This window comes from Periplaneta americana, unplaced genomic scaffold, assembly GCF_040183065.1.
Source record: "Periplaneta americana isolate PAMFEO1 unplaced genomic scaffold, P.americana_PAMFEO1_priV1 scaffold_24, whole genome shotgun sequence".
Lineage (NCBI taxonomy): Eukaryota > Metazoa > Arthropoda > Insecta > Blattodea > Blattidae > Periplaneta > Periplaneta americana.
In genome coordinates this window covers 1401627-1473715 of record NW_027185505.1, presented here as the reverse complement: position 1 = coordinate 1473715, position 72089 = coordinate 1401627, and the positions used below count along the sequence as shown (strand labels likewise).

General features: G+C 41.7%; 4 non-coding genes across 4 annotated transcripts; all 4 read left to right on the top strand.

The window, feature by feature from the left end:
- The first annotated feature begins 14867 nt into the window (after positions 1-14867).
- LOC138693888 (5S ribosomal RNA) lies at positions 14868-14986 on the top strand. The gene has a single exon (XR_011330573.1). It is a non-coding gene; the product is annotated as a 5S ribosomal RNA (ribosomal RNA).
- A 13152-nt stretch (positions 14987-28138) lies between these two features.
- LOC138693887 (5S ribosomal RNA) lies at positions 28139-28257 on the top strand. Its single transcript, XR_011330572.1, has one exon. It is a non-coding gene; the product is annotated as a 5S ribosomal RNA (ribosomal RNA).
- A 20830-nt stretch (positions 28258-49087) lies between these two features.
- LOC138693886 (5S ribosomal RNA) lies at positions 49088-49206 on the top strand. Its single transcript, XR_011330571.1, has one exon. It is a non-coding gene; the product is annotated as a 5S ribosomal RNA (ribosomal RNA).
- Positions 49207-68349: 19143 nt separating this feature from the next.
- On the top strand, positions 68350-68468 carry LOC138693885 (5S ribosomal RNA). The gene has a single exon (XR_011330570.1). It is a non-coding gene; the product is annotated as a 5S ribosomal RNA (ribosomal RNA).
- Positions 68469-72089: the final 3621 nt, after the last annotated feature.

Here is a 72089-nt window from a genome sequence, read left to right as displayed (position 1 = left end):
GACAAGAAAACAAAAGTCAACCGCTGCAAGTGTTACGAAGTGGTGTGTGAAACATATAATGAAGAATGTCTGCGGGAAGCGCATCTAGTGAGATAAAGGGTGAAATGGAGGATTCTGCTAAAAATAAAGAAAGGAAGAAAAATGTTTACAGTTAATACAAGTATTGTTTTCTCTTGTGGGTTTATGTTTAGTATAATAGATGTGTGTGTGTGTGTGTGTGTGTGTGTGTGTGTGTGTGTGAAAAAAGTGAAAAAAATAACAGGTCTGTAATAATAATAGTTAATAATTCTGTAGTTCACTGCAAAAACTGTATAGCCATAAAAGGACAGATGATAATAACGTTGTTATCTTATTCTTGCTGCTGTGTAAGCCTAAGTTTCCACGTGAGGGATAGAAGAGACATGACAACATATAGCATTACAATTTGTTTAATGTGTATAAATTTCTTTAATACTGATTTTTCTCAGAACAAGCTGTGTGAGGGTTAAAGAGTTCTTGCACTGAAGCTCAGAATTATTTATTATTATTATTATTATTATTATTATTATTATTATTATTATTATTATTATTATTATTATTATTGTGTGAAGAGTTGTATCGGAAGTGCTTTATAGACTAAATTAATAATTTCTATCTTAACTGAAATATTTACATTATATTTCACACAGTATAGTTACAGGTAGCATAAATTCAGATAATGGTTTTTATATGGGAATCTACTTCTTGTGTTTAGAGGCTACATTTATACAGAGTTAATAATTTCTCCCCTATGTAACATATTTCCATGAAATTTTATACGCATCTATGCAAAAACGAATTATGCTCGTGTAATTAGGGAATTAGGGAAAAATTAGTTTTTCTGATAATTTTTAATGTTTTAATAGAAATTATGCTCCTAAAAGATGACTAGCCTGCCATATTTTTCGCAGTTGGTAACAAAATGCTAGATTCATGGATATACTCCATAATTTAGTTGTTCATTATATGTTCAAGAAGTGTTGAATTTTTCTTGGAGAAATTAAGCTCCTTCATCCAGACTCTGAAAAGTGGCTGCTGTCGAATTCGTAAAGCGCCACCAAGAGATGAATATAACATCTAAGTTTGCAGGATGTAGCAGCTAAATTTTAAGCCGTATAGAGTTTAATATTTGATTAATGTGTGGGTAGAAGAATTGAAAGTTAACTCAGGTTTACTTGTAATGCACAGCCTGTTAAATATGTCGTAAAAAAAAAAAAAAAAAAAAAAAACTAGTTGCACAAATCTCAGTAAACGTGCCAATTAAATGAATGCTAACGTATTATAGATTGCTTTTCGCGTATTAAATGAAAGTACACATCTTGTCCTATGACCTCCATAAGGGAAGGTTTAACAGTATAAAACAGCCACTGACCCCACGAACAAAAATCAACTGAAGAGCGTGACTTTAAAAAAAAAACTCATGTTTTGTCCCACCTCTTACTGATATTGATGTTTTGTATGCTGTTGTGCACAATGCCTAGCTTTTGTTTAAGCCTAGATATTACTTAAACTTCGGTTATGATGAAGTTGATTTTCTTACATAGTTTTGCGTTCTGGACAACTGTGCGCCGGCATCTCTCGGAACATCCGAGATCAGGTCCCTATCCCCTCCACCGCAAAGTCAAATAGCGTCTGTCACTTGATTTTGAATATTAAACAAACATACCATCACGGCATTTCCGTTATGGCATCTGGTGTCATCAATAAGCTACAAATAAAGGAAAGAAAGAAAGAAAGAAAGAAAGAAAGAAAGAAAGAAAGAAAGAAAGTAGCACAGTCACTGTCCTGAACAAGGTACGCAAGTATTATTTTAATTAATGCGTATCGCCTACCAGCCGCCGAAACTATTCGACAGGAGAGTGAATATCCTACACGGTCCTGTAAAAATGTTCTGAATACACTAAATGACGTGTAATTTTTTTTCTATTATTAGGACAATTGAACGTGTCATTGCTCCTGCGGGTTGCTTTGTTTCACACCACAGAGAATTCAGGTTCTCAACCCCCCGGGATTCTAGAGATAAGAGAGCGATGAGGTTAAAGGAGTAGGCGTTTGTTCGTGTTTTTGTTTTTACTTTAGAAAAATTGCGAAACGTGACGCAATAGCGATAAGTTTTATGAACAAGTTTGCTGAATCGACCAATTGAAGGTAATTTATATTTTGCTAAAGAAGAGAGGAGATTAATGAAATCAGTTATTGTAATAATCGTAGTAGATTGAAGGAATTGTTTGTATTCAAACTCCTTTTTGAAATAAGCTGCTCGGATGCTTATCAGGGTGACGGTTATAAATGTTATCGTAATACCCACCCGAGGTCACAAAGGTCACAGTCTTCCGCTTGTCCTTTCCTAAGCAGACCACGTCTGTACTATCGAAAATAATGAGTCACAGTTATAGTTTCGTGAAAGTAAAAAATGTTAGATAGGAGACAAGTAGCTACTCTTATACAATCATAATCACATTTTGTATCCAATATAGTATAAACGAGCTACATGTAAGTACTGTGTAAAGTTTCATTAAAACAATATATTATATATGAGACAAGTCACTAATTTTTGTCAAAACGCATCGTCTATAAAGGGGTAGTTTCTCCTCTTATACAGTAGTGACTATAGTGCGAAGTTTCATGGAAATATGTCACATTTTTAGTCCAGCTAGATTTGCTTTCTGGACCACTTTGAGCCTTGGCGCTTGTGATCGGTCGGACGGAGGATCACTCGTCCCGGCGGCGTTAACCCTTAATTTGGTAAATATATATAATGTGCAATATTATAGAACTGTGAAATTTTTTTTTAATTTTCCTAAGAAACTTTGTTATCCATCGTTCTATTAAAAAATTGTTTATTAACCTATAGGATACATTGCGATATTTGTCAAACAGGCTGTGGGAAAATGCTGATACGGTGAGGAATGGAAAGGGAGAAACCATTTATATTATTGAGGTGACCTTGAACTGAGGGTAGTAGGAACGAGACCTGGAGTACGGTACAACCGGCTCTTCCGAGAAATAACTAGTGGCCCTGAAAAGGGCCTTTTTGCGGGCAGGAGTACCTTTGTTAATTCAAGCCCTCTCGCCGCGGATGCGCCTAGCCAGCTGAATATCCTTGGGCATAATGGTCACGCGCTTGGCGTGGATGGCGCAAAGGTTGGTATCCTCGAAGAGACCGACGAGGTATGCCTCGCTTGCCTCCTGCAAGGCCATTACGGCTGAGCTCTGGAAACGGAGGTCGGTTTTGAAATCCTGAGCGATTTCACGCACCAAGCGCTGGAAAGGCAGCTTGCGGATGAGGAGCTCGGTGCTCTTCTGGTAACGACGGATCTCGCGAAGAGCAACTGTACCAGGGCGGTATCGATGGGGTTTCTTCACGCCTCCAGTAGCCGGTGCGCTCTTCCTAGCGGCCTTCGTTGCCAGCTGCTTTCGTGGAGCCTTGCCTCCCGTGGACTTACGCGCAGTTTGCTTCGTACGTGCCATCGCTTACTCCTTAGTCCTCGCAACCCAAGTTGACGCAATACAGTCGCCCCCGCTGCCCCCAAGAGGGGTATTTATGTCTTCGCCCGTTGAGAAGCCACGCCCCTTCCGTAATGTGATTGGTCCGCGGGTTTTAGTATATAAACCAAAAAATGACCCGCCGTCGAGATCATCGACGATCAGATCATCGATTGATCATCAGTCGGACGATCGAGTTGGAGCAGAGATACGAGTTGGAACAGAGATACCAGCACAGAATTGTCCAGCTTCGACTAGTCGCCCTAGTTGGCTTCGTCCTTGCCCGGGACCTTAAGTTGGCGCGGGCCTCGTTGGTGTGCTGCTAAGAGGGTGCGGACCGCCGCGACAACAAAGAGGCCTTGAGTGCGGCAGTCTAGCTGAGCCAGGAGGCTCGGCGAGAAGAGGAGATCCATACGGTGTGCCTACCCACCGGTGTTCTAGCAAGTCTGACCACCTAGCGGTGTTAACTGGGAGACTTGTTAGAATAGCCGCTGCCACTCACTGCCCTACTGGGCCGATTGAGTGGTAGCAGCTGAGCTGCACCAGGGCGTGCGCCCTATTAATTTCTGATTTTTACTTCACTTGCGTGTTGGACCTAATCTCTATCAACCGCTAAAAGAGCAGCGTCGGCGGCTGGCCCTTCTGAGGGCCAGTTGCAAAAGAGGTCTTGTTGTAGGCGGTCCTTATTAGGGCCACTACTTAAGTCAAAATAACTAGTGGGAGGCATGTGCTCTGCCGGTAGGTAAGCCGCGCATCACTGTTATCCTTCTGAAAAACATTAGAGATGGGTCCTGCGCGTAAGGTGAAGGTACTTGTTACCGACCGTAGGATTGTGACCGACGGACAAACGGTATCACCGGTCGCGACTAGGGCGAAAAAGTCCAAAACTGGAATAGAAAGCAGGACAAAACTGCCAGTGTCAGTCAAGCCTAGGCAGAAATTAAGCTCTCCGATGTCGTCCCCGGCATCGGAGACAACTGCAAAATCTGAAAGTCTGCTCTCACCGGCAACTTCAGACGTGTCAGAAGGGACATCAATCTCGCCCTCGGTTGGCGAAGTGACCCCAAGCACGAGGAGGGCTTCAAGTGAGTCCTCCATGTCTGCAGCCTCCAGTATTGGAGAGCTTTCTGGAAATGAAAGAGATTTACCTGCAGATGACGGGAGACCAGCATCACGGGCTCCCACACCTCCAGTAAATCAGAGGGGTGCAGCTGATAGACGCTCACCCACTCAGCCGCCAACTTTAAATCCCGAAGTCGCACCGGGAGACTACATGACTGCTAGGAGGGAGGACATTCCTCCAGTCATCATAGAAAATGACTACAATGGCGACCCTGTCACTGTACTGACGACGTACCGGGACGAATCCAAACCACTGGAAATCAACTGCAAACGGCTCATGTCAGGCTTTGGCATCAAAACCTACTGTAACAGGGACTACAAAGCTCTGATAAGCCACCTGCAGCAGTACCATGTACCTTTTCATTTGGTGGAGGCACGAAATGAAAAGGTAATAAAGGCAGTAGTGAAGGGGCTTCATCCCAGGACGAACCCCAACACTGTGACCCAGGAGCTCACTCGGCTTGGGTTTCCTGTACGGAATACTGTCGTCATGTACGACAATTACCGTAAAACCCCAAATGGCATGTTTTTAATTCATTTAACTGATAACGAGAAGGCGAGATCAATACTCGACCTCACGAACCTGCTGTTTACGTCCGTGAGGGTAGAAAAGTATTTTCCCAGACCCACCCCTCCTCAGTGTACTTGCTGCTGGAGGTTCGGTCATACAGCAAGGCAATGCAAAGCACCGCCAAGATGCAGAAAATGCGCCGGCCAGCACGTAACATCTGCGTGCCAGATGCCGGAGCACTACACGCGACTGTGCGTGAACTGCCAGGGGCAACACCCCGCAACGTATAGAGGTTGCAGGGAGTATATTGCTTACAAGAACCTCTATCAAAAGAGGCATGGCATAAGTCACACTGCCAGCACTGCTCGTCCCCGTTATTCCCCTCACGCTCCTCCTATAAACCTGGAAAGTTTTCCGCATCTGTGTCCCTCACAGGCCGCAGAACCGGAACCTGAAGCACCTGCTCCCCAGCAGTGCAATGTTGCGCCCTCGGAGGGCCAGTGGCAAGTTGCTGGGCAGAAAGGGAAGAAAGGAAAACGAACTGCAGCAGTTGCTGTAAGTGAGGTTCCTCTTCCCGTTACGAAACCTGCAGTAAATGAGACTGCTACCGACGAGGTGTTCGCACTCACCTCTCAGCCGGGTACGTCTACTGATTATAGACGTCCCAAGGAGAGCAAGCAGACTTTCAGCCAGGTTGCTTCCAACCCTCCACCCCGTCCCAACCTCCCGACGACTAACAGAGAGTGGGCCAATGCCTTCAGACGGCAGGCTTCCACATGGACACCCCAGTTTACGTTGTCACTCATGTTCCAAATATTGGAACAAATGGGTGCATATCTGGGAGACAACCCCTACTTGTACAAAGTAGCCACGACCATCAGGACAGCACTGGACACCCCCGTAACTCCACGAAAGTCTACCGGTGGTAGAAGGAACGCGAGGCCGACTTGGTGAATTTCGCGTCCTAATATGGAACGCTCGAGGACTACGCGCCAATAAAAACGAGCTTAGGCATTATTTAGAAGCAAAAGATATCAAAATTGCGCTCATATCGGAAACACATCTCCGCCCTTCCGATAAGTTTAGAATTACAAATTACAAAGTTTACCGTACGGATCGTTCAATCGATCCGGGACAGGACGCGGCAGTCAGGGGAGGGGGCACTGCCATTCTAATTCAAAGAGGAATCCCTCATCATGAGCAACTGCTCCCTCAACTAGAGAAATTAGAAGCCACTGCTATAACTTTACAAATTTTAAATGAACCTGTAACTTTTATTGCAGTATATAGCCCACCCCAATCACTTCAGGTTAGGGACCTGGATATCCTAATGGATACTAGCCGAAAGATGGTAGTCGGCGGAGACTTAAATTCAAAACATACTGTCTGGGGTTGTCGTGTGGGCAACTCGAACGGCAATAAGCTTTATCGCCACTCCCTTAGGAGTGACTATGTTGTCTCTGCCCCGAGTACACCTACGCATATCCCAGACAATGCTAACCACCAACCAGATATTTTAGACATCTTTTTACTCAAAAACATAAATTTCCATTCCAAAATTTCGGTTCATGATTCGTTAGCAAATTCAGATCATAAACCCGTTATAATTACGTTCCGAGCGCAACTAGAATTATCTCCCCCAAAAACTGTGCTAATGTACCAAGCAGCTGACTGGGACCTCTTTAGAGATAAGTTGGACGCTCTCACAGATGACTTGGTTCCTACGTCATCTGATGAGATCGAAGAAGCTGCTAAAATGCTAACGAACGCTATACAGGAATCTATGTCGGTAATTCCAACAAAAATTATCATTCCGGGAAAATTAGAGCTTCCAAATGACACCTTAATATTAATTAGGGAAAGAAACGACTGCCGGCGCGCCTGGCAAAGAACGCGGGACCCTCGCCTAAGACCACGGATAAATCGTTTGAAAAGGGAAATTTCTCAAAAAATAAACGATCAGATTATCCAAGCCTGGACTCAGAAAGTTAGTAAATTAGATACCGACAATATGAGCGAGGTGTGGAAAATCACAAAATTCTTCACTAAGCCATATAGTAATATCCCTCCCATCCAGCACAATGGGAGAATATATCATAGTCCAGAAGAGAAAGCTACGGTTTTTGCGGAAGTCCTCGAGAACTCCTTCAATCCACATGGTGACTTGTATGACAGACAAATACATGACCAAATAACACAAGACATAACTACGTACTTACTTAACGTGGACCTCAACAATAACGACGCGCCACAGATCCGTCCTGCTAGCGTTCACGAGGTAAAATGGCAAGTTAGACACCTGCCAAATAAAAAAGCTCCTGGCCCCGATGGCATACAGGCTGAAGTACTGAAAGAGCTATCACAAAAATCGTTTAAATTACTGACGAATATCATAAATGCTATCTTTCGGATAGGATATTTTCCTAACATTTGGAAACACTCGAACATTATTCAAATTCCTAAACCAGGAAAGAATAAATCCGATCCACGTAATTATCGACCCATTAGTTTATTAAATGTTTTAGGTAAAATTGCGGAAAAGATCATACAGAAAAGATTGAAATCCGAACTCGGAAACAAAGATCTAATCCGAAACGAACAGTTTGGATTCCGTTCAGGTCACTCGTGCACACAGCAATTGCTGCGCACAACGGAATTCATTACCACCGCATTCAATTTAAATCGAACAGTAGCGGCCATATTCCTAGATTATACACAAGCCTTTGACAGGGTATGGCATGCGGGCTTGATATACAAATTAATTAACAATAATTTAAATTGCCGACTAGTAAAACTGTTAGAAAATTATATTCGGGGCAGAACGTTCCAGGTTAAACTGAACGACGTGCACTCAACGTCGCGAGGTATTAACGCTGGTGTGCCTCAGGGCAGCATTCTGGCACCGACTCTTTTCCAAATCTATATTAATGACCTACCTTTTAATCAAAATTTCAATAATAGTATTTTAGCACTATACGCTGACGACTCGGCATTTCTCACTGCTTCGTGGAAGCCAACTGTCGCCATTACCAGGCTACAAGGTCACCTGCGTGACATTGAACCATGGCTCCTCAGATGGAGAATCAAATTAAATATATCTAAAACACAAGCCATCTTATTTAGCAGAAGAAATAAATTCAATAGACCGGGTATAAATCACACGAAGTTAGCAATAAATGGATCACAAATCGAGTGGAAAACTTCAGTTAAATATCTCGGAGTAACACTAGACAGACGGCTCACATTTTCAGAACATATACTTCAAAAACTCAGACTTGCCAATGCTAGAATGGTGGAGCTTTACCCAATATTAAATAAAAGCAGAAACCTAAATATACACACAGCCCTAACTTTGTATAAAACATTAATTAGGTCAGTAATATTATATGCTTGTCCTGCTTGGGGACATGCACCTATTACAGTCCGTAAAAAATTACAAGTTTTCCAAAACAAAATTTTAAGATTCATCACAGGACTTCCTAGAGTAACTCCTGTTAGATTGATTCATGAAGAACTAGAAATTTCGACAATTCAAGAATATATTTCACATCAAGCCTTCTGCACGTACACAAAGTCGTACAGCAGCACAAACGCACTAATTTCTTCATTAGGAAATTACAACCCTGCGTTAGACAAACATAAAAGACCTAAGAGCGTACTCCACCCTCTAGCTTGGAACGACAACGTACAAGACGAATACCAACTTGAACAATAAATAACCACTTGACTCCACACACAGACAAGGCTATTAATGCATTAATAATGTTATTTCTCTGTTTCAGAGTCATCACGTTATTGGCAGTTTAGATCCATTGCCCAATTTTTAACACTTTTATGGACCTTTAATGTATGTGAATTTTGAATAATGATTAAATTAAAACCTCCCACCCGAACATATTCCGACCAAACTATAGCCAATTGGCTTGTCGTCAGCACGACATCTCATCCTGCTCTAGGTTTTTCCGTGGTTTCCCTTGAGCAATAAGACAAATGTCGGGATGAGCCCTAAAGAAATGGGCCACGGACCACTTCCCTTCCCCCACTCTTTCTCTTCTACTATCACAAAGAACTTGCTAATTTCTTAGATACCAACCCTGAATTATGACAATAGGGGAACATATATATATTGTAAGTTCACAGGGCTAACGGCTTCGAAGCTGGGTACCTGGTTCTAATGAAGTGCACTGGTAGCAATCTAAACATGGGGGCATGAGATAGTTACTCTGCCTGCCATTAAAAATTCACTTCACCAAATCCCCAAGGTAAAAAAAAAAAAAAAAAAAAAAAAAAAAAAAAAAAAAAAAAAAAAAAAAAAAAAAAAAAAAAAAAAGCCGTCGAGATCACTTTTAACCTTCGTCACACGAGCAACATGACTGGACGCGGCAAGGGAGGCAAGGGTCTTGGCAAAGGTGGAGCGAAGCGCCACAGGAAGGTTCTCCGAGATAATATTCAGGGCATCACGAAGCCGGCCATTCGTCGTCTCGCCCGACGTGGAGGCGTAAAGCGTATCTCCGGCCTCATCTACGAGGAGACGAGAGGTGTTCTCAAGGTCTTTCTGGAGAACGTAATCCGTGACGCTGTAACATACACCGAGCACGCGAAGCGGAAGACAGTCACGGCCATGGACGTGGTATACGCCTTGAAGAGGCAGGGGAGGACTCTCTACGGGTTCGGCGGTTAGACTGCCTACACACGTCTGCTGCCGAATCCGTCGGCAAAACGGCCCTTTTCAGGGCCATAAAATCCGTCTAAAAAGGGCAGTAGTTGTCGAGATTAATTTAATTCACCTTTACTGTGTGACCACTAGCTCAACAGGCCAGTGCGGAAAACAGAACTTATTTCGTAGGGGCACTTCAGTATCAGCAAAAGACGTTGTAAGAAATGCCTCTCCGTTTTTCAAATGGGTCTGACCCCAACGCTTGGTATATCAAGTGGAAAGACCGGATTCCTCTGTGAAGCCTTGCTCCTCGGATTATGTTACCTGTTACTGTAAACTTCTGTAAGTCAATAATCACTGTCCGAAGAATTGGTGGGTAATATGACAACGCAGGTAGGCAATGCTCACCAGACCGTAACAAGGAACCGAGGGGATTGACACATACTGAACATCACATCACCACGTTTTTGCAATGCCAACTTTTAGGTCATAGGAATCCAGTGTGGTAAACACTGGGGAGAAGAGGTACACATCGCATGTCAGAACACAGGACTTCGTCCTGTCAGACAACTTCCACGTATAGCTTGCGTCATTTCGGTTCGAACGAAACGACAGAGAGAGGGGAAATTCGAACGCAAATTGTCAAAGCCTTCGATTCCTACGAGAAGGTCATGTCATCATCTCAGTATTGGGGTTCCTGCGCGTGCGGCCAATATGTGCACCAACAAACAAACGCATTAGGAACTCTATTATAACGCCGTAAGTTGTTCACCAGTTATCGATTTCTTATTCAAAATTAGTTTCATTCGTAGTATGTAGTAAAGTAAACTAGTATATTCAAACGTATATGTCTAAAACCACGATGGGCACCAAAGAAGGGGACTTGTGATTATTTTCACGATAATCTCCATTACTCTAATATGATAGAAATATATTACATAAATTTCGAAGCCAACTATGTACTTTGGCATCATCATCTAATTTAATTCGTATTGTGTTAAATTATATAATAATAATGAAACCTTTCTATATGCATCAGTATAATGTGTTATCACACAATAGCCTAGTAAATGTACAACGGTTTCAAGTACTTCAGTGCGAACCTGGGACAACGACATCGTTCAGAGCACAAAATTACAGAATGATGATATTAAATCAGCCCACCGGTATAGAGAGAGAGAGAAAGTTGACACGCGTAATGAAATTACATTACGAAGCCGTGAGAGAGGATTAACAATACTGGCTATTTCTGACTTTTGTGAGGTTAGTGGGGCCCTTAAAAGGGCCGTTTTACGGAGAAGGGGCTTAAGCCTTCTTCTCGGTTTTCTTCGGGAGGAGAACCGCCTGGATGTTGGGCAACACACCACCCTGGGCGATGGTGACGCCGGACAGGAGTTTGTTCAGCTCCTCGTCGTTGCGAATGGCGAGCTGTAAGTGACGAGGAATGATCCTAGTCTTCTTGTTGTCACGAGCTGCGTTGCCAGCCAACTCGAGAACTTCGGCCGCCAGGTACTCCATCACCGCGGCCAGGTAGACTGGCGCACCGGCACCAACTCGCTCTGCGTAATTGCCCTTACGCAAAAGACGGTGGATACGGCCTACCGGGAACTGCAACCCAGCACGGCTGGATCGAGACTTTGACTTTCCCTTCACCTTGCCTCCCTTTCCACGACCCGACATGATGCTACTCCTACTTGCAGCTGTTTAACTACAAGAACGACGCCTCGCCGAAACGAACGAATGAATGGGGACGAAGAAAGAATGAATGATGTTTAAAATGGCAGGCAGGGTAAGCATCCCATGCCTCCATTGGTTCCTCGACAAGCAATTCTCTAACTTTAGATCGAGGTACCCAGCTATAAGCCGTTTGCCCTCTCATCTAACAGTAGTGTATTTCCCCTGTGAATGATTTTATGAACATGTACACGTTATCAGTTGAATTGTGAATGAAATGAATGAAGTGAAGTGAGCACCATGCCTCGCAGATGTTAATGAGAGGTGGAGAGTCCAGTGCTCTGGTCAGTTCTGTCCTAGTCACGTTTTTGTAGTGGCGCTAGGGAAACTCGTAACCTGTTACCAACAAAGTGGTGGGCTACTCGTTTCCGTAGAAGCCGTCTGGCTGCCTGGTTGGCTGTGGCAAGTGTCGTGTGTCGTTTCGTAGGGTTTGTGTCAGTAGTGAGTAAAGAAATAGTGAATGTCACTATTTCGTCCTGTAGTCTGTTTAGTTGCCGGTCAATGTAGGATTCTATTTTCTGCATAGCAGAACGTAGAACCCCCTCGACCAGCTGTTCCGTAGTTGTTTTTTCTGTCTGTGGATCGTCTGTAGTGTTTGTCTTGGTTGTCGTTGTCTTAGCTGCATCCGCATAAGACAATTCGGGTTTGGGAAGTGTTGGGTTGAAAACGGACTGTGATGGTTTGGGTATAGGTTTCGGTATTGGTTTGTGGGTGTCTATGGGGACGTGCGTGGGATCGGTGGAGGTTATGAGATTAGTCCTTGGATATTTTGGACAGCGAGCTTGGCCCGTATAATGGGTGTCGCTGTTGCACGTGGCGCAATACCTAATCTGGGATAGGCGGTTGTGGTTGCACAGGTCGGGATTTTTGCCGCACTTAAAACAAGTCTTGGGCTTGTCGCAGTTTGTCCTTGTATGGCCGTATTGTGCACAGTTAAGGCACGGTCGGTGGAAGATTGTCTCGTGTGATGGCTCTACTCTGTAGTACCGTCCTGCAAGTTTAATTCCTTCTAGTAATTTGTCTGCTGTGGTGATGTCATTTGTGAAAATTCTAACTAAGTTGGTGGGTTTGTCTGTCTGTGCGGAGATAATTCTCTTAATGCGTGTGATGCCTGGATGTGTTACAGCCAGGATCTGCATTAGTTCGTCCTCAGAGATCAGCGTGTCGACATTTTTCATGACGACACTGATCTCTTTATTTCGGGTCTGTTTCTGTCTTGATTCACTAGGCGTAATGTTGATTTCTGCGGACGGACCGAAGTTGTACAGGGGAATTGCCCTAGCGAACTTCTCCGCGTCGTCAATCGTGGCGAATGTGAGTGTAGTTGTCTTGGTAGTGTGTGCCCAGAACTGTCGTGGAGTTTGAATGTCGAGTCGGTACTGTTTCATTAGTCGCTCTATGTGTAGTGGGTTGTTGCCGTTTTTTGTGTGGTTCAGTATTTTCAGTACTGTCCTTGTCTTGGTTCCTTGTGCGGTGTTAGGAGGAGTGGGAGAAGTGGGGCTTGCCGGAGTCGAACCGGATACTTTTGTGGGAATTGGTTTGCGCCTGTTGGACCGCTTCCCTTCTGAGGATTCGTGAGACGACGCCTCAGAGCTGGGAGGTGGTCCGTTGGGAGACTTCTCTGCTGTGGGTTTAGGGACAGGAGACCTCTCTGCTCTAGGTTTTGGAGCCGGCCCTTCTGAGGGCCCCTCTTGTGGAATGGAAGTAACCTCTGCCTCTTCCTCAGAAGAAGAAGAAGAAGAAGATTCACTGTCCAATAGAGAGGGGGGTGGGGTGGAGGAGGGATGGGATGGGTGGCCTGGTAGTTCCCAAGGTCCGAGGAGAGTGGCGGTTGGTGGAGTTTGGTATCGGGCGTGCTTCCCGAATTGTCGTGGATGCATTAAAGTCATCTGCCGTAAGTTTTCTCGGGAGGAAAAAACGTAGGCTCTCCCACGGTAACCTTCACTTTTACGCCAACGTCAATAATCGACAGCGGACCAATCGTAAAGTCACAAACGTTTGCGCTGTTTCTATTGGCTCGCACTGGGAAGGCAGTACGGCATTGTCCCTGCGACTTAAATATTTTTCTCCCTCCGGGCTCATCATCAGACGAGCACCATGCCCCCCAAAGCTTCCGGAAAGGCTGCCAAGAAGGCCGGCAAGGCCCAGAAGAATATTTCGAAGGGCGATAAGAAGAAGAAGCGCAAGAGGAAGGAGAGCTACGCCATTTACATCTACAAGGTTCTGAAACAAGTTCACCCAGACACGGGAATCAGTTCAAAGGCTATGAGCATCATGAACAGCTTCGTTAACGACATCTTCGAGCGCATCGCCGCGGAAGCTTCGCGGCTCGCGCATTACAACAAGCGGTCGACCATCACCAGTCGGGAGATCCAGACAGCCGTCCGTCTCCTGCTACCCGGTGAGCTGGCCAAGCACGCCGTCAGTGAAGGGACCAAGGCCGTCACAAAATACACTAGTTCCAAGTAAGCGGGAGTGCTTGCTAGGGAATCAGCAACCGGCCCTTTTAAGGGCCACAAGTTATTCATAACAGAGTAGATGAATGAAGAACAACAGCGGTTCCCACCGAGTGAAAATTTAAATAATCACCCCGATAACACTTCTAGGATAGATAATACATTATAGGCAGTCCATGGGAGACTTGGATCCACGAGGCAAATTCGTTTCCTTAATAGTTTCGTACGACTTATATGAGAGCGCGGTGTCATTCCTACTCACTTGGCAGCATTAATTGTTGAGGGAAAACAACTTAGAAGGTAACTTGTCGACCGCGGGCATAATCCTTCCGCAGGCCACTACTGAGAATCTGTGGACATACGGGTAATCTATCTTTATTGAAACTCGGGTTCATAACATACGACTGATACTTTATATATCTGTCACGTAATCCATCAAGAGACAAATGTCCCCCCCCCCCTAGTCAGTAGCGAGCTTCAGTCCATTCGTAGTAGCCGCCGGTGCAAGAAGTGAATTGAAGTTTGTGTGAAGTTCCGTAGTATGGCATGAAAATGATGTCGAAAATCCGACTACAGTTCCACAACCATGTGGTTGAAAGGAGGCTCCGCTGTTGAACAACAATCCACCTGTGGCTTAACTTAGAATGCCGACTAGCTGTTTTATTAATCCCGTGTCAATCCAGCAGTGTGTGACGTTGAAACGTAACCAAACTGCCGTTGATAGATAGATTTATCATCTATCCCAATGACATCCAACGAGCTTGGTAATTTAGGTACAGAGTCTAAGCAGGCAGTTTACGTGTGTGTGTGAGCGAGTGCAGGTTTTATCGAGTGCACCCCAATCCCATCGTCCTCAAGTGCCTACAGATTACGCAGTTTCATCGGCAACGGCCATACCATGTTGAAAATACCGGTTCTCGTCCGATCACCGAAGTCAAGCAACATTGGGCGTGGTCAGTACTTGGATGGGTGACCGCTTGGGAACACCACGTGCCGTTGGCGATTTTTTTTTTTACGTCACTATTTCCAGCGTGTTCTAATAAGACTTATGGGATATTATGTTCCCTTCCCTATTCCAGCTATAGCTTGGATGATGACGCCGCTGCATAATTGTAGAGTAATTGATAATTCTTAAGTACTTGCAGCTCCGTATTGAAACTTATGACTGGTAGCATATTCATATGAGACGGTTCACTTCTCTGCGTTTTCTCGAAGAAGGGAATATGTATTCAGGGGATTGTGAACGTACCTCGCGCTCTCCCTAGAAGTTAGAGACATTTTAGGTAAAGAATGTAATATACTGTACATATATGGCTAATTAAAATCCCATTAGTTACTACATTTCAGTGGGTAGTACAAATTCCATAATGAAAATATCTCTGTCCTAGTAGTTGTATCCTTTAAAGAAGCTCGTTGTTTTCCCATGATGAAGGGCAGAACTTGGTCGGTAGAAATTTAAACAGACTGCATTATCAGACCAGGCGTTATTTCAATATCAGCGTTTAGTTTAGGAAATATAGCAATAGCGGAGTTGGGAGAAGTAGTTATAGCATGTACAGTAAGTATAAACAGTTCGCTGTACTGTACAGTGAATATAAATATTTGAATGTACGATGGCAAAACATCAGACATACAGTACGTAGCTCACATATCTTAAAAAATAAATAAATAAAAATAAAGAAGACATTCTGAGGAGTGAGTGGAAAGTGCATATTATAATGAATATTTTTAACTCTCAGTTGACATTGAGAGAGAAAGCCATGCATCGGGGAACCGGTGACTGTTTTTGCGTTACCTTCTGCTATTGGCGTTGTTGGTTAGTAACGAATGAAAGAGGTAGGACGCGGAATCAAATGTCAAAAAACGATAGGGAAATAATAGTAACTGGTTGTATTTCGATCGAGCTCGGCGTGCTGATTCACCAGTGGGGTGTTTCACAAAGTTTACAATCTTTGGAAATTGTGAACTCTGTTTGTAAACTTCTGTTTCACAATCTTTGTTTGTAAAGGTGGACTGTACAAAGGAAATCAAATCTTTACGAATGAAATTTTGCGCTCTTTACAAGTGATATGTTTGTTTCACAACGAAGGAGTAATTTTACAAACGTGTAAACTAAACTTTACTAGTGAAGTTAGCACATTTTCTACAGTAGCCCTGTTGAAATAGCTTCTAATTGTGAATGAAAAAAATAAACACATATGTATAAAATCAATTTTATAGTAACAGGGTACCATTAAGAATTACACTGAAGCAGTTGTGATGTTATTGAGTAGTTCTAGCGACTCAGACGAAGATTTTGCATTTAGGCCTAACGTAGAATTTTCCGGCCACGTTCGTATCATTGTACGAATATTAATGAAAGGTTTCGAATGAATCCCGCGCTATACTTCAGAATACCGCGTTAGTTCTTATATACGAGGAACGTATTTAATAAATACTCGCACTTAAAGAAGAAAAACTTTGCACCGAAAACCAATCACTTAATAATGCAATGTCGGCATTACTTACGCAGTATTCTGAAGTCGTTCCGAATCCCATTTCGCTGTAATCTCTCCTACAAGATATGGGACATCACATGCAACATCTGAAAGGGAAAAGTGGTGCCCTAACCACAAAGCGAGAACTGCATTGGTTGCATAGTAGCTCTCAGTTCCCTGCGTTAGCAGATAAGAACGGAATTTATAAGATTACAGTGTGCAAAAGTTCACACATGGTAGTTGATGTTGTTACAAGATTGAAAAAACTCGAGGCGGGTTATTGATCACCGAATGTGCTTACTCGGGCAAAGGATTTTTATGCTCCTCCTGCTGGGTTCCCTAATGTTGGCGAGGTTATGGATGAAACAATAAAATATACTGATGGACCAGCAGAGAGCGAAGTTGATTTTAATGGATGGACATGTTAGCTGCTCTATCAACTGCATATAACTACGTGGGTCAAATCCATTATTTATCAATTATTTGAATGAATTTCGCGCTAACTTTCGTCAGTTAAGTCGTAGGCTAATTAATGCATTGGTATGCTCGACCAATTGCATGCCGCGAAACTCCGTTGTCGCCGATGTAGCAAAATCTAAATAAAATATATATAAAAAAATATAAACATGTCCATCGATAGTTCTAAAATTACAGCTACTTTACCTCTGATCCTTAGTGATTTTTGTAAACTGTCGTTGGCGATTTTGTTCAACCAATTATGCGTATTTGTAAGTTTGTTTCGCCGATTTTGTAAAGTTCGTTAAAACATACAAGTGAATAAGATTGCATTGTGAAACACAGTTAACAAGCATATGTAATATTTCCGTTGTTAATTGTATATTGTTAATTTGTAATTTGTTAGCGTTGTGAAACATGCCCCCATTTACCTTTAGAGGTAATATCTACATTAATATTTAGTTAAAATTTAAAGAAATTTTAAACGAATGGAAGCTGCATTTTAATTCACCCCAAATTACTATGTTCCCTTTCAGATTATCAGCTGTTGTTGTTGTTGTCGTTGTTGTATTGTAAGTTCTCACTTATTGTTAGCTAGCCGTACCCGTTCGCTCCGCTCCACCTGTTAGAAATAAATATAAAGTAATTACATAATTAAAATAGGACGACTGATCCATGGAACAACTTTTACAACAGCGCAAGATAATCTGCTTCGCATATTACCCAATTTTTTTTTAGCACTGCATTTATTGCATATATATTTTATGTATTTTAACACGATTCAATTGAGCATAGTTAAAATATGAATTATTAAAATAATGGATTGCCAAGCTAAAGTACTATTACTGCATACTAAATCAATACACTCTCGTTGTTCGTTAATTCTCTGAGATTAAAATGCGTGTACATAAATATTATTTTAAGAAATACAGAAAACGAATGTACAAAATAGCCTATCAAATTTTCTGTGCATAAGAAGCTATTTTAATCTTACCTGTCCTCGATTTACTCAGACGTTACTGTAATAACATTATAGCATTATGTCCATCTAGAGAAACTACAGTTTCCAATGGTGAAATAATAACTAATTATACAAATCAGTTAATTTACGAGCTTGTGATATTACTTCATACAAACACAGAAACATTCCCTGTAGGCTATGTTTAATAGCTTTCGATTGTTTGTTGATGTCCAAGGCCCCTGTTTCGATTGTTGTTGTCCAAGGCCCCTTATAGACGAAGTCATTTGTTCTTAATTCATTGCACCGTCTTAGATAGCGTTATTTTAATTTTAAAACTCATTTATCTCATTAAATATCAGTCCTATCAAAATGTTGTAAAAAAATAAAACTTAACGGAAATCATTTTTAAAGGAACATCTGTTATGTAACATTTTTTCTCAAATATCAATAATAAGCGAGATATTTCGATTTATTTAATTAAGGCCCCCTTATAACCCCCCTTTTAAATAAAGTATTTCGAATGCCATATAGCCTAAAATCTAAGTTACAACAAACTTAATTTATATTCCAGTTTTCATATAAATCGGTTCAGCCATTATCGCGTGAAAAGGTAACAAACATACAGACAGACATACAAACAAAATTTTCAAAAATGCGATTTTCGGTTTCAGGGTGGTTAATTATATATGTTAGGACCAATTACTTTTGGAAAATCGAAACTTACCAGAAAAATTTCGGCTACAGATTTATTATTAGTATAGATAGTACGAGATACGACCGCAATTTTGTACGACTAGTGTAATGAAGGAATGCAAAAAATTATTTTGGAACTTTGCAATGTTAGTCTATCATTAAAATAAAATTAAATCTTAATTCGTCCCTTTTGCAGGAGTCTTCTTCATCCAGTATGTTGTTGGCTGATATGGAGGAGGAGGGGGGGGGGGACATGCTCTAAAGGGATAAAATTTGCTTAGCAAATCGATATGGTGACTAACGCTTGCAATGCGTCATAGCTATAATTGTACTGCGCGGTAATTTCAGAGTAATAAGAGTTCAGTTCAGGGATCTGCTAATTTCTTCATATTGTGTTCGGCAATGGAATAGTACCGCAGTAGCATTAAGAGGTTTTTATAATTTGAACTGATATGTGCAGGTATATTGACCCCCCCCCCTCCCACCGCTGGCCGACGCGGACTGCAATGACAACAGTAAGCCACACGTCATACGTAAGCCTTTCTTCTTCTTCTTCTTCTTCTTTGCTCGCCTGGCAAATACAGTCTTGGATTTCACATATTCAATTTTTCACAGTCCCAACTCCCTTGCATGGACGTGTTTTCACGTACCTTTAAAGTTTCTCCTCTCATTCATTCAGTCTATTCGCAAGCCTGAGGGTTTTCCGTGGTTTTCCCTAAGGAGCTAAGACAAATGTAGGGATGAGCCCAGAAAGAAAAGGGCATTCACTTCCTTAGACCCTGGTAACTGCTCTTTCTAGAGGAAGGAGGAGGAGAAAGAAACCCCCCCACCCCCACCGACGTGGACTGCAATGACAACAGTAAGCAACACGTTATATGTAAAGCCTTTATTATTATTATTATTATTATTATTATTATTATTATTATTATTATTATTATTATTATTATTATTATTTACAATGGGACTAAAGGTGGTGTAGATACACTATGTCAAATGTGCCACAATCTTTCCTGCAATAGAAAGACGAGGCGCTGGCCACTAGCAATATTTTACAACATGCTAAATATTGCAAGTATAAATTCATGGATAATTTATAGTTAGAAGAACTCAGAAAACAATATCAAGAAAACAATTCATTTTCCAATTGTGTGAAGAGCTGACAAAACCGTGGATGCAGCACCGCTTTGCACGTCCTACTTTACACCGATCTCTGCGGGCAACAATTGAAGAACATCTGAACATTGCTGTGCAACAACAATGCCAGGTAATGCAGCCAGATGGTGAACGTACTGTTTGCTATAAATGTCCTGCAAAGAAGAGGAGAATGATGACAACATTTTGTGGACTTTGCAAAAAGGGGTTCTGCAGAGAACATCGCGCTGTTGTTTGCACTAATTGTAAATAGGACAATAACATGAACGTAAAGACTTTATGACAAACTTAAAATTAAATGAACACTAATGGCTACGAAATGTGTAAAAGTTGTTAAATGTGTGATATTGAGTTGATTTCAGTTAATTAAAATGTGAGTAGTAAAAATTACGAATGCTTACCTTTAACATGAGTACAGTGATGATTACCTGTCTAGGGTTAAGTAGTCGCGTGGTGAGTTTAGGAATTCCCAGACCACCTCTAAGATTGTTTAAAATAAAGGTATTGTAATCGTACGTTTCTGTCTTTTGTCAATAGTAACGTTGACCTTTCTTTTTCGAGAAAACAAAATCTGTTGTACAGTTAAAGGTACTGAAATAGTAAGAAATTTTCTGAAATCCCCACGCGTTTGCAAGTGTAAGTCTCTGTTGTAACCTGTTGATTTACGAGAGACTGTGTGTGCTTTCGTACAGTGTTTCTAAAATGTGCAGTAACGAGTCAGAAATCATTGGAATGTAGTGTAGGTGTGTTTGTTATAACCGGGAATCAATCCGCAGTACTTGACCAATCAACTACGGGAAATATCAGAAAAATTGGCAGGAGTTAGCAAGAAAAACAAAGGTAAAATATCACGTGAACGAGCACCGATACCGAGCACTATGTACAATATACCCTAGAGAAAAAGACAAGAAAACAAAAGTCAACCGCTGCAAGTGTTACGAAGTGGTGTGTGAAACATATAATGAAGAATGTCTGCGGGAAGCGCATCTAGTGAGATAAAGGGTGAAATGGAGGATTCTGCTAAAAATAAAGAAAGGAAGAAAAATGTTTACAGTTAATACAAGTATTGTTTTCTCTTGTGGGTTTATGTTTAGTATAATAGATGTGTGTGTGTGTGTGTGTGTGTGTGTGTGTGTGTGTGTGTGTGTGTGTGAAAAAAGTGAAAAAAATAACAGGTCTGTAATAATAATAGTTAATAATTCTGTAGTTCACTGCAAAAACTGTATAGCCATAAAAGGACAGATGATAATAACGTTGTTATCTTATTCTTGCTGCTGTGTAAGCCTAAGTTTCCACGTGAGGGATAGAAGAGACATGACAACATATAGCATTACAATTTGTTTAATGTGTATAAATTTCTTTAATACTGATTTTTCTCAGAACAAGCTGTGTGAGGGTTAAAGAGTTCTTGCACTGAAGCTCAGAATTATTTATTATTATTATTATTATTATTATTATTATTATTATTATTATTATTATTATTGTGTGAAGAGTTGTATCGGAAGTGCTTTATAGACTAAATTAATAATTTCTATCTTAACTGAAATATTTACATTATATTTCACACAGTATAGTTACAGGTAGCATAAATTCAGATAATGGTTTTTATATGGGAATCTACTTCTTGTGTTTAGAGGCTACATTTATACAGAGTTAATAATTTCTCCCCTATGTAACATATTTCCATGAAATTTTATACGCATCTATGCAAAAACGAATTATGCTCGTGTAATTAGGGAATTAGGGAAAAATTAGTTTTTCTGATAATTTTTAATGTTTTAATAGAAATTATGCTCCTAAAAGATGACTAGCCTGCCATATTTTTCGCAGTTGGTAACAAAATGCTAGATTCATGGATATACTCCATAATTTAGTTGTTCATTATATGTTCAAGAAGTGTTGAATTTTTCTTGGAGAAATTAAGCTCCTTCATCCAGACTCTGAAAAGTGGCTGCTGTCGAATTCGTAAAGCGCCACCAAGAGATGAATATAACATCTAAGTTTGCAGGATGTAGCAGCTAAATTTTAAGCCGTATAGAGTTTAATATTTGATTAATGTGTGGGTAGAAGAATTGAAAGTTAACTCAGGTTTACTTGTAATGCACAGCCTGTTAAATATGTCGTAAAAAAAAAAAAAAAAAAAAAAAAACTAGTTGCACAAATCTCAGTAAACGTGCCAATTAAATGAATGCTAACGTATTATAGATTGCTTTTCGCGTATTAAATGAAAGTACACATCTTGTCCTATGACCTCCATAAGGGAAGGTTTAACAGTATAAAACAGCCACTGACCCCACGAACAAAAATCAACTGAAGAGCGTGACTTTAAAAAAAAAACTCATGTTTTGTCCCACCTCTTACTGATATTGATGTTTTGTATGCTGTTGTGCACAATGCCTAGCTTTTGTTTAAGCCTAGATATTACTTAAACTTCGGTTATGATGAAGTTGATTTTCTTACATAGTTTTGCGTTCTGGACAACTGTGCGCCGGCATCTCTCGGAACATCCGAGATCAGGTCCCTATCCCCTCCACCGCAAAGTCAAATAGCGTCTGTCACTTGATTTTGAATATTAAACAAACATACCATCACGGCATTTCCGTTATGGCATCTGGTGTCATCAATAAGCTACAAATAAAGGAAAGAAAGAAAGAAAGAAAGAAAGAAAGAAAGAAAGAAAGAAAGAAAGAAAGTAGCACAGTCACTGTCCTGAACAAGGTACGCAAGTATTATTTTAATTAATGCGTATCGCCTACCAGCCGCCGAAACTATTCGACAGGAGAGTGAATATCCTACACGGTCCTGTAAAAATGTTCTGAATACACTAAATGACGTGTAATTTTTTTTCTATTATTAGGACAATTGAACGTGTCATTGCTCCTGCGGGTTGCTTTGTTTCACACCACAGAGAATTCAGATTCTCAACCCCCCGGGATTCTAGAGATAAGAGAGCGATGAGGTTAAAGGAGTAGGCGTTTGTTCGTGTTTTTGTTTTTACTTTAGAAAAATTGCGAAACGTGACGCAATAGCGATAAGTTTTATGAACAAGTTTGCTGAATCGACCAATTGAAGGTAATTTATATTTTGCTAAAGAAGAGAGGAGATTAATGAAATCAGTTATTGTAATAATCGTAGTAGATTGAAGGAATTGTTTGTATTCAAACTCCTTTTTGAAATAAGCTGCTCGGATGCTTATCAGGGTGACGGTTATAAATGTTATCGTAATACCCACCCGAGGTCACAAAGGTCACAGTCTTCCGCTTGTCCTTTCCTAAGCAGACCACGTCTGTACTATCGAAAATAATGAGTCACAGTTATAGTTTCGTGAAAGTAAAAAATGTTAGATAGGAGACAAGTAGCTACTCTTATACAATCATAATCACATTTTGTATCCAATATAGTATAAACGAGCTACATGTAAGTACTGTGTAAAGTTTCATTAAAACAATATATTATATATGAGACAAGTCACTAATTTTTGTCAAAACGCATCGTCTATAAAGGGGTAGTTTCTCCTCTTATACAGTAGTGACTATAGTGCGAAGTTTCATGGAAATATGTCACATTTTTAGTCCAGCTAGATTTGCTTTCTGGACCACTTTGAGCCTTGGCGCTTGTGATCGGTCGGACGGAGGATCACTCGTCCCGGCGGCGTTAACCCTTAATTTGGTAAATATATATAATGTGCAATATTATAGAACTGTGAAATTTTTTTTTAATTTTCCTAAGAAACTTTGTTATCCATCGTTCTATTAAAAAATTGTTTATTAACCTATAGGATACATTGCGATATTTGTCAAACAGGCTGTGGGAAAATGCTGATACGGTGAGGAATGGAAAGGGAGAAACCATTTATATTATTGAGGTGACCTTGAACTGAGGGTAGTAGGAACGAGACCTGGAGTACGGTACAACCGGCTCTTCCGAGAAATAACTAGTGGCCCTGAAAAGGGCCTTTTTGCGGGCAGGAGTACCTTTGTTAATTCAAGCCCTCTCGCCGCGGATGCGCCTAGCCAGCTGAATATCCTTGGGCATAATGGTCACGCGCTTGGCGTGGATGGCGCAAAGGTTGGTATCCTCGAAGAGACCGACGAGGTATGCCTCGCTTGCCTCCTGCAAGGCCATTACGGCTGAGCTCTGGAAACGGAGGTCGGTTTTGAAATCCTGAGCGATTTCACGCACCAAGCGCTGGAAAGGCAGCTTGCGGATGAGGAGCTCGGTGCTCTTCTGGTAACGACGGATCTCGCGAAGAGCAACTGTACCAGGGCGGTATCGATGGGGTTTCTTCACGCCTCCAGTAGCCGGTGCGCTCTTCCTAGCGGCCTTCGTTGCCAGCTGCTTTCGTGGAGCCTTGCCTCCCGTGGACTTACGCGCAGTTTGCTTCGTACGTGCCATCGCTTACTCCTTAGTCCTCGCAACCCAAGTTGACGCAATACAGTCGCCCCCGCTGCCCCCAAGAGGGGTATTTATGTCTTCGCCCGTTGAGAAGCCACGCCCCTTCCGTAATGTGATTGGTCCGCGGGTTTTAGTATATAAACCAAAAAATGACCCGCCGTCGAGATCACTTTTAACCTTCGTCACACGAGCAACATGACTGGACGCGGCAAGGGAGGCAAGGGTCTTGGCAAAGGTGGAGCGAAGCGCCACAGGAAGGTTCTCCGAGATAATATTCAGGGCATCACGAAGCCGGCCATTCGTCGTCTCGCCCGACGTGGAGGCGTAAAGCGTATCTCCGGCCTCATCTACGAGGAGACGAGAGGTGTTCTCAAGGTCTTTCTGGAGAACGTAATCCGTGACGCTGTAACATACACCGAGCACGCGAAGCGGAAGACAGTCACGGCCATGGACGTGGTATACGCCTTGAAGAGGCAGGGGAGGACTCTCTACGGGTTCGGCGGTTAGACTGCCTACACACGTCTGCTGCCGAATCCGTCGGCAAAACGGCCCTTTTCAGGGCCATAAAATCCGTCTAAAAAGGGCAGTAGTTGTCGAGATTAATTTAATTCACCTTTACTGTGTGACCACTAGCTCAACAGGCCAGTGCGGAAAACAGAACTTATTTCGTAGGGGCACTTCAGTATCAGCAAAAGACGTTGTAAGAAATGCCTCTCCGTTTTTCAAATGGGTCTGACCCCAACGCTTGGTATATCAAGTGGAAAGACCGGATTCCTCTGTGAAGCCTTGCTCCTCGGATTATGTTACCTGTTACTGTAAACTTCTGTAAGTCAATAATCACTGTCCGAAGAATTGGTGGGTAATATGACAACGCAGGTAGGCAATGCTCACCAGACCGTAACAAGGAACCGAGGGGATTGACACATACTGAACATCACATCACCACGTTTTTGCAATGCCAACTTTTAGGTCATAGGAATCCAGTGTGGTAAACACTGGGGAGAAGAGGTACACATCGCATGTCAGAACACAGGACTTCGTCCTGTCAGACAACTTCCACGTATAGCTTGCGTCATTTCGGTTCGAACGAAACGACAGAGAGAGGGGAAATTCGAACGCAAATTGTCAAAGCCTTCGATTCCTACGAGAAGGTCATGTCATCATCTCAGTATTGGGGTTCCTGCGCGTGCGGCCAATATGTGCACCAACAAACAAACGCATTAGGAACTCTATTATAACGCCGTAAGTTGTTCACCAGTTATCGATTTCTTATTCAAAATTAGTTTCATTCGTAGTATGTAGTAAAGTAAACTAGTATATTCAAACGTATATGTCTAAAACCACGATGGGCACCAAAGAAGGGGACTTGTGATTATTTTCACGATAATCTCCATTACTCTAATATGATAGAAATATATTACATAAATTTCGAAGCCAACTATGTACTTTGGCATCATCATCTAATTTAATTCGTATTGTGTTAAATTATATAATAATAATGAAACCTTTCTATATGCATCAGTATAATGTGTTATCACACAATAGCCTAGTAAATGTACAACGGTTTCAAGTACTTCAGTGCGAACCTGGGACAACGACATCGTTCAGAGCACAAAATTACAGAATGATGATATTAAATCAGCCCACCGGTATAGAGAGAGAGAGAAAGTTGACACGCGTAATGAAATTACATTACGAAGCCGTGAGAGAGGATTAACAATACTGGCTATTTCTGACTTTTGTGAGGTTAGTGGGGCCCTTAAAAGGGCCGTTTTACGGAGAAGGGGCTTAAGCCTTCTTCTCGGTTTTCTTCGGGAGGAGAACCGCCTGGATGTTGGGCAACACACCACCCTGGGCGATGGTGACGCCGGACAGGAGTTTGTTCAGCTCCTCGTCGTTGCGAATGGCGAGCTGTAAGTGACGAGGAATGATCCTAGTCTTCTTGTTGTCACGAGCTGCGTTGCCAGCCAACTCGAGAACTTCGGCCGCCAGGTACTCCATCACCGCGGCCAGGTAGACTGGCGCACCGGCACCAACTCGCTCTGCGTAATTGCCCTTACGCAAAAGACGGTGGATACGGCCTACCGGGAACTGCAACCCAGCACGGCTGGATCGAGACTTTGACTTTCCCTTCACCTTGCCTCCCTTTCCACGACCCGACATGATGCTACTCCTACTTGCAGCTGTTTAACTACAAGAACGACGCCTCGCCCACGGTAACCTTCACTTTTACGCCAACGTCAATAATCGACAGCGGACCAATCGTAAAGTCACAAACGTTTGCGCTGTTTCACTATTTCTTTACTCACTACTGACACAAACCCTACGAAACGACACACGACACTTGCCACAGCCAACCAGGCAGCCAGACGGCTTCTACGGAAACGAGTAGCCCACCACTTTGTTGGTAACAGGTTACGAGTTTCCCTAGCGCCACTACAAAAACATGACTAGGACAGAACTGACCAGAGCACTGGACTCTCCACCTCTCATTAACATCTGCGAGGCATGGTGCTCACTTCACTTCATTCATTTCATTCACAACTCAACTGATAACGTGTACATGTTCATAAAATCATTCACAGGGGAAATACACTACTGTTAGATGAGAGGGCAAACGGCTTATAGCTGGGTACCTCGATCTAAAGTTAGCGAATTGCTTGTCGAGGAACCAATGGAGGCATGGGATGCTTACCCTGCCTGCCATTTTAAACATCATTCATTCTTTCTTCGTCCCCATTCATTCGTTCGTTCGCGGCTCATCATCAGACGAGCACCATGCCCCCCAAAGCTTCCGGAAAGGCTGCCAAGAAGGCCGGCAAGGCCCAGAAGAATATTTCGAAGGGCGATAAGAAGAAGAAGCGCAAGAGGAAGGAGAGCTACGCCATTTACATCTACAAGGTTCTGAAACAAGTTCACCCAGACACGGGAATCAGTTCAAAGGCTATGAGCATCATGAACAGCTTCGTTAACGACATCTTCGAGCGCATCGCCGCGGAAGCTTCGCGGCTCGCGCATTACAACAAGCGGTCGACCATCACCAGTCGGGAGATCCAGACAGCCGTCCGTCTCCTGCTACCCGGTGAGCTGGCCAAGCACGCCGTCAGTGAAGGGACCAAGGCCGTCACAAAATACACTAGTTCCAAGTAAGCGGGAGTGCTTGCTAGGGAATCAGCAACCGGCCCTTTTAAGGGCCACAAGTTATTCATAACAGAGTAGATGAATGAAGAACAACAGCGGTTCCCACCGAGTGAAAATTTAAATAATCACCCCGATAACACTTCTAGGATAGATAATACATTATAGGCAGTCCATGGGAGACTTGGATCCACGAGGCAAATTCGTTTCCTTAATAGTTTCGTACGACTTATATGAGAGCGCGGTGTCATTCCTACTCACTTGGCAGCATTAATTGTTGAGGGAAAACAACTTAGAAGGTAACTTGTCGACCGCGGGCATAATCCTTCCGCAGGCCACTACTGAGAATCTGTGGACATACGGGTAATCTATCTTTATTGAAACTCGGGTTCATAACATACGACTGATACTTTATATATCTGTCACGTAATCCATCAAGAGACAAATGTCCCCCCCCCCCTAGTCAGTAGCGAGCTTCAGTCCATTCGTAGTAGCCGCCGGTGCAAGAAGTGAATTGAAGTTTGTGTGAAGTTCCGTAGTATGGCATGAAAATGATGTCGAAAATCCGACTACAGTTCCACAACCATGTGGTTGAAAGGAGGCTCCGCTGTTGAACAACAATCCACCTGTGGCTTAACTTAGAATGCCGACTAGCTGTTTTATTAATCCCGTGTCAATCCAGCAGTGTGTGACGTTGAAACGTAACCAAACTGCCGTTGATAGATAGATTTATCATCTATCCCAATGACATCCAACGAGCTTGGTAATTTAGGTACAGAGTCTAAGCAGGCAGTTTACGTGTGTGTGTGAGCGAGTGCAGGTTTTATCGAGTGCACCCCAATCCCATCGTCCTCAAGTGCCTACAGATTACGCAGTTTCATCGGCAACGGCCATACCATGTTGAAAATACCGGTTCTCGTCCGATCACCGAAGTCAAGCAACATTGGGCGTGGTCAGTACTTGGATGGGTGACCGCTTGGGAACACCACGTGCCGTTGGCGATTTTTTTTTTTACGTCACTATTTCCAGCGTGTTCTAATAAGACTTATGGGATATTATGTTCCCTTCCCTATTCCAGCTATAGCTTGGATGATGACGCCGCTGCATAATTGTAGAGTAATTGATAATTCTTAAGTACTTGCAGCTCCGTATTGAAACTTATGACTGGTAGCATATTCATATGAGACGGTTCACTTCTCTGCGTTTTCTCGAAGAAGGGAATATGTATTCAGGGGATTGTGAACGTACCTCGCGCTCTCCCTAGAAGTTAGAGACATTTTAGGTAAAGAATGTAATATACTGTACATATATGGCTAATTAAAATCCCATTAGTTACTACATTTCAGTGGGTAGTACAAATTCCATAATGAAAATATCTCTGTCCTAGTAGTTGTATCCTTTAAAGAAGCTCGTTGTTTTCCCATGATGAAGGGCAGAACTTGGTCGGTAGAAATTTAAACAGACTGCATTATCAGACCAGGCGTTATTTCAATATCAGCGTTTAGTTTAGGAAATATAGCAATAGCGGAGTTGGGAGAAGTAGTTATAGCATGTACAGTAAGTATAAACAGTTCGCTGTACTGTACAGTGAATATAAATATTTGAATGTACGATGGCAAAACATCAGACATACAGTACGTAGCTCACATATCTTAAAAAATAAATAAATAAAAATAAAGAAGACATTCTGAGGAGTGAGTGGAAAGTGCATATTATAATGAATATTTTTAACTCTCAGTTGACATTGAGAGAGAAAGCCATGCATCGGGGAACCGGTGACTGTTTTTGCGTTACCTTCTGCTATTGGCGTTGTTGGTTAGTAACGAATGAAAGAGGTAGGACGCGGAATCAAATGTCAAAAAACGATAGGGAAATAATAGTAACTGGTTGTATTTCGATCGAGCTCGGCGTGCTGATTCACCAGTGGGGTGTTTCACAAAGTTTACAATCTTTGGAAATTGTGAACTCTGTTTGTAAACTTCTGTTTCACAATCTTTGTTTGTAAAGGTGGACTGTACAAAGGAAATCAAATCTTTACGAATGAAATTTTGCGCTCTTTACAAGTGATATGTTTGTTTCACAACGAAGGAGTAATTTTACAAACGTGTAAACTAAACTTTACTAGTGAAGTTAGCACATTTTCTACAGTAGCCCTGTTGAAATAGCTTCTAATTGTGAATGAAAAAAATAAACACATATGTATAAAATCAATTTTATAGTAACAGGGTACCATTAAGAATTACACTGAAGCAGTTGTGATGTTATTGAGTAGTTCTAGCGACTCAGACGAAGATTTTGCATTTAGGCCTAACGTAGAATTTTCCGGCCACGTTCGTATCATTGTACGAATATTAATGAAAGGTTTCGAATGAATCCCGCGCTATACTTCAGAATACCGCGTTAGTTCTTATATACGAGGAACGTATTTAATAAATACTCGCACTTAAAGAAGAAAAACTTTGCACCGAAAACCAATCACTTAATAATGCAATGTCGGCATTACTTACGCAGTATTCTGAAGTCGTTCCGAATCCCATTTCGCTGTAATCTCTCCTACAAGATATGGGACATCACATGCAACATCTGAAAGGGAAAAGTGGTGCCCTAACCACAAAGCGAGAACTGCATTGGTTGCATAGTAGCTCTCAGTTCCCTGCGTTAGCAGATAAGAACGGAATTTATAAGATTACAGTGTGCAAAAGTTCACACATGGTAGTTGATGTTGTTACAAGATTGAAAAAACTCGAGGCGGGTTATTGATCACCGAATGTGCTTACTCGGGCAAAGGATTTTTATGCTCCTCCTGCTGGGTTCCCTAATGTTGGCGAGGTTATGGATGAAACAATAAAATATACTGATGGACCAGCAGAGAGCGAAGTTGATTTTAATGGATGGACATGTTAGCTGCTCTATCAACTGCATATAACTACGTGGGTCAAATCCATTATTTATCAATTATTTGAATGAATTTCGCGCTAACTTTCGTCAGTTAAGTCGTAGGCTAATTAATGCATTGGTATGCTCGACCAATTGCATGCCGCGAAACTCCGTTGTCGCCGATGTAGCAAAATCTAAATAAAATATATATAAAAAAATATAAACATGTCCATCGATAGTTCTAAAATTACAGCTACTTTACCTCTGATCCTTAGTGATTTTTGTAAACTGTCGTTGGCGATTTTGTTCAACCAATTATGCGTATTTGTAAGTTTGTTTCGCCGATTTTGTAAAGTTCGTTAAAACATACAAGTGAATAAGATTGCATTGTGAAACACAGTTAACAAGCATATGTAATATTTCCGTTGTTAATTGTATATTGTTAATTTGTAATTTGTTAGCGTTGTGAAACATGCCCCCATTTACCTTTAGAGGTAATATCTACATTAATATTTAGTTAAAATTTAAAGAAATTTTAAACGAATGGAAGCTGCATTTTAATTCACCCCAAATTACTATGTTCCCTTTCAGATTATCAGCTGTTGTTGTTGTTGTCGTTGTTGTATTGTAAGTTCTCACTTATTGTTAGCTAGCCGTACCCGTTCGCTCCGCTCCACCTGTTAGAAATAAATATAAAGTAATTACATAATTAAAATAGGACGACTGATCCATGGAACAACTTTTACAACAGCGCAAGATAATCTGCTTCGCATATTACCCAATTTTTTTTTAGCACTGCATTTATTGCATATATATTTTATGTATTTTAACACGATTCAATTGAGCATAGTTAAAATATGAATTATTAAAATAATGGATTGCCAAGCTAAAGTACTATTACTGCATACTAAATCAATACACTCTCGTTGTTCGTTAATTCTCTGAGATTAAAATGCGTGTACATAAATATTATTTTAAGAAATACAGAAAACGAATGTACAAAATAGCCTATCAAATTTTCTGTGCATAAGAAGCTATTTTAATCTTACCTGTCCTCGATTTACTCAGACGTTACTGTAATAACATTATAGCATTATGTCCATCTAGAGAAACTACAGTTTCCAATGGTGAAATAATAACTAATTATACAAATCAGTTAATTTACGAGCTTGTGATATTACTTCATACAAACACAGAAACATTCCCTGTAGGCTATGTTTAATAGCTTTCGATTGTTTGTTGATGTCCAAGGCCCCTGTTTCGATTGTTGTTGTCCAAGGCCCCTTATAGACGAAGTCATTTGTTCTTAATTCATTGCACCGTCTTAGATAGCGTTATTTTAATTTTAAAACTCATTTATCTCATTAAATATCAGTCCTATCAAAATGTTGTAAAAAAATAAAACTTAACGGAAATCATTTTTAAAGGAACATCTGTTATGTAACATTTTTTCTCAAATATCAATAATAAGCGAGATATTTCGATTTATTTAATTAAGGCCCCCTTATAACCCCCCTTTTAAATAAAGTATTTCGAATGCCATATAGCCTAAAATCTAAGTTACAACAAACTTAATTTATATTCCAGTTTTCATATAAATCGGTTCAGCCATTATCGCGTGAAAAGGTAACAAACATACAGACAGACATACAAACAAAATTTTCAAAAATGCGATTTTCGGTTTCAGGGTGGTTAATTATATATGTTAGGACCAATTACTTTTGGAAAATCGAAACTTACCAGAAAAATTTCGGCTACAGATTTATTATTAGTATAGATAGTACGAGATACGACCGCAATTTTGTACGACTAGTGTAATGAAGGAATGCAAAAAATTATTTTGGAACTTTGCAATGTTAGTCTATCATTAAAATAAAATTAAATCTTAATTCGTCCCTTTTGCAGGAGTCTTCTTCATCCAGTATGTTGTTGGCTGATATGGAGGAGGAGGGGGGGGGGGACATGCTCTAAAGGGATAAAATTTGCTTAGCAAATCGATATGGTGACTAACGCTTGCAATGCGTCATAGCTATAATTGTACTGCGCGGTAATTTCAGAGTAATAAGAGTTCAGTTCAGGGATCTGCTAATTTCTTCATATTGTGTTCGGCAATGGAATAGTACCGCAGTAGCATTAAGAGGTTTTTATAATTTGAACTGATATGTGCAGGTATATTGACCCCCCCCCTCCCACCGCTGGCCGACGCGGACTGCAATGACAACAGTAAGCCACACGTCATACGTAAGCCTTTCTTCTTCTTCTTCTTCTTTGCTCGCCTGGCAAATACAGTCTTGGATTTCACATATTCAATTTTTCACAGTCCCAACTCCCTTGCATGGACGTGTTTTCACGTACCTTTAAAGTTTCTCCTCTCATTCATTCAGTCTATTCGCAAGCCTGAGGGTTTTCCGTGGTTTTCCCTAAGGAGCTAAGACAAATGTAGGGATGAGCCCAGAAAGAAAAGGGCATTCACTTCCTTAGACCCTGGTAACTGCTCTTTCTAGAGGAAGGAGGAGGAGAAAGAAACCCCCCCACCCCCACCGACGTGGACTGCAATGACAACAGTAAGCAACACGTTATATGTAAAGCCTTTATTATTATTATTATTATTATTATTATTATTATTATTATTATTATTATTATTATTATTATTATTATTATTATTTACAATGGGACTAAAGGTGGTGTAGATACACTATGTCAAATGTGCCACAATCTTTCCTGCAATAGAAAGACGAGGCGCTGGCCACTAGCAATATTTTACAACATGCTAAATATTGCAAGTATAAATTCATGGATAATTTATAGTTAGAAGAACTCAGAAAACAATATCAAGAAAACAATTCATTTTCCAATTGTGTGAAGAGCTGACAAAACCGTGGATGCAGCACCGCTTTGCACGTCCTACTTTACACCGATCTCTGCGGGCAACAATTGAAGAACATCTGAACATTGCTGTGCAACAACAATGCCAGGTAATGCAGCCAGATGGTGAACGTACTGTTTGCTATAAATGTCCTGCAAAGAAGAGGAGAATGATGACAACATTTTGTGGACTTTGCAAAAAGGGGTTCTGCAGAGAACATCGCGCTGTTGTTTGCACTAATTGTAAATAGGACAATAACATGAACGTAAAGACTTTATGACAAACTTAAAATTAAATGAACACTAATGGCTACGAAATGTGTAAAAGTTGTTAAATGTGTGATATTGAGTTGATTTCAGTTAATTAAAATGTGAGTAGTAAAAATTACGAATGCTTACCTTTAACATGAGTACAGTGATGATTACCTGTCTAGGGTTAAGTAGTCGCGTGGTGAGTTTAGGAATTCCCAGACCACCTCTAAGATTGTTTAAAATAAAGGTATTGTAATCGTACGTTTCTGTCTTTTGTCAATAGTAACGTTGACCTTTCTTTTTCGAGAAAACAAAATCTGTTGTACAGTTAAAGGTACTGAAATAGTAAGAAATTTTCTGAAATCCCCACGCGTTTGCAAGTGTAAGTCTCTGTTGTAACCTGTTGATTTACGAGAGACTGTGTGTGCTTTCGTACAGTGTTTCTAAAATGTGCAGTAACGAGTCAGAAATCATTGGAATGTAGTGTAGGTGTGTTTGTTATAACCGGGAATCAATCCGCAGTACTTGACCAATCAACTACGGGAAATATCAGAAAAATTGGCAGGAGTTAGCAAGAAAAACAAAGGTAAAATATCACGTGAACGAGCACCGATACCGAGCACTATGTACAATATACCCTAGAGAAAAAGACAAGAAAACAAAAGTCAACCGCTGCAAGTGTTACGAAGTGGTGTGTGAAACATATAATGAAGAATGTCTGCGGGAAGCGCATCTAGTGAGATAAAGGGTGAAATGGAGGATTCTGCTAAAAATAAAGAAAGGAAGAAAAATGTTTACAGTTAATACAAGTATTGTTTTCTCTTGTGGGTTTATGTTTAGTATAATAGATGTGTGTGTGTGTGTGTGTGTGTGTGTGTGTGTGTGTGAAAAAAGTGAAAAAAATAACAGGTCTGTAATAATAATAGTTAATAATTCTGTAGTTCACTGCAAAAACTGTATAGCCATAAAAGGACAGATGATAATAACGTTGTTATCTTATTCTTGCTGCTGTGTAAGCCTAAGTTTCCACGTGAGGGATAGAAGAGACATGACAACATATAGCATTACAATTTGTTTAATGTGTATAAATTTCTTTAATACTGATTTTTCTCAGAACAAGCTGTGTGAGGGTTAAAGAGTTCTTGCACTGAAGCTCAGAATTATTTATTATTATTATTATTATTATTATTATTATTATTATTATTATTATTATTATTATTATTGTGTGAAGAGTTGTATCGGAAGTGCTTTATAGACTAAATTAATAATTTCTATCTTAACTGAAATATTTACATTATATTTCACACAGTATAGTTACAGGTAGCATAAATTCAGATAATGGTTTTTATATGGGAATCTACTTCTTGTGTTTAGAGGCTACATTTATACAGAGTTAATAATTTCTCCCCTATGTAACATATTTCCATGAAATTTTATACGCATCTATGCAAAAACGAATTATGCTCGTGTAATTAGGGAATTAGGGAAAAATTAGTTTTTCTGATAATTTTTAATGTTTTAATAGAAATTATGCTCCTAAAAGATGACTAGCCTGCCATATTTTTCGCAGTTGGTAACAAAATGCTAGATTCATGGATATACTCCATAATTTAGTTGTTCATTATATGTTCAAGAAGTGTTGAATTTTTCTTGGAGAAATTAAGCTCCTTCATCCAGACTCTGAAAAGTGGCTGCTGTCGAATTCGTAAAGCGCCACCAAGAGATGAATATAACATCTAAGTTTGCAGGATGTAGCAGCTAAATTTTAAGCCGTATAGAGTTTAATATTTGATTAATGTGTGGGTAGAAGAATTGAAAGTTAACTCAGGTTTACTTGTAATGCACAGCCTGTTAAATATGTCGTAAAAAAAAAAAAAAAAAAAAAAAACTAGTTGCACAAATCTCAGTAAACGTGCCAATTAAATGAATGCTAACGTATTATAGATTGCTTTTCGCGTATTAAATGAAAGTACACATCTTGTCCTATGACCTCCATAAGGGAAGGTTTAACAGTATAAAACAGCCACTGACCCCACGAACAAAAATCAACTGAAGAGCGTGACTTTAAAAAAAAAACTCATGTTTTGTCCCACCTCTTACTGATATTGATGTTTTGTATGCTGTTGTGCACAATGCCTAGCTTTTGTTTAAGCCTAGATATTACTTAAACTTCGGTTATGATGAAGTTGATTTTCTTACATAGTTTTGCGTTCTGGACAACTGTGCGCCGGCATCTCTCGGAACATCCGAGATCAGGTCCCTATCCCCTCCACCGCAAAGTCAAATAGCGTCTGTCACTTGATTTTGAATATTAAACAAACATACCATCACGGCATTTCCGTTATGGCATCTGGTGTCATCAATAAGCTACAAATAAAGGAAAGAAAGAAAGAAAGAAAGAAAGAAAGAAAGAAAGAAAGAAAGAAAGTAGCACAGTCACTGTCCTGAACAAGGTACGCAAGTATTATTTTAATTAATGCGTATCGCCTACCAGCCGCCGAAACTATTCGACAGGAGAGTGAATATCCTACACGGTCCTGTAAAAATGTTCTGAATACACTAAATGACGTGTAATTTTTTTTCTATTATTAGGACAATTGAACGTGTCATTGCTCCTGCGGGTTGCTTTGTTTCACACCACAGAGAATTCAGGTTCTCAACCCCCCGGGATTCTAGAGATAAGAGAGCGATGAGGTTAAAGGAGTAGGCGTTTGTTCGTGTTTTTGTTTTTACTTTAGAAAAATTGCGAAACGTGACGCAATAGCGATAAGTTTTATGAACAAGTTTGCTGAATCGACCAATTGAAGGTAATTTATATTTTGCTAAAGAAGAGAGGAGATTAATGAAATCAGTTATTGTAATAATCGTAGTAGATTGAAGGAATTGTTTGTATTCAAACTCCTTTTTGAAATAAGCTGCTCGGATGCTTATCAGGGTGACGGTTATAAATGTTATCGTAATACCCACCCGAGGTCACAAAGGTCACAGTCTTCCGCTTGTCCTTTCCTAAGCAGACCACGTCTGTACTATCGAAAATAATGAGTCACAGTTATAGTTTCGTGAAAGTAAAAAATGTTAGATAGGAGACAAGTAGCTACTCTTATACAATCATAATCACATTTTGTATCCAATATAGTATAAACGAGCTACATGTAAGTACTGTGTAAAGTTTCATTAAAACAATATATTATATATGAGACAAGTCACTAATTTTTGTCAAAACGCATCGTCTATAAAGGGGTAGTTTCTCCTCTTATACAGTAGTGACTATAGTGCGAAGTTTCATGGAAATATGTCACATTTTTAGTCCAGCTAGATTTGCTTTCTGGACCACTTTGAGCCTTGGCGCTTGTGATCGGTCGGACGGAGGATCACTCGTCCCGGCGGCGTTAACCCTTAATTTGGTAAATATATATAATGTGCAATATTATAGAACTGTGAAATTTTTTTTTAATTTTCCTAAGAAACTTTGTTATCCATCGTTCTATTAAAAAATTGTTTATTAACCTATAGGATACATTGCGATATTTGTCAAACAGGCTGTGGGAAAATGCTGATACGGTGAGGAATGGAAAGGGAGAAACCATTTATATTATTGAGGTGACCTTGAACTGAGGGTAGTAGGAACGAGACCTGGAGTACGGTACAACCGGCTCTTCCGAGAAATAACTAGTGGCCCTGAAAAGGGCCTTTTTGCGGGCAGGAGTACCTTTGTTAATTCAAGCCCTCTCGCCGCGGATGCGCCTAGCCAGCTGAATATCCTTGGGCATAATGGTCACGCGCTTGGCGTGGATGGCGCAAAGGTTGGTATCCTCGAAGAGACCGACGAGGTATGCCTCGCTTGCCTCCTGCAAGGCCATTACGGCTGAGCTCTGGAAACGGAGGTCGGTTTTGAAATCCTGAGCGATTTCACGCACCAAGCGCTGGAAAGGCAGCTTGCGGATGAGGAGCTCGGTGCTCTTCTGGTAACGACGGATCTCGCGAAGAGCAACTGTACCAGGGCGGTATCGATGGGGTTTCTTCACGCCTCCAGTAGCCGGTGCGCTCTTCCTAGCGGCCTTCGTTGCCAGCTGCTTTCGTGGAGCCTTGCCTCCCGTGGACTTACGCGCAGTTTGCTTCGTACGTGCCATCGCTTACTCCTTAGTCCTCGCAACCCAAGTTGACGCAATACAGTCGCCCCCGCTGCCCCCAAGAGGGGTATTTATGTCTTCGCCCGTTGAGAAGCCACGCCCCTTCCGTAATGTGATTGGTCCGCGGGGTTTTAGTATATAAACCAAAAAATGACCCGCCGTCGAGATCATCGCAGCATATCATTCATTTCTGCCGACGGACGAGGTACAGAGACGTACAACAGAGGCTCCACTGCATCTCCGAGAACTTCGCGTCACAGCATCGCAGTTTGGCCTTGAGATGAGCACCAGCAGCGGCGGGCGCGGACCGCCGCGACAACCACCTGACGCAGCAGTCGTCACGGACGATCACGGCGGGCAACTTTTCATCGTTCCGACAACTACGAAGAAGGGAAAGAAGAAAAAGAAGACTCACACTACCACGACTGGGACTACACTCGACCAACCTACAACTGACTCCCATGAGACCACTACGCTACAGACTAAATTGACAACACTAGACCCGTGGACCGAACTAAAAAACTGGCCGTCTGAAAGAGCGAACCGATCAGTAATGGTCGAAGACGCTGACCCAGACTTACTAGCGACGCTCCAACCTCCTCATCGAGCCGACACATTGACACTTGGACCAAGAACGAGAGTGTTCACATTCTCGACACGACTCAAACTACAGAAAGCTACGAGACCCGACCCAAAGCAATTCGGGAAGAAAGCCCGCTACATTGCGCCACCGACCGCAACTCTACAAGGACCTTGGACGCTACCGACTGATCCTCCTGCACCATCCCGATCCGTGAAACCCGACCGGCCCTCAGAAGGTCCTTCCTCTGAACCCACCAGACCCGAAACCCCTCCACTGCAACACATTCAGGACTCGTACTTTTACACCACGAGTGAATCTGCCTCTTCTGAAGGTTCAAATGAATCCGAAGGAGAGGTAGACCAAGACTGGCAGAACGCCAAGTCACGGCGCAAGAAGAAGACTCGACCAACCGCGAGCGCCGTTTCGACCACGGCAGCCGAGAAGGTCACGCCCAGTCCACAACCTGCTCCCCAGAATTCTCTTGCACCCACACCACCACCAGACCGAGACACCACAGCCGCAAGTGAACGACTCAAGAGCAGAACGACTGTGAAAATCACTAGACACACGACTGACAACAATAACCCACTGTTCATCCAGAAGCTTATAAGACAGAACAACTTAAACATGGAAACTCCGAGACAATACTGGGCCTACTCTACAGGAACGACGACACTTACCTTCCCGACGATTGACGAGGCGGAACGATTTGTTAAAGCCATACCGGCCAGAACTTTTGGACCGTCCGCACAACTTTTCATCGTCCATACACCATCTCACCAAGGACAAAGACTTCCACGAAACCGAGAGATCAGTGTCGTCATGAAGAATGTCGGCACCCAGATCCCGGAGGACGAATTGTTGCAGATTCTACGGGAAAAGTTCCCTGGAATCAAGCGCATCTCTAGAATAACCTCCGCCCAGACTAACCAGCCGACGCAGATGGTTCGACTTATAGTACAAGACGTGACCACAGCCGACCAACTTCTATGTGGAATCAACATAGCCGGACGTAATTACAAAGTCGAGCCAGCCCACGAGACAGTATTCCACAGACCGTGTCAGAACTGCGCCCAGTATGGACATGACAAAACCGACTGCCGAAACGACAAGACGTGTTTCACTTGCGGAAAAAATCCCGTCCACTGCAAACACCCACCAGACAACCAAGTCAAGTTCTGCGCCAGCTGCAAGAGCGATACCCACTATACGGGCCAAGCACGCTGTCCAAACTACCCCCGACATAACCCAACCCAACAAACTCCAACCCACATCCCGGTTCAAACACCCCAACAGATCCCTCCACCAATTCCTAAACCCTCACAATCCAGTCCAATCCAACTTCCCGAACCAAGACCTGGAATATCGTACGCCAGTGCGGTAAACCCGACAACGACCGACACGACAGAACCAACAACGGAACCGACACAGACTAACACCGAACAAATCGTAGCAGCAGCTCTAAATTCTGCAATGCAGAAAATAGAAAGCTACATCGACCAACAGATCAACAGACTGCGAGATGAAATTGTGATGTTCACAATTTCACTCCTCACGACAGACGCCCAACCCAAGACAAGACGAACGACTTTAGCAACAGCTAACCAGACAGCAAGACGGCTCTTACGCAGACAAGTTGCTCACCACTTTGTGGGTAACAAACTACAACTATCACTAGCACCACTGAAACGTGACACGACCAACCACAGACAAGCAACCAACAGCGGCCCTTCATAGGGCCGCGCGACAAAAGTAAACCACAACCAACACAGACAACAGCTTCATCCAGCCACATAAATCTGCAAGATAACAGCATCCAAGGCCTACGCAGCAGCCTGGTGTGAGCGGAGAAGACGCTGACCCGTAGAGAGTCCAACGAGCGAAGCCTAGCCGGGACCACGCCTCAACTGTCGCTACAGACAAAACATCGTAACCTGAAGAGGGCATATGTAAGACCCTAAAACAGGTTGCCCTTTGGGCAAACAACTTTGAGCTTTGAGCCGTCGAGATCACTTTTAACCTTCGTCACACGAGCAACATGACTGGACGCGGCAAGGGAGGCAAGGGTCTTGGCAAAGGTGGAGCGAAGCGCCACAGGAAGGTTCTCCGAGATAATATTCAGGGCATCACGAAGCCGGCCATTCGTCGTCTCGCCCGACGTGGAGGCGTAAAGCGTATCTCCGGCCTCATCTACGAGGAGACGAGAGGTGTTCTCAAGGTCTTTCTGGAGAACGTAATCCGTGACGCTGTAACATACACCGAGCACGCGAAGCGGAAGACAGTCACGGCCATGGACGTGGTATACGCCTTGAAGAGGCAGGGGAGGACTCTCTACGGGTTCGGCGGTTAGACTGCCTACACACGTCTGCTGCCGAATCCGTCGGCAAAACGGCCCTTTTCAGGGCCATAAAATCCGTCTAAAAAGGGCAGTAGTTGTCGAGATTAATTTAATTCACCTTTACTGTGTGACCACTAGCTCAACAGGCCAGTGCGGAAAACAGAACTTATTTCGTAGGGGCACTTCAGTATCAGCAAAAGACGTTGTAAGAAATGCCTCTCCGTTTTTCAAATGGGTCTGACCCCAACGCTTGGTATATCAAGTGGAAAGACCGGATTCCTCTGTGAAGCCTTGCTCCTCGGATTATGTTACCTGTTACTGTAAACTTCTGTAAGTCAATAATCACTGTCCGAAGAATTGGTGGGTAATATGACAACGCAGGTAGGCAATGCTCACCAGACCGTAACAAGGAACCGAGGGGATTGACACATACTGAACATCACATCACCACGTTTTTGCAATGCCAACTTTTAGGTCATAGGAATCCAGTGTGGTAAACACTGGGGAGAAGAGGTACACATCGCATGTCAGAACACAGGACTTCGTCCTGTCAGACAACTTCCACGTATAGCTTGCGTCATTTCGGTTCGAACGAAACGACAGAGAGAGGGGAAATTCGAACGCAAATTGTCAAAGCCTTCGATTCCTACGAGAAGGTCATGTCATCATCTCAGTATTGGGGTTCCTGCGCGTGCGGCCAATATGTGCACCAACAAACAAACGCATTAGGAACTCTATTATAACGCCGTAAGTTGTTCACCAGTTATCGATTTCTTATTCAAAATTAGTTTCATTCGTAGTATGTAGTAAAGTAAACTAGTATATTCAAACGTATATGTCTAAAACCACGATGGGCACCAAAGAAGGGGACTTGTGATTATTTTCACGATAATCTCCATTACTCTAATATGATAGAAATATATTACATAAATTTCGAAGCCAACTATGTACTTTGGCATCATCATCTAATTTAATTCGTATTGTGTTAAATTATATAATAATAATGAAACCTTTCTATATGCATCAGTATAATGTGTTATCACACAATAGCCTAGTAAATGTACAACGGTTTCAAGTACTTCAGTGCGAACCTGGGACAACGACATCGTTCAGAGCACAAAATTACAGAATGATGATATTAAATCAGCCCACCGGTATAGAGAGAGAGAGAAAGTTGACACGCGTAATGAAATTACATTACGAAGCCGTGAGAGAGGATTAACAATACTGGCTATTTCTGACTTTTGTGAGGTTAGTGGGGCCCTTAAAAGGGCCGTTTTACGGAGAAGGGGCTTAAGCCTTCTTCTCGGTTTTCTTCGGGAGGAGAACCGCCTGGATGTTGGGCAACACACCACCCTGGGCGATGGTGACGCCGGACAGGAGTTTGTTCAGCTCCTCGTCGTTGCGAATGGCGAGCTGTAAGTGACGAGGAATGATCCTAGTCTTCTTGTTGTCACGAGCTGCGTTGCCAGCCAACTCGAGAACTTCGGCCGCCAGGTACTCCATCACCGCGGCCAGGTAGACTGGCGCACCGGCACCAACTCGCTCTGCGTAATTGCCCTTACGCAAAAGACGGTGGATACGGCCTACCGGGAACTGCAACCCAGCACGGCTGGATCGAGACTTTGACTTTCCCTTCACCTTGCCTCCCTTTCCACGACCCGACATGATGCTACTCCTACTTGCAGCTGTTTAACTACAAGAACGACGCCTCGCCTGATGATGATGATTTGTGATGTCGACGGCTTGCCGTCGACGCCTGTATTAGGGACTTAACTGCCCTCTTCAGGCCGTGTGTTTGTGCTTTGGTGGTGGGTTCGGCGATCGTCGAATGGTGGGTGCTAGGAGTGCTCATGATATAGTTTGTGTTTTACGTGCGAAAAGAGGGGGGGCTGAGTTGGGAAGGATGGGTGTGCCTAATGTTTGTGGTGGAAATTCTTCTTGTTTTCTTCTAGGTTTTTTTTTTTTTTTTTTTTTTTTTTTTTCCTAGCCAGCGCTGCGACGGTGGGGTTTAGAGGTGTTGTTGTTGTAGGAAATTATTGAATGTTTCGAGGAGATGGTTGACGGTAAGGCTTGGATAAGGTGGGGGATTTTGGAAAAGTTCCTGGATGAATGGTCTGTCTATTGCGAGTGCTACATATTTAATGTTTTTTTGCCTAATATATTCTACTATTGGTTTGATTTTGGACAGAGCATAGACCGTGCGGCTGTTTGTGTTTCTGGGCAGGTGTAGTGCCCAGCGTATTAGTCTACGTTCTGTTGCTGCGAGGCCTTTCAGCTGTGTATCCGCTACCAACGAGAACAGTTGCGATGCATACAGAATAGCTGGTCTGATAATAGATGTATAAATGATTAAATTGGTCCGCGGGTTGGGGCTTGGTCTTTCTGGGGGATGGCCGGAAATGTTATACAGTAATTTGATTGCCAATGCTATTCTGTTTCGGACGTGGTAAATGTGGTGAGTTAATTTCATTCTATTGGTAATTTTGACGCCCAGGTATGTTAGATGCCGTTGGTAGGGGATGGGTGTATGATTAATGCGGATGGGATAGGTGTCTCTGATGATGGGGGAGGGGAAACGCTGTTTTTTAATTAGAATAACCTGTGTTTTATTCACATTAATTTGTAGACGCCATTTCTGCAGCCACTGGGTGAAAAGTTTTAGGTCTTTATTAATTCTGGTTGCTGCAAGCCGCAGGTTCTGTGCTGCTACTGTGTAAACAGTGTCGTCGGCAAACTGTCCTAGTCGAACGTTAGTCTGTCGTGGTGTCGGAATGTCAGCTACAAATAAATTGTATAAAAGGGGCGATAGCACAGTTCCCTGTGGAACACCTCTGTTGATGGTGAGGTGTTCCGATAGTTCATGGTTAATTTTTACTTGTGCTGTGCGGTTGGTTAGGAAGTCAGAAATCCATCGAATTATTTGTGGTGGTAGTCTCATGTCGGTCAGTTTGTAACGTAGTCCGTCATGCCAGACTGTGTCAAATGCTCGTTGTAGGTCTAAGGCCACTATGGCTGCTGTTTGTCCTTGTTCCCTAGCTAGTTCTATGGGGGTCAGTATTTTGAGTAGTTGGTCGACAATGTTAATGTGGGGTCTGAAACCTGCTTGTGTGTTGGGTATCAGTTCTGCGTCGTCTATGTGGAGTTGTAGTCGTCTGTTTAGTATTCGTTCGAGTAGTTTGCATATTGTGAGTGTGAGACTGATTGGTCTATAGTTGTTTACATTTGTAAGGTCTTTCCCTGGTTTAGGGAAAAGTAGTATGTGTGCGTGCTTCCATCTCGGGGGAAGAGCGCCCAGGCGGAAGCTGGCGGTGTAAAGTGTTGCAAGAAACTCCACGGCTTTGTTAGGGTAGTGTTTAAATAGTATATTTGGGATGTTGTCCGGGCCCGCTGCAGTGTTTCGTGTTCTGTAAATGGCAGCGGATACTTCATTTGTAGTGATGTCCGAGTTGAGTGGTGTGGGTGGATTATTGGTTATGTGGGGTTCTATTCTTGCCAGTGGTGTGTATAGTTGGGGGTTAGTTTGAATGTGGTTTGTGATTCGGGTATAGTTGTTTGCGTCGAAACTGGGTTCGTGTTGCGGTGTATGTATAGATTGCAGATGATTTTTGAAAATGTGTAGTTTGCTTGTAGTGTGTAAAATGTAATTGTTGTCTTGTTTAAGTGGATATGTGGGTGTTGTGTTGCCGCGTAGTTTCTTAACAAGTTGCCAAAATTTCCCGGGATTGTCTTTTTTATTTTGGTCCAGGTTCGACGCTAGTCTTTGTCGCTGTCTCGTTTCGAATCTGTTAATTGCGTCCCGTACTTCTTGTTGCAGTTGTCGGTAGAGGCGTCTGTTGTCTTCTGTCCGTATTCTCATATAGAGTCTATGAGCACGTCGCTTGGTTTTAATCAGTTTGACAATGTCTGTCGGTAGTTCACGTCTATGTCTGTTGGTTTTTGTTTTGTGTGGAATCGTTTTTAGTCGCGCTTCATTCGTTACATGCAGCAGCAGATTGTCGGCTTCGATGAGTGATTTTAGGTCGGTGATAGTTGGGGGAACGTCCGGTAATAGGTCTGTTAAAAGGGTTCTAAATTGTTCCCAGTCTGCTTTGTGGTACTTGAAGGTCGTTTTGGGAATGTTGGCCCGGGTAGGTATCCAATTGGGGGTGGCGATTTGGAGTCTTAGGCAGCAGTGGTCTGAGTTTAGTGGTTCAAGTACGTCCGTGTATATAACTTTGTTGCGTAGCGTGTGGGTTACTAGGATTTTGTCCGGTGAAGTGAGGTTCCGATGGTTAGGGTTATCCGGGAGTCGTGTGGGTCCGGTTGGTATTATACGGTAGGGTGAGTTTTGTAGAAATTGGTTTAACAGTATTCCGGTACGGTTGTTAATGTTGTCTCCAAAATTTGTGTGGTATGTATTTAGGTCACCGAGTATTAATGCTTTGTGGTAGGAGTTAAGGTAGGTGAAGAGGTCCAGTGGAAAATCGTGAGAGGGTGGGAGGTATATTGCAGTGATGAAAATAGGGAAGTTCCGGATATGTATTTTTATGGTAAGATGTTCAGAGTTGTTAAACTGGGGGGGATTTTTATGGAGGGAACAGGGGAGATCGTCTTTACACAGTATAGCGACACCACCGCCGCGTCGGTTTCTGTCCTTCCTGTATATTGTGTAACCGGGCATGGTGAACCTGTCTGATTTGTTGAGGTGAGTCTCGTTAAGGGTGAGTATGTCCGGGTTTATGTCATTACACAGTTGTGTAAGTTCAGCTCTGCTGCTGTAGAGGTGACGAATGTTACTATGTACTATGGTCAGGTCACGTCTGATGTCCAGTACTGTCATTCTGTTAACAGTCAATGTTAGTGATGGAGTTTGCCAGCGATGTCAGTTGTTCCTGCAGCGGCTGCAGCGAGATTTTAATTTGGTTATTGACAAAATGGTGGATCATACGTTTGTGGAAGACTCTACGGGCTGATTGGTTGGCAGTTTTGAGAGTTGTTTTTCTGAGAGTGGGTTTTGAGTTTGTGGTTAACATGGATACGGTGAATATTGCTAATTGCTCCTGGATTTCATTAAGCCGCTTCTCTATATAGTTTTCTGCGATCACAAGGGCTTCCGTGATATATTTTGCAATCTCAGATTTAGGAACGGTCTGGGTGCTAGAGGTTGTGTTATTATCTAGGTTGTCGTTTTGTGGTACTTCAGTCGTAGTGGTGCCTGCTTGGGAAATACCATTAGTTGCGGCTTTTGCGTAATTCATTGTAGTTGGGAGCGCAGGAAAAATTTCGGAAGGTTTCTTGATACTGGCTGGAGTCGGGAGAGGTTGTATTGGTATGTGTGTGGTGGGTTCGTTGGCAGCGTCAGATTTAGGGAACTGGGGACATCTAGCTTGGCCTGTATAGTGCGTGTTAGACATACAGGTGGCACAGAATTTAAGATTGTCTGTAGATTTATGAAGGCACAGTTGTGGGTTTTTACCACAGCTGAAGCACACTTTGTTTGCCGTGCAGTTCGTTGCGGTGTGGCCAAACTTGGCGCAATTTAGGCAGGGGCGGTGGAACGTGGTTTCCCGCGAGGGTTCCACCTGGTAGTTTCTCCCCATAATGTGTATTCCAGCTAGCAGTTGTTCTGCCGTTGCAGAGTCTTCCACAAAGATACGAATTAAGGGGGTTTCCTTATTGGTGGCTGCAGAAATAATGCGGTGCAGCCTCGTGACCTTGAGTTTCTGATGGTTAAATTCCTCAGCGAGGTCACTAATAGGTATTTCCAAGGCTACACCTTTCATCACCACACTTATTTCCTTGTTTCTCTGAGGTCGTGGTTTCGGGGTGTCTGGGGAAAAGATGGAGAGTTCTGCGTTGGGTCCGAATGCTGTGGTTGGTATTTTTTGTATGAATGACTCGGCTTCAAGTAGGCTTTGGAAATTAAGTGTGGTGGTGAGTGTGGTGGGTGCCCAGAAAATGCGAGGTACTTGTGTTGTGACTCCATATTGTCGCATTAATCTGTTAATGTAGAAAGGATTATTCCCATTTACACTGTGGTTTTTAATTTTGACAGCAATTTTGGTGACAGTGGCGTTTTGGGTTTCAGGGTGGTTAGGTTGTAGATTTGTGGTATCGGCTATTAATTTAGATCTCTTGGGTTTTGAGGGTACAGTTTGCCACTCTCCCTCTGATGTGCTATTGCGGATATTTTCGGTGGTTTGTGCAATGGTATGGGAAGTAGTATTTCTTTCGGGGAGGATGTTAGTGGTTGTAGGATGTTCCAATAGGTTCACTGAAGTTGTGGGATTGGTTACGGCAACCGACGTACCTGGGGTAGGGAGCCATGGTGGGTTTTTCGTTGCCTTTGGAAAGGGGCAGAATTTTGCTTTAGGGCCAAAATTGGTGGGAGTGTATTTGTCACAAAATTTTCGCAACTGTTCTCTCGATACGAAGGTAAATGCTCTGTCTGTGGGACCGAATCTAAGAATGGTGAAAGACAGATCTTCATCCAGGGAGAAGGCTGTCAATGATTTTGGGAGTGCGTTTCGTATTAGAACAGATCGGTTGGATTCTTGTACGGACCAGGAGTTTAGAATTTCAAGGGGAAGGTTGTCTGTGGAGTAGGTTTGCAGCGCTGGCTTACCATCATGTTGTGGATCCTTGCTGTTATCCTTGGAACTGTTCTCTGGGATGCTGTTGTTGTCGGTTGTTTTCTTGGACGAGTTTCTTGATGATCTGGCTGGTTTCCTTTTAAAGGGGAAATCGTTGAGGGTGATATGCTTGGGATGGAGGAAGATTGTTGATTGGTTATCTGGTATGGCCGGTTGGGTTGATGTACTTGGTTTTACTGTGTTGGTGGTGGGTTTGCTAAGAATAGAGGTCTTCATGATGGGGGAATTGGATGGATCTTCGGGATATGGTGTTTCGCACTTAGCACATTCTTCCATGATTATTCATCGGTAGGATGAGCACAGTACACTAGCACCACACTAGAGATGTTAACACTTGAGGAGTTCACTCACGGCAATAGCACAAAACACACAGCCTAGCAGGTTAAGTCACTTGAGTACGGCTTCTCTCGCACAATTAATCACTGATCAGTGACCACACTGTAGAGGTTTCTCCGTAACTACATCATACAGAAAAGTACACACACACGAACACTGAATAGAATTACCCACTGTTACGGTTTCTCACTCGAGACAAAACACGCAACTACAAGGTTTCTCTCTAGAGTATACAAATACGCCTCAGGCGTGTTCTCGTACGGTCCGCACCCCGGTATTATAAGCAAAATGGTGGCCTTCACTTTTCGCCTTAGGGGTGTTCCCGTACGGTCCGCACCCGATGCACAGTACGATGCGGAGCGCGACCACTTGCGATGCAACTCTGACGAACGCTGGACGCCTCGCCCACGGTAACCTTCACTTTTACGCCAACGTCAATAATCGACAGCGGACCAATCGTAAAGTCACAAACGTTTGCGCTGTTTCTATTGGCTCGCACTGGGAAGGCAGTACGGCATTGTCCCTGCGACTTAAATATTTTTCTCCCTCCGGGCTCATCATCAGACGAGCACCATGCCCCCCAAAGCTTCCGGAAAGGCTGCCAAGAAGGCCGGCAAGGCCCAGAAGAATATTTCGAAGGGCGATAAGAAGAAGAAGCGCAAGAGGAAGGAGAGCTACGCCATTTACATCTACAAGGTTCTGAAACAAGTTCACCCAGACACGGGAATCAGTTCAAAGGCTATGAGCATCATGAACAGCTTCGTTAACGACATCTTCGAGCGCATCGCCGCGGAAGCTTCGCGGCTCGCGCATTACAACAAGCGGTCGACCATCACCAGTCGGGAGATCCAGACAGCCGTCCGTCTCCTGCTACCCGGTGAGCTGGCCAAGCACGCCGTCAGTGAAGGGACCAAGGCCGTCACAAAATACACTAGTTCCAAGTAAGCGGGAGTGCTTGCTAGGGAATCAGCAACCGGCCCTTTTAAGGGCCACAAGTTATTCATAACAGAGTAGATGAATGAAGAACAACAGCGGTTCCCACCGAGTGAAAATTTAAATAATCACCCCGATAACACTTCTAGGATAGATAATACATTATAGGCAGTCCATGGGAGACTTGGATCCACGAGGCAAATTCGTTTCCTTAATAGTTTCGTACGACTTATATGAGAGCGCGGTGTCATTCCTACTCACTTGGCAGCATTAATTGTTGAGGGAAAACAACTTAGAAGGTAACTTGTCGACCGCGGGCATAATCCTTCCGCAGGCCACTACTGAGAATCTGTGGACATACGGGTAATCTATCTTTATTGAAACTCGGGTTCATAACATACGACTGATACTTTATATATCTGTCACGTAATCCATCAAGAGACAAATGTCCCCCCCCCCCTAGTCAGTAGCGAGCTTCAGTCCATTCGTAGTAGCCGCCGGTGCAAGAAGTGAATTGAAGTTTGTGTGAAGTTCCGTAGTATGGCATGAAAATGATGTCGAAAATCCGACTACAGTTCCACAACCATGTGGTTGAAAGGAGGCTCCGCTGTTGAACAACAATCCACCTGTGGCTTAACTTAGAATGCCGACTAGCTGTTTTATTAATCCCGTGTCAATCCAGCAGTGTGTGACGTTGAAACGTAACCAAACTGCCGTTGATAGATAGATTTATCATCTATCCCAATGACATCCAACGAGCTTGGTAATTTAGGTACAGAGTCTAAGCAGGCAGTTTACGTGTGTGTGTGAGCGAGTGCAGGTTTTATCGAGTGCACCCCAATCCCATCGTCCTCAAGTGCCTACAGATTACGCAGTTTCATCGGCAACGGCCATACCATGTTGAAAATACCGGTTCTCGTCCGATCACCGAAGTCAAGCAACATTGGGCGTGGTCAGTACTTGGATGGGTGACCGCTTGGGAACACCACGTGCCGTTGGCGATTTTTTTTTTTACGTCACTATTTCCAGCGTGTTCTAATAAGACTTATGGGATATTATGTTCCCTTCCCTATTCCAGCTATAGCTTGGATGATGACGCCGCTGCATAATTGTAGAGTAATTGATAATTCTTAAGTACTTGCAGCTCCGTATTGAAACTTATGACTGGTAGCATATTCATATGAGACGGTTCACTTCTCTGCGTTTTCTCGAAGAAGGGAATATGTATTCAGGGGATTGTGAACGTACCTCGCGCTCTCCCTAGAAGTTAGAGACATTTTAGGTAAAGAATGTAATATACTGTACATATATGGCTAATTAAAATCCCATTAGTTACTACATTTCAGTGGGTAGTACAAATTCCATAATGAAAATATCTCTGTCCTAGTAGTTGTATCCTTTAAAGAAGCTCGTTGTTTTCCCATGATGAAGGGCAGAACTTGGTCGGTAGAAATTTAAACAGACTGCATTATCAGACCAGGCGTTATTTCAATATCAGCGTTTAGTTTAGGAAATATAGCAATAGCGGAGTTGGGAGAAGTAGTTATAGCATGTACAGTAAGTATAAACAGTTCGCTGTACTGTACAGTGAATATAAATATTTGAATGTACGATGGCAAAACATCAGACATACAGTACGTAGCTCACATATCTTAAAAAATAAATAAATAAAAATAAAGAAGACATTCTGAGGAGTGAGTGGAAAGTGCATATTATAATGAATATTTTTAACTCTCAGTTGACATTGAGAGAGAAAGCCATGCATCGGGGAACCGGTGACTGTTTTTGCGTTACCTTCTGCTATTGGCGTTGTTGGTTAGTAACGAATGAAAGAGGTAGGACGCGGAATCAAATGTCAAAAAACGATAGGGAAATAATAGTAACTGGTTGTATTTCGATCGAGCTCGGCGTGCTGATTCACCAGTGGGGTGTTTCACAAAGTTTACAATCTTTGGAAATTGTGAACTCTGTTTGTAAACTTCTGTTTCACAATCTTTGTTTGTAAAGGTGGACTGTACAAAGGAAATCAAATCTTTACGAATGAAATTTTGCGCTCTTTACAAGTGATATGTTTGTTTCACAACGAAGGAGTAATTTTACAAACGTGTAAACTAAACTTTACTAGTGAAGTTAGCACATTTTCTACAGTAGCCCTGTTGAAATAGCTTCTAATTGTGAATGAAAAAAATAAACACATATGTATAAAATCAATTTTATAGTAACAGGGTACCATTAAGAATTACACTGAAGCAGTTGTGATGTTATTGAGTAGTTCTAGCGACTCAGACGAAGATTTTGCATTTAGGCCTAACGTAGAATTTTCCGGCCACGTTCGTATCATTGTACGAATATTAATGAAAGGTTTCGAATGAATCCCGCGCTATACTTCAGAATACCGCGTTAGTTCTTATATACGAGGAACGTATTTAATAAATACTCGCACTTAAAGAAGAAAAACTTTGCACCGAAAACCAATCACTTAATAATGCAATGTCGGCATTACTTACGCAGTATTCTGAAGTCGTTCCGAATCCCATTTCGCTGTAATCTCTCCTACAAGATATGGGACATCACATGCAACATCTGAAAGGGAAAAGTGGTGCCCTAACCACAAAGCGAGAACTGCATTGGTTGCATAGTAGCTCTCAGTTCCCTGCGTTAGCAGATAAGAACGGAATTTATAAGATTACAGTGTGCAAAAGTTCACACATGGTAGTTGATGTTGTTACAAGATTGAAAAAACTCGAGGCGGGTTATTGATCACCGAATGTGCTTACTCGGGCAAAGGATTTTTATGCTCCTCCTGCTGGGTTCCCTAATGTTGGCGAGGTTATGGATGAAACAATAAAATATACTGATGGACCAGCAGAGAGCGAAGTTGATTTTAATGGATGGACATGTTAGCTGCTCTATCAACTGCATATAACTACGTGGGTCAAATCCATTATTTATCAATTATTTGAATGAATTTCGCGCTAACTTTCGTCAGTTAAGTCGTAGGCTAATTAATGCATTGGTATGCTCGACCAATTGCATGCCGCGAAACTCCGTTGTCGCCGATGTAGCAAAATCTAAATAAAATATATATAAAAAAATATAAACATGTCCATCGATAGTTCTAAAATTACAGCTACTTTACCTCTGATCCTTAGTGATTTTTGTAAACTGTCGTTGGCGATTTTGTTCAACCAATTATGCGTATTTGTAAGTTTGTTTCGCCGATTTTGTAAAGTTCGTTAAAACATACAAGTGAATAAGATTGCATTGTGAAACACAGTTAACAAGCATATGTAATATTTCCGTTGTTAATTGTATATTGTTAATTTGTAATTTGTTAGCGTTGTGAAACATGCCCCCATTTACCTTTAGAGGTAATATCTACATTAATATTTAGTTAAAATTTAAAGAAATTTTAAACGAATGGAAGCTGCATTTTAATTCACCCCAAATTACTATGTTCCCTTTCAGATTATCAGCTGTTGTTGTTGTTGTCGTTGTTGTATTGTAAGTTCTCACTTATTGTTAGCTAGCCGTACCCGTTCGCTCCGCTCCACCTGTTAGAAATAAATATAAAGTAATTACATAATTAAAATAGGACGACTGATCCATGGAACAACTTTTACAACAGCGCAAGATAATCTGCTTCGCATATTACCCAATTTTTTTTTAGCACTGCATTTATTGCATATATATTTTATGTATTTTAACACGATTCAATTGAGCATAGTTAAAATATGAATTATTAAAATAATGGATTGCCAAGCTAAAGTACTATTACTGCATACTAAATCAATACACTCTCGTTGTTCGTTAATTCTCTGAGATTAAAATGCGTGTACATAAATATTATTTTAAGAAATACAGAAAACGAATGTACAAAATAGCCTATCAAATTTTCTGTGCATAAGAAGCTATTTTAATCTTACCTGTCCTCGATTTACTCAGACGTTACTGTAATAACATTATAGCATTATGTCCATCTAGAGAAACTACAGTTTCCAATGGTGAAATAATAACTAATTATACAAATCAGTTAATTTACGAGCTTGTGATATTACTTCATACAAACACAGAAACATTCCCTGTAGGCTATGTTTAATAGCTTTCGATTGTTTGTTGATGTCCAAGGCCCCTGTTTCGATTGTTGTTGTCCAAGGCCCCTTATAGACGAAGTCATTTGTTCTTAATTCATTGCACCGTCTTAGATAGCGTTATTTTAATTTTAAAACTCATTTATCTCATTAAATATCAGTCCTATCAAAATGTTGTAAAAAAATAAAACTTAACGGAAATCATTTTTAAAGGAACATCTGTTATGTAACATTTTTTCTCAAATATCAATAATAAGCGAGATATTTCGATTTATTTAATTAAGGCCCCCTTATAACCCCCCTTTTAAATAAAGTATTTCGAATGCCATATAGCCTAAAATCTAAGTTACAACAAACTTAATTTATATTCCAGTTTTCATATAAATCGGTTCAGCCATTATCGCGTGAAAAGGTAACAAACATACAGACAGACATACAAACAAAATTTTCAAAAATGCGATTTTCGGTTTCAGGGTGGTTAATTATATATGTTAGGACCAATTACTTTTGGAAAATCGAAACTTACCAGAAAAATTTCGGCTACAGATTTATTATTAGTATAGATAGTACGAGATACGACCGCAATTTTGTACGACTAGTGTAATGAAGGAATGCAAAAAATTATTTTGGAACTTTGCAATGTTAGTCTATCATTAAAATAAAATTAAATCTTAATTCGTCCCTTTTGCAGGAGTCTTCTTCATCCAGTATGTTGTTGGCTGATATGGAGGAGGAGGGGGGGGGGGACATGCTCTAAAGGGATAAAATTTGCTTAGCAAATCGATATGGTGACTAACGCTTGCAATGCGTCATAGCTATAATTGTACTGCGCGGTAATTTCAGAGTAATAAGAGTTCAGTTCAGGGATCTGCTAATTTCTTCATATTGTGTTCGGCAATGGAATAGTACCGCAGTAGCATTAAGAGGTTTTTATAATTTGAACTGATATGTGCAGGTATATTGACCCCCCCCCTCCCACCGCTGGCCGACGCGGACTGCAATGACAACAGTAAGCCACACGTCATACGTAAGCCTTTCTTCTTCTTCTTCTTCTTTGCTCGCCTGGCAAATACAGTCTTGGATTTCACATATTCAATTTTTCACAGTCCCAACTCCCTTGCATGGACGTGTTTTCACGTACCTTTAAAGTTTCTCCTCTCATTCATTCAGTCTATTCGCAAGCCTGAGGGTTTTCCGTGGTTTTCCCTAAGGAGCTAAGACAAATGTAGGGATGAGCCCAGAAAGAAAAGGGCATTCACTTCCTTAGACCCTGGTAACTGCTCTTTCTAGAGGAAGGAGGAGGAGAAAGAAACCCCCCCACCCCCACCGACGTGGACTGCAATGACAACAGTAAGCAACACGTTATATGTAAAGCCTTTATTATTATTATTATTATTATTATTATTATTATTATTATTATTATTATTATTATTATTATTATTATTATTATTTACAATGGGACTAAAGGTGGTGTAGATACACTATGTCAAATGTGCCACAATCTTTCCTGCAATAGAAAGACGAGGCGCTGGCCACTAGCAATATTTTACAACATGCTAAATATTGCAAGTATAAATTCATGGATAATTTATAGTTAGAAGAACTCAGAAAACAATATCAAGAAAACAATTCATTTTCCAATTGTGTGAAGAGCTGACAAAACCGTGGATGCAGCACCGCTTTGCACGTCCTACTTTACACCGATCTCTGCGGGCAACAATTGAAGAACATCTGAACATTGCTGTGCAACAACAATGCCAGGTAATGCAGCCAGATGGTGAACGTACTGTTTGCTATAAATGTCCTGCAAAGAAGAGGAGAATGATGACAACATTTTGTGGACTTTGCAAAAAGGGGTTCTGCAGAGAACATCGCGCTGTTGTTTGCACTAATTGTAAATAGGACAATAACATGAACGTAAAGACTTTATGACAAACTTAAAATTAAATGAACACTAATGGCTACGAAATGTGTAAAAGTTGTTAAATGTGTGATATTGAGTTGATTTCAGTTAATTAAAATGTGAGTAGTAAAAATTACGAATGCTTACCTTTAACATGAGTACAGTGATGATTACCTGTCTAGGGTTAAGTAGTCGCGTGGTGAGTTTAGGAATTCCCAGACCACCTCTAAGATTGTTTAAAATAAAGGTATTGTAATCGTACGTTTCTGTCTTTTGTCAATAGTAACGTTGACCTTTCTTTTTCGAGAAAACAAAATCTGTTGTACAGTTAAAGGTACTGAAATAGTAAGAAATTTTCTGAAATCCCCACGCGTTTGCAAGTGTAAGTCTCTGTTGTAACCTGTTGATTTACGAGAGACTGTGTGTGCTTTCGTACAGTGTTTCTAAAATGTGCAGTAACGAGTCAGAAATCATTGGAATGTAGTGTAGGTGTGTTTGTTATAACCGGGAATCAATCCGCAGTACTTGACCAATCAACTACGGGAAATATCAGAAAAATTGGCAGGAGTTAGCAAGAAAAACAAAGGTAAAATATCACGTGAACGAGCACCGATACCGAGCACTATGTACAATATACCCTAGAGAAAAAGACAAGAAAACAAAAGTCAACCGCTGCAAGTGTTACGAAGTGGTGTGTGAAACATATAATGAAGAATGTCTGCGGGAAGCGCATCTAGTGAGATAAAGGGTGAAATGGAGGATTCTGCTAAAAATAAAGAAAGGAAGAAAAATGTTTACAGTTAATACAAGTATTGTTTTCTCTTGTGGGTTTATGTTTAGTATAATAGATGTGTGTGTGTGTGTGTGTGTGTGTGTGTGAAAAAAGTGAAAAAAATAACAGGTCTGTAATAATAATAGTTAATAATTCTGTAGTTCACTGCAAAAACTGTATAGCCATAAAAGGACAGATGATAATAACGTTGTTATCTTATTCTTGCTGCTGTGTAAGCCTAAGTTTCCACGTGAGGGATAGAAGAGACATGACAACATATAGCATTACAATTTGTTTAATGTGTATAAATTTCTTTAATACTGATTTTTCTCAGAACAAGCTGTGTGAGGGTTAAAGAGTTCTTGCACTGAAGCTCAGAATTATTTATTATTATTATTATTATTATTATTATTATTATTATTATTATTATTATTATTATTATTATTATTATTATTGTGTGAAGAGTTGTATCGGAAGTGCTTTATAGACTAAATTAATAATTTCTATCTTAACTGAAATATTTACATTATATTTCACACAGTATAGTTACAGGTAGCATAAATTCAGATAATGGTTTTTATATGGGAATCTACTTCTTGTGTTTAGAGGCTACATTTATACAGAGTTAATAATTTCTCCCCTATGTAACATATTTCCATGAAATTTTATACGCATCTATGCAAAAACGAATTATGCTCGTGTAATTAGGGAATTAGGGAAAAATTAGTTTTTCTGATAATTTTTAATGTTTTAATAGAAATTATGCTCCTAAAAGATGACTAGCCTGCCATATTTTTCGCAGTTGGTAACAAAATGCTAGATTCATGGATATACTCCATAATTTAGTTGTTCATTATATGTTCAAGAAGTGTTGAATTTTTCTTGGAGAAATTAAGCTCCTTCATCCAGACTCTGAAAAGTGGCTGCTGTCGAATTCGTAAAGCGCCACCAAGAGATGAATATAACATCTAAGTTTGCAGGATGTAGCAGCTAAATTTTAAGCCGTATAGAGTTTAATATTTGATTAATGTGTGGGTAGAAGAATTGAAAGTTAACTCAGGTTTACTTGTAATGCACAGCCTGTTAAATATGTCGTAAAAAAAAAAAAAAAAAAAAAAACTAGTTGCACAAATCTCAGTAAACGTGCCAATTAAATGAATGCTAACGTATTATAGATTGCTTTTCGCGTATTAAATGAAAGTACACATCTTGTCCTATGACCTCCATAAGGGAAGGTTTAACAGTATAAAACAGCCACTGACCCCACGAACAAAAATCAACTGAAGAGCGTGACTTTAAAAAAAAAACTCATGTTTTGTCCCACCTCTTACTGATATTGATGTTTTGTATGCTGTTGTGCACAATGCCTAGCTTTTGTTTAAGCCTAGATATTACTTAAACTTCGGTTATGATGAAGTTGATTTTCTTACATAGTTTTGCGTTCTGGACAACTGTGCGCCGGCATCTCTCGGAACATCCGAGATCAGGTCCCTATCCCCTCCACCGCAAAGTCAAATAGCGTCTGTCACTTGATTTTGAATATTAAACAAACATACCATCACGGCATTTCCGTTATGGCATCTGGTGTCATCAATAAGCTACAAATAAAGGAAAGAAAGAAAGAAAGAAAGAAAGAAAGAAAGAAAGAAAGAAAGAAAGTAGCACAGTCACTGTCCTGAACAAGGTACGCAAGTATTATTTTAATTAATGCGTATCGCCTACCAGCCGCCGAAACTATTCGACAGGAGAGTGAATATCCTACACGGTCCTGTAAAAATGTTCTGAATACACTAAATGACGTGTAATTTTTTTTCTATTATTAGGACAATTGAACGTGTCATTGCTCCTGCGGGTTGCTTTGTTTCACACCACAGAGAATTCAGGTTCTCAACCCCCCGGGATTCTAGAGATAAGAGAGCGATGAGGTTAAAGGAGTAGGCGTTTGTTCGTGTTTTTGTTTTTACTTTAGAAAAATTGCGAAACGTGACGCAATAGCGATAAGTTTTATGAACAAGTTTGCTGAATCGACCAATTGAAGGTAATTTATATTTTGCTAAAGAAGAGAGGAGATTAATGAAATCAGTTATTGTAATAATCGTAGTAGATTGAAGGAATTGTTTGTATTCAAACTCCTTTTTGAAATAAGCTGCTCGGATGCTTATCAGGGTGACGGTTATAAATGTTATCGTAATACCCACCCGAGGTCACAAAGGTCACAGTCTTCCGCTTGTCCTTTCCTAAGCAGACCACGTCTGTACTATCGAAAATAATGAGTCACAGTTATAGTTTCGTGAAAGTAAAAAATGTTAGATAGGAGACAAGTAGCTACTCTTATACAATCATAATCACATTTTGTATCCAATATAGTATAAACGAGCTACATGTAAGTACTGTGTAAAGTTTCATTAAAACAATATATTATATATGAGACAAGTCACTAATTTTTGTCAAAACGCATCGTCTATAAAGGGGTAGTTTCTCCTCTTATACAGTAGTGACTATAGTGCGAAGTTTCATGGAAATATGTCACATTTTTAGTCCAGCTAGATTTGCTTTCTGGACCACTTTGAGCCTTGGCGCTTGTGATCGGTCGGACGGAGGATCACTCGTCCCGGCGGCGTTAACCCTTAATTTGGTAAATATATATAATGTGCAATATTATAGAACTGTGAAATTTTTTTTTAATTTTCCTAAGAAACTTTGTTATCCATCGTTCTATTAAAAAATTGTTTATTAACCTATAGGATACATTGCGATATTTGTCAAACAGGCTGTGGGAAAATGCTGATACGGTGAGGAATGGAAAGGGAGAAACCATTTATATTATTGAGGTGACCTTGAACTGAGGGTAGTAGGAACGAGACCTGGAGTACGGTACAACCGGCTCTTCCGAGAAATAACTAGTGGCCCTGAAAAGGGCCTTTTTGCGGGCAGGAGTACCTTTGTTAATTCAAGCCCTCTCGCCGCGGATGCGCCTAGCCAGCTGAATATCCTTGGGCATAATGGTCACGCGCTTGGCGTGGATGGCGCAAAGGTTGGTATCCTCGAAGAGACCGACGAGGTATGCCTCGCTTGCCTCCTGCAAGGCCATTACGGCTGAGCTCTGGAAACGGAGGTCGGTTTTGAAATCCTGAGCGATTTCACGCACCAAGCGCTGGAAAGGCAGCTTGCGGATGAGGAGCTCGGTGCTCTTCTGGTAACGACGGATCTCGCGAAGAGCAACTGTACCAGGGCGGTATCGATGGGGTTTCTTCACGCCTCCAGTAGCCGGTGCGCTCTTCCTAGCGGCCTTCGTTGCCAGCTGCTTTCGTGGAGCCTTGCCTCCCGTGGACTTACGCGCAGTTTGCTTCGTACGTGCCATCGCTTACTCCTTAGTCCTCGCAACCCAAGTTGACGCAATACAGTCGCCCCCGCTGCCCCCAAGAGGGGTATTTATGTCTTCGCCCGTTGAGAAGCCACGCCCCTTCCGTAATGTGATTGGTCCGCGGGTTTTAGTATATAAACCAAAAAATGACCCGCCGTCGAGATCACTTTTAACCTTCGTCACACGAGCAACATGACTGGACGCGGCAAGGGAGGCAAGGGTCTTGGCAAAGGTGGAGCGAAGCGCCACAGGAAGGTTCTCCGAGATAATATTCAGGGCATCACGAAGCCGGCCATTCGTCGTCTCGCCCGACGTGGAGGCGTAAAGCGTATCTCCGGCCTCATCTACGAGGAGACGAGAGGTGTTCTCAAGGTCTTTCTGGAGAACGTAATCCGTGACGCTGTAACATACACCGAGCACGCGAAGCGGAAGACAGTCACGGCCATGGACGTGGTATACGCCTTGAAGAGGCAGGGGAGGACTCTCTACGGGTTCGGCGGTTAGACTGCCTACACACGTCTGCTGCCGAATCCGTCGGCAAAACGGCCCTTTTCAGGGCCATAAAATCCGTCTAAAAAGGGCAGTAGTTGTCGAGATTAATTTAATTCACCTTTACTGTGTGACCACTAGCTCAACAGGCCAGTGCGGAAAACAGAACTTATTTCGTAGGGGCACTTCAGTATCAGCAAAAGACGTTGTAAGAAATGCCTCTCCGTTTTTCAAATGGGTCTGACCCCAACGCTTGGTATATCAAGTGGAAAGACCGGATTCCTCTGTGAAGCCTTGCTCCTCGGATTATGTTACCTGTTACTGTAAACTTCTGTAAGTCAATAATCACTGTCCGAAGAATTGGTGGGTAATATGACAACGCAGGTAGGCAATGCTCACCAGACCGTAACAAGGAACCGAGGGGATTGACACATACTGAACATCACATCACCACGTTTTTGCAATGCCAACTTTTAGGTCATAGGAATCCAGTGTGGTAAACACTGGGGAGAAGAGGTACACATCGCATGTCAGAACACAGGACTTCGTCCTGTCAGACAACTTCCACGTATAGCTTGCGTCATTTCGGTTCGAACGAAACGACAGAGAGAGGGGAAATTCGAACGCAAATTGTCAAAGCCTTCGATTCCTACGAGAAGGTCATGTCATCATCTCAGTATTGGGGTTCCTGCGCGTGCGGCCAATATGTGCACCAACAAACAAACGCATTAGGAACTCTATTATAACGCCGTAAGTTGTTCACCAGTTATCGATTTCTTATTCAAAATTAGTTTCATTCGTAGTATGTAGTAAAGTAAACTAGTATATTCAAACGTATATGTCTAAAACCACGATGGGCACCAAAGAAGGGGACTTGTGATTATTTTCACGATAATCTCCATTACTCTAATATGATAGAAATATATTACATAAATTTCGAAGCCAACTATGTACTTTGGCATCATCATCTAATTTAATTCGTATTGTGTTAAATTATATAATAATAATGAAACCTTTCTATATGCATCAGTATAATGTGTTATCACACAATAGCCTAGTAAATGTACAACGGTTTCAAGTACTTCAGTGCGAACCTGGGACAACGACATCGTTCAGAGCACAAAATTACAGAATGATGATATTAAATCAGCCCACCGGTATAGAGAGAGAGAGAAAGTTGACACGCGTAATGAAATTACATTACGAAGCCGTGAGAGAGGATTAACAATACTGGCTATTTCTGACTTTTGTGAGGTTAGTGGGGCCCTTAAAAGGGCCGTTTTACGGAGAAGGGGCTTAAGCCTTCTTCTCGGTTTTCTTCGGGAGGAGAACCGCCTGGATGTTGGGCAACACACCACCCTGGGCGATGGTGACGCCGGACAGGAGTTTGTTCAGCTCCTCGTCGTTGCGAATGGCGAGCTGTAAGTGACGAGGAATGATCCTAGTCTTCTTGTTGTCACGAGCTGCGTTGCCAGCCAACTCGAGAACTTCGGCCGCCAGGTACTCCATCACCGCGGCCAGGTAGACTGGCGCACCGGCACCAACTCGCTCTGCGTAATTGCCCTTACGCAAAAGACGGTGGATACGGCCTACCGGGAACTGCAACCCAGCACGGCTGGATCGAGACTTTGACTTTCCCTTCACCTTGCCTCCCTTTCCACGACCCGACATGATGCTACTCCTACTTGCAGCTGTTTAACTACAAGAACGACGCCTCGCCGATGTCAGAGTTGATTGCTGGCAGAGCCAGCGGTCGTTTTAGGGTCTTACATTACAATGCCCTCTTCGACCGTGAGTGCTTGTGAGTGCAGTGTTATTAGAATGTTGGATATTTAGGGCTTTTATGAGATTGAGATTGAGACGTGGAAAGAAGACAGGTGGGTAGAAAGTAAGAAAGAAGATTTAAGAAGCAGATTTTAAGTTTTGATTTGTTGTTATTTGAGGAGTGACCATGAACTGTTTGTGATGTAAATTATTTACTGGGCTTGCGTGAATTTTGAATGTATTTATTTATTGTTTAGTTATTCAACGATAGCTATCATGCATCACTAAGCAGTGGTGAGGGCAGTCACAATTTGTTTATATTGTTGTTATCCTTGTGTTTGTGCGTTGGCATTTTGACTTCAGCTATCCAGCAGTCGGAGAGATGTTCGCTGGTACGTTATGTTGTGGGTGGGGTATTTGATTTCGATTTCCTCTCGTTGTAGATGAAAGTGGATTATTAATTGTATGTGTCGGGTTCTGGTCTATGACATGTATGTGCATTCCTCAACGATGGCATTCTTTTGGGGTATTTATGGGAGACAGAGCGCGAATGAGCCGACTCCGGGAGACGAGGGGTGTTGTAGAGAGGGAGAGAGAGGGGGAGAGTTTAATGGTTATTTTGTGGATTGAAGTGATCTTGATAGGCTTGTAGGAGTTTTTCAATGGTTGTGTTCTTGTTGGTGTGTGGAGGATTGTTAAACATATGTTGTGTGTATGAGCGACGTAGTGCGAAGTGTGTGTATTTAGTGACTGTTCGGATTAGGTGTGTGGAGAGTGGTTTCGTTTTGGTGTGGATGTATACTGTGTCGTTTCTGGTATGTTTGGGTAGTCGAAATATCTGGCGCAATAATTTCCTTTCACGGGACTCAAATTTCTTTTGTGTTGAGGGTGAAGATTGCAATAGAAAGTAGGAGGAGTAGGTGCACTGGGATCGAACCAGTGCTTTATATAGGTGTAGTAATGTGTTGGCGTGGCAGCCTTGTCGTCTAATGCCGCTTAGGTAGCTTACTGCTTTAGTAGCTTTGTTGTATTTGTCCCATATTGTTTGCGCTATTGTAGTCCAAGAGAGTTTTGATGTGAGTGGAATGCCTAGATATGTTACTTTGTGTTGGAGTGGTATTAATGCTTGTCCGATTGTAATGTGTTGTCTGTTTGTGATTCGTGATTTTAAAGAGGGGCGGAAGACACAGGTTTGGGTTTTTTCGGTGTTGATGGTAATTCTCCAGGTGTTGGCCCACTCAGTGTACTGTCTCAGGGCGTTGTCTATTAGTACCCTGGCGGATCGTAAGCGGGGATGGGTGGCCCAGAAAGCAACATCGTCAGCAAACTGTGCCAGGCCCACTTGATTGTTGTTGGGTTGAGGGATGTCAGATACATATATGTTATAGAGCAGGGGGGAAATCACGCTGCCCTGGGGAACTCCTGCTTCGATTTGGAAGGTGCGGGACAGATCTTGTCTGCCAAGACGGACCTGGCCAGATCGGTTATTCAGGAAGCTGGAGATCCAGCGTGTTATTTCGTGCGGAAATTGCATGTTTGTTAATTTATATCGCAAGGCGTCCAGCCATACTGTGTCAAAGGCTCGTCTGGCGTCGAGCGCTACCATGATTGAGTAATGTCGTTTAGAGTAGGCCTCCTCAATGGGGGTAAGTACCCGTATCAGCTGATCCGTCGGCTGGACTCCCGGTCTGAAGCCCGCCTGAGAATCGGGAATCATATTTCGGTCGCGCAGGTAAACCTGCAAGCGTGAAACGAGTACTTTCTCCATTAACTTGGCAATAGTCGGGGTGAGGCTTATGGGTCGGTAGTTGGCGGGGTCTGAGGCGTCTTTACCAGGTTTTGGAAATAGAAGTATGTGTGAATGTCTCCAGCGTGTCGGAGCGTGTCCAAGTTTCAAAGAGAGGGTGAAAAGACCAGCAAGAAAATTAAGGGCTGTCGGCGGGAGTTGTTTAAGTGTTTGGTATGTGATACCATCAGGTCCTGGTGCTGAGTTCTTGCATGTTTGGAGGGCAAGTGAGATGTCTAGTATGGTGATGTCATCAATGATGGGGTCGTCGGTTGATCGTGGTGCTGGTGCTGGGAGTGGATTATAGAGGATATGATGGTTATTGATATGATCTGTGATGAAATGGTAATGATCTTGGTCGAAATCTGGATGTATAGGTGTAGTGTGCGTGTTGGATAGAAACTGTCGGAAGACTTCCAGTTTGCCTGGTGTGTCAATAATCGTTTGTTGTCTGTTGCGTAATGGGTGGGAAGTATATTGGTACTTGCCCCTAATACGCTTTATGGTTTCCCAGAATCGCTTGGGAGCGTTTAGTCTGTCTTTGTCGACTTTCTGAATGAATTTGTCCCATCGTCGCGTCTCGTATCTCTGTATAGCGTCTTTGACATCTTCTTGTAGTGAGCGGTAGAGGCGTCTGTCTTCATCTTCATGGGTGCGCATGTAGAGTCTGTGTGCTGCTCTTTTTGTCTTTATGATTTTTAAGATGTCTGGAGGTAGTGCACGGCGACGGTCAGTGGTATATCGTTTTTGTGGTATTGAGTCTTGAATAGCTTCATTAAGCACCTGTACAAACAAAGTCTCTGCGGTGTCTAAGTCTTCGTGTTTCGTGATTGGAAAATGAGGGAGTGATTTAGATATGTAATCTTTGAATTTCTGCCAATCAGCGTTACGATAATCTCGCATGTATATAGCTTCGTTTACGGGTTGAGAGCGGTAAAAGGGGCAGGCAAGTTTAATTTGTATGGGTGCGTGATCTGAATTTAGAGGGGGAAGGACTAGAGTATTGATGAGTCGGTTGTGTAATCTGGGAGAGATGAATATTTTATCAGGAGTTGTAAATTGTTGAGTAGGAGTTGGTAGGCGTGTGGGGGCAGGGAGTGGAACTTGTACTAGGTTGAGACTGGGTAAGAGCGTCACTAGGTGGTTGCCTTTGGTGTTCCGATTGTTATCATGGAGGAAGGGGTGGTGGGCGTTGATATCTGTGGTGATTATGACATTTGGAAGGGTGTGAAGGTAACGCAGGAGTGTGGATGGGAGTGGATTGGCTGGCGGAGAGTAGAAAGAAGCCACATGCATGCGAGAATTTCCTATGTGGATTTGAATTATTACACATTCTTGGTCGTCGAGGTGAAGGGGTAGGGGAATTTGAGTTGTTGTCAAGTTTTTGTTAGTCATAATCATAACTCCTCCTCCTATCGTAGGTCTGTCGCGTCGATATATAGTGAAGTCTCTCATAGTAAAGCGGTCTTTGTCTCGAAGGTGGGTTTCATTTAAACATATGATTTCGGGTTTTTGCTCTTGGATGAGGTGAGTGAGTTCCGTTCTGTTGTTATACAGGTGTCTAATATTGCAATGAATTATCGTGATGTCATGTCGAAGTAGGATGGACGCCATTATAGTGGTATTAGGTTGTTGGTGAGAGGCTGTTTGTGGTGTCAAGGTGCCGTGAATTTCCTGAGGGGCAGGGTAGGGATTGGTAATCCGCCAGGGCTCGTTCTATTGCGCCACCTATCATAGTTTGGACTTTCTGGACTATGGGCGTGATTATTACATCTATATTGTTTCCATAAGGTGCAACGCTAACTTTTCTATTTATGGTCTTTTTGGCTGTGGCATTTATAGTGGCTGTGGTATTTTCGAGTCGTGAGGGTGGGGTCGTGTTTATTGTTGTGGCTGTGATAAATTGTGTTAAATTGTTAATGGCTTGATTGATTTTTTCGTCAATGTATTTTTCAATGCGGGTTATGTGGATGGCGATACGTTCATCTATAAAGTTGGCGATTTGTTGGGGGGTGGGTAGATCATTTCTGTCGGTTTTTTGTGGTGTTGCCAAGATCTGAGCAAATGTGTGGGGTTTGGGACTGTTGGTGGTTTCGTTTGGTATGTTGGATATGTCGCTGTCGACGGAGTTGAGGGTTGGGAAATTGATTGTGTTAAGAGACGGGGGCTGGTTTGGGGGTGTCATTTGGCTGGGTTTAAGTGGCGAATCAATATTTTGTTTCCTAATGAATGGTCTGTAGGTGGGTTCATCGGGGAGTTGGATTTCGCGTGGATATAGTGGACAGTGCATCTGTCCTGTATAATGTCCGTCTCTATTACAGGTGGCGCAATGATGTGGTCGATCTTTATGTGCACAGGAAGTGCCAATGTTCCCACAGTGAAAACAAACTGCGGGGTTTGTGCAGTTTTTCTTCTCATGCAGATACTGATGACAGTTCCTGCATGGAATATGGCGTTTTCCTAGTTTGGGCGGTTCACAATGATATGTTCTGCCCCACAGTCGGAGGCCATCGCTGAGAAGTGTCGATATGGTGTTCGGGTTTTTTGTGAAAATGCGAACAAGGGGCGTTGGTCCGTAGCTATTTCTTATTCTTGTGATCCTAGTGTGTTCTAAGTTGATGTTTGTCATAGCAGCTGATACTGTTTCTATGTCTATTTCCGGGGAGATTCCAGTAGCAACTAGATTGGTTTCTTTGGCGTAAGATTGAGCACTCTCCGTATTTCTGTTCTGTCTGTTAATTTTAATTGCATATTCTGCGTTGGGTCCGAAAGTGTTGGGTGGGTAGGAGGAGATGAATTTATCTAAGTGCTCTTGGTTTTCGAAAATAAGAGTTGTTGAACTGAATTTTTGCGACCAGGTTTGTCGAGGTGGTGTGATTTGAATTTTTAGGCAATTTTGATATATGATGGTGGGGTTGTTTTTGTGTAGATCTTGGTTATTGATACGCATAGCTACGCGTGAGTCAATTTGAGTTGCAGCAGGCGGTGGATGCGTTTGTGATATTGGAATGTCTTTGCTAGGAGTGGTTTTATTATTTGCATTTGATGTGGAAGGTTGTGGCGTGATTTGATTGGGGGCAAAATTAGGATTCGTTTGGATTGGTGATACGGGGGATTGTAGGTCTTGGTGTACTGTGGTGCTTTGAGAGGGAAGTGGCAGAGACGATATCAGATTTTCTAGTCTGTATCGTAGTTCTCTGTTATTTGTTTTGAGTGGAGTTTTTGCGGTAGGGGCAGATATTTCTTTGGTAGCTGCATTTGGTTTGTATTGTCTTTGAGCGGGTTGTGAGAGCCAAGGGGCTTGCAATTTGGCTTGGTCCGGAATCATGTACTGCGTTTCTTCACGAGGGCCAAGAATTGAGGGTGGAATGTACTGTGTAAATTTTGAGAGGTGAGCTCGGGTATGGAAATTTATAATAAGTAAGTGTTCATGGTGTTTGTACCAGCGAACATGTACACGAATTTGGTTTAGAACTTTTTTGAGCTCTGAGGCACTATAATTATATATTATGAGAGTTGTGTTTGCCTCTGATTCTGTGAAAGCGTCAGGAGGTGACTGCTGGTGTATTAGACCTGGGAAAGGATTGTCAGTGGATGAAGTGTTTACTGACAAATCCTCAGCGGAGTGAGAGCGGTTTTTTGAGGTTTTGTAACTGCCCTTACCTCTGTCTGCTGGTTGTGTTGCTCTGCTTTCAGGGTTGTTGTTATTCATGGTGGCTCCTCCTTTTGATTTGTGTTGGAGTTATGATGCACTATTTGGTTGAAGATGTAATACGTAGCACTAAACACTGTAATTGACACTGCGGCATTTGAGGTATATATTGGAGAAAGAGATAAGAAAGGTTAAACTAAGTCCAGAAATGAAAAGACAAAGGAGAATATTTGGAGTGTAAAGTTTCGTTGACACTATTTAGTTGGTTCACTCACTGCACGTTAGATTGTTTTGTACTATGAGCACACAGAGCACTGTTTAGTTTTCACTAGCAGAGAGAGTGAAACATGTCTGCACGCATAGTAAATGTCTTGCACTCGAATACACTTGACGTGATATAAGATTTAATACACGCCCAAAGTGTCAGTCACTCGGAATGCTACACTGTGTTGGCTTCTCTCTAACTGGAACAATATTTGTAGTAAAGGTGCGCTACAACTAGATGGAAATTTCCGCAGTAACGTCCTATCGTTAAGCGGAGAGAACTGTATATCTGGATCGGTTAACTAGTGGTCCGTACACTAGCACCACACTAGAGATGTTAACAATTGAAGAGTTCACTCGAGGCAATGGCACAAAAACACACAGTCTTGAGGGTTTAGTCACTTGCGTACGGTTTCTCTAGCACTATTGATCACTACTCAGTGGCCACACTGTAGAGGTTCCTTCGTAGCTACATCTTTACGGAAGAGTACACACACACGAACACTGAATAGACCTACCCACTGTTTCGGTTCTCACTGGAAAGAAAACACGCAACTAAAGGGTTTCTCTCTGAAGTATACAAATACGCCTCAGGCGTGTTCTCGTACGGTCCGCGCCCGGTATTATAAGCAAAACGGTGACGCCTCGCCCACGGTAACCTTCACTTTTACGCCAACGTCAATAATCGACAGCGGACCAATCGTAAAGTCACAAACGTTTGCGCTGTTTCTATTGGCTCGCACTGGGAAGGCAGTACGGCATTGTCCCTGCGACTTAAATATTTTTCTCCCTCCGGGCTCATCATCAGACGAGCACCATGCCCCCCAAAGCTTCCGGAAAGGCTGCCAAGAAGGCCGGCAAGGCCCAGAAGAATATTTCGAAGGGCGATAAGAAGAAGAAGCGCAAGAGGAAGGAGAGCTACGCCATTTACATCTACAAGGTTCTGAAACAAGTTCACCCAGACACGGGAATCAGTTCAAAGGCTATGAGCATCATGAACAGCTTCGTTAACGACATCTTCGAGCGCATCGCCGCGGAAGCTTCGCGGCTCGCGCATTACAACAAGCGGTCGACCATCACCAGTCGGGAGATCCAGACAGCCGTCCGTCTCCTGCTACCCGGTGAGCTGGCCAAGCACGCCGTCAGTGAAGGGACCAAGGCCGTCACAAAATACACTAGTTCCAAGTAAGCGGGAGTGCTTGCTAGGGAATCAGCAACCGGCCCTTTTAAGGGCCACAAGTTATTCATAACAGAGTAGATGAATGAAGAACAACAGCGGTTCCCACCGAGTGAAAATTTAAATAATCACCCCGATAACACTTCTAGGATAGATAATACATTATAGGCAGTCCATGGGAGACTTGGATCCACGAGGCAAATTCGTTTCCTTAATAGTTTCGTACGACTTATATGAGAGCGCGGTGTCATTCCTACTCACTTGGCAGCATTAATTGTTGAGGGAAAACAACTTAGAAGGTAACTTGTCGACCGCGGGCATAATCCTTCCGCAGGCCACTACTGAGAATCTGTGGACATACGGGTAATCTATCTTTATTGAAACTCGGGTTCATAACATACGACTGATACTTTATATATCTGTCACGTAATCCATCAAGAGACAAATGTCCCCCCCCCCCTAGTCAGTAGCGAGCTTCAGTCCATTCGTAGTAGCCGCCGGTGCAAGAAGTGAATTGAAGTTTGTGTGAAGTTCCGTAGTATGGCATGAAAATGATGTCGAAAATCCGACTACAGTTCCACAACCATGTGGTTGAAAGGAGGCTCCGCTGTTGAACAACAATCCACCTGTGGCTTAACTTAGAATGCCGACTAGCTGTTTTATTAATCCCGTGTCAATCCAGCAGTGTGTGACGTTGAAACGTAACCAAACTGCCGTTGATAGATAGATTTATCATCTATCCCAATGACATCCAACGAGCTTGGTAATTTAGGTACAGAGTCTAAGCAGGCAGTTTACGTGTGTGTGTGAGCGAGTGCAGGTTTTATCGAGTGCACCCCAATCCCATCGTCCTCAAGTGCCTACAGATTACGCAGTTTCATCGGCAACGGCCATACCATGTTGAAAATACCGGTTCTCGTCCGATCACCGAAGTCAAGCAACATTGGGCGTGGTCAGTACTTGGATGGGTGACCGCTTGGGAACACCACGTGCCGTTGGCGATTTTTTTTTTTACGTCACTATTTCCAGCGTGTTCTAATAAGACTTATGGGATATTATGTTCCCTTCCCTATTCCAGCTATAGCTTGGATGATGACGCCGCTGCATAATTGTAGAGTAATTGATAATTCTTAAGTACTTGCAGCTCCGTATTGAAACTTATGACTGGTAGCATATTCATATGAGACGGTTCACTTCTCTGCGTTTTCTCGAAGAAGGGAATATGTATTCAGGGGATTGTGAACGTACCTCGCGCTCTCCCTAGAAGTTAGAGACATTTTAGGTAAAGAATGTAATATACTGTACATATATGGCTAATTAAAATCCCATTAGTTACTACATTTCAGTGGGTAGTACAAATTCCATAATGAAAATATCTCTGTCCTAGTAGTTGTATCCTTTAAAGAAGCTCGTTGTTTTCCCATGATGAAGGGCAGAACTTGGTCGGTAGAAATTTAAACAGACTGCATTATCAGACCAGGCGTTATTTCAATATCAGCGTTTAGTTTAGGAAATATAGCAATAGCGGAGTTGGGAGAAGTAGTTATAGCATGTACAGTAAGTATAAACAGTTCGCTGTACTGTACAGTGAATATAAATATTTGAATGTACGATGGCAAAACATCAGACATACAGTACGTAGCTCACATATCTTAAAAAATAAATAAATAAAAATAAAGAAGACATTCTGAGGAGTGAGTGGAAAGTGCATATTATAATGAATATTTTTAACTCTCAGTTGACATTGAGAGAGAAAGCCATGCATCGGGGAACCGGTGACTGTTTTTGCGTTACCTTCTGCTATTGGCGTTGTTGGTTAGTAACGAATGAAAGAGGTAGGACGCGGAATCAAATGTCAAAAAACGATAGGGAAATAATAGTAACTGGTTGTATTTCGATCGAGCTCGGCGTGCTGATTCACCAGTGGGGTGTTTCACAAAGTTTACAATCTTTGGAAATTGTGAACTCTGTTTGTAAACTTCTGTTTCACAATCTTTGTTTGTAAAGGTGGACTGTACAAAGGAAATCAAATCTTTACGAATGAAATTTTGCGCTCTTTACAAGTGATATGTTTGTTTCACAACGAAGGAGTAATTTTACAAACGTGTAAACTAAACTTTACTAGTGAAGTTAGCACATTTTCTACAGTAGCCCTGTTGAAATAGCTTCTAATTGTGAATGAAAAAAATAAACACATATGTATAAAATCAATTTTATAGTAACAGGGTACCATTAAGAATTACACTGAAGCAGTTGTGATGTTATTGAGTAGTTCTAGCGACTCAGACGAAGATTTTGCATTTAGGCCTAACGTAGAATTTTCCGGCCACGTTCGTATCATTGTACGAATATTAATGAAAGGTTTCGAATGAATCCCGCGCTATACTTCAGAATACCGCGTTAGTTCTTATATACGAGGAACGTATTTAATAAATACTCGCACTTAAAGAAGAAAAACTTTGCACCGAAAACCAATCACTTAATAATGCAATGTCGGCATTACTTACGCAGTATTCTGAAGTCGTTCCGAATCCCATTTCGCTGTAATCTCTCCTACAAGATATGGGACATCACATGCAACATCTGAAAGGGAAAAGTGGTGCCCTAACCACAAAGCGAGAACTGCATTGGTTGCATAGTAGCTCTCAGTTCCCTGCGTTAGCAGATAAGAACGGAATTTATAAGATTACAGTGTGCAAAAGTTCACACATGGTAGTTGATGTTGTTACAAGATTGAAAAAACTCGAGGCGGGTTATTGATCACCGAATGTGCTTACTCGGGCAAAGGATTTTTATGCTCCTCCTGCTGGGTTCCCTAATGTTGGCGAGGTTATGGATGAAACAATAAAATATACTGATGGACCAGCAGAGAGCGAAGTTGATTTTAATGGATGGACATGTTAGCTGCTCTATCAACTGCATATAACTACGTGGGTCAAATCCATTATTTATCAATTATTTGAATGAATTTCGCGCTAACTTTCGTCAGTTAAGTCGTAGGCTAATTAATGCATTGGTATGCTCGACCAATTGCATGCCGCGAAACTCCGTTGTCGCCGATGTAGCAAAATCTAAATAAAATATATATAAAAAAATATAAACATGTCCATCGATAGTTCTAAAATTACAGCTACTTTACCTCTGATCCTTAGTGATTTTTGTAAACTGTCGTTGGCGATTTTGTTCAACCAATTATGCGTATTTGTAAGTTTGTTTCGCCGATTTTGTAAAGTTCGTTAAAACATACAAGTGAATAAGATTGCATTGTGAAACACAGTTAACAAGCATATGTAATATTTCCGTTGTTAATTGTATATTGTTAATTTGTAATTTGTTAGCGTTGTGAAACATGCCCCCATTTACCTTTAGAGGTAATATCTACATTAATATTTAGTTAAAATTTAAAGAAATTTTAAACGAATGGAAGCTGCATTTTAATTCACCCCAAATTACTATGTTCCCTTTCAGATTATCAGCTGTTGTTGTTGTTGTCGTTGTTGTATTGTAAGTTCTCACTTATTGTTAGCTAGCCGTACCCGTTCGCTCCGCTCCACCTGTTAGAAATAAATATAAAGTAATTACATAATTAAAATAGGACGACTGATCCATGGAACAACTTTTACAACAGCGCAAGATAATCTGCTTCGCATATTACCCAATTTTTTTTTAGCACTGCATTTATTGCATATATATTTTATGTATTTTAACACGATTCAATTGAGCATAGTTAAAATATGAATTATTAAAATAATGGATTGCCAAGCTAAAGTACTATTACTGCATACTAAATCAATACACTCTCGTTGTTCGTTAATTCTCTGAGATTAAAATGCGTGTACATAAATATTATTTTAAGAAATACAGAAAACGAATGTACAAAATAGCCTATCAAATTTTCTGTGCATAAGAAGCTATTTTAATCTTACCTGTCCTCGATTTACTCAGACGTTACTGTAATAACATTATAGCATTATGTCCATCTAGAGAAACTACAGTTTCCAATGGTGAAATAATAACTAATTATACAAATCAGTTAATTTACGAGCTTGTGATATTACTTCATACAAACACAGAAACATTCCCTGTAGGCTATGTTTAATAGCTTTCGATTGTTTGTTGATGTCCAAGGCCCCTGTTTCGATTGTTGTTGTCCAAGGCCCCTTATAGACGAAGTCATTTGTTCTTAATTCATTGCACCGTCTTAGATAGCGTTATTTTAATTTTAAAACTCATTTATCTCATTAAATATCAGTCCTATCAAAATGTTGTAAAAAAATAAAACTTAACGGAAATCATTTTTAAAGGAACATCTGTTATGTAACATTTTTTCTCAAATATCAATAATAAGCGAGATATTTCGATTTATTTAATTAAGGCCCCCTTATAACCCCCCTTTTAAATAAAGTATTTCGAATGCCATATAGCCTAAAATCTAAGTTACAACAAACTTAATTTATATTCCAGTTTTCATATAAATCGGTTCAGCCATTATCGCGTGAAAAGGTAACAAACATACAGACAGACATACAAACAAAATTTTCAAAAATGCGATTTTCGGTTTCAGGGTGGTTAATTATATATGTTAGGACCAATTACTTTTGGAAAATCGAAACTTACCAGAA